This window comes from Myxocyprinus asiaticus, chromosome 27, assembly GCF_019703515.2.
Source record: "Myxocyprinus asiaticus isolate MX2 ecotype Aquarium Trade chromosome 27, UBuf_Myxa_2, whole genome shotgun sequence".
Lineage (NCBI taxonomy): Eukaryota > Metazoa > Chordata > Actinopteri > Cypriniformes > Catostomidae > Myxocyprinus > Myxocyprinus asiaticus.
In genome coordinates, this window is record NC_059370.1 from 17266982 (window position 1) to 17339070 (window position 72089).

The 72089-nt window shown below is 40.2% G+C and overlaps 4 protein-coding genes across 8 annotated transcripts; 3 read left to right on the forward strand and 1 right to left on the reverse strand.

Moving 5' to 3' along the window:
• The first annotated feature begins 14004 nt into the window (after positions 1-14004).
• LOC127417643 (H/ACA ribonucleoprotein complex subunit 1-like) lies at positions 14005-19592 on the forward strand. Its single transcript, XM_051657711.1, has 7 exons — positions 14005-14087; positions 14447-14645; positions 14760-14914; positions 15993-16052; positions 16206-16323; positions 18836-18943; positions 19076-19592. The coding sequence occupies exons 2-7, from the start codon at positions 14462-14464 to the stop codon at positions 19084-19086; spliced, it is 636 nt and encodes a 211-aa protein (XP_051513671.1). The 5' UTR covers positions 14005-14087; positions 14447-14461; the 3' UTR covers positions 19087-19592.
• A 1003-nt stretch (positions 19593-20595) lies between these two features.
• On the forward strand, positions 20596-32299 carry LOC127417641 (alcohol dehydrogenase class-3-like). 2 transcript variants are annotated; one of them, XR_007893299.1, is made up of 9 exons: positions 20596-21597; positions 22148-22249; positions 26885-27026; positions 27831-27918; positions 28033-28252; positions 28393-28653; positions 28898-29033; positions 29893-30029; positions 31832-31970. XR_007893299.1 is itself a non-coding variant. In XM_051657705.1 (9 exons), the coding sequence occupies exons 1-9, from the start codon at positions 21580-21582 to the stop codon at positions 32111-32113; spliced, it is 1131 nt and encodes a 376-aa protein (XP_051513665.1). In that variant the 5' UTR covers positions 21082-21579; the 3' UTR covers positions 32114-32299. The 2 variants fall into 2 exon arrangements, 1 of the variants encoding a protein (XP_051513665.1); XM_051657705.1 differs by lacking the exon at positions 29893-30029 and adding an exon at positions 32089-32299 and having other exon boundaries at positions 21082-21597.
• A 1814-nt stretch (positions 32300-34113) lies between these two features.
• LOC127417642 (eukaryotic translation initiation factor 4E-1A-like) lies at positions 34114-43939 on the forward strand. 4 transcript variants are annotated; one of them, XM_051657707.1, is made up of 8 exons: positions 34114-34210; positions 35052-35155; positions 35257-35352; positions 42071-42134; positions 42310-42423; positions 42521-42660; positions 42855-42987; positions 43076-43939. In XM_051657707.1, exons 1-7 carry the CDS (start codon positions 34193-34195, stop codon positions 42967-42969), a joined length of 651 nt encoding a protein of 216 aa, XP_051513667.1. In that variant the 5' UTR covers positions 34114-34192; the 3' UTR covers positions 42970-42987; positions 43076-43939. The 4 variants fall into 4 exon arrangements, with proteins under 4 accessions (XP_051513667.1, XP_051513669.1, XP_051513668.1 ...); XM_051657709.1 differs by lacking the exon at positions 43076-43939 and having other exon boundaries at positions 42521-42716; XM_051657708.1 differs by lacking the exons at positions 42071-42134; positions 42310-42423; positions 42521-42660; positions 42855-42987; positions 43076-43939 and adding exons at positions 40451-40691; positions 40802-41022.
• A 522-nt stretch (positions 43940-44461) lies between these two features.
• LOC127417639 (alpha-1A adrenergic receptor-like) lies at positions 44462-55187 on the reverse strand. Its single transcript, XM_051657702.1, has 2 exons — positions 53743-55187; positions 44462-45043 (listed from the first exon to the last, which is right to left on the reverse strand). Exons 1-2 carry the CDS (start codon positions 54704-54706, stop codon positions 44517-44519), a joined length of 1491 nt encoding a protein of 496 aa, XP_051513662.1. The 5' UTR covers positions 54707-55187; the 3' UTR covers positions 44462-44516.
• Positions 55188-72089: the final 16902 nt, after the last annotated feature.

Here is a 72089-nt window from a genome sequence, read left to right on the forward strand (position 1 = left end):
TACAAAAACGCCACAACTGGCTGAACTGTTGCGTGAACTGGCGGTGTGTGACGGGCAGACCACTGTGTGCCTCATAGCCAGCGCACCAGGCCGACACATAACCTCCCCCAACACAGTTATGAGTGTCGCACGACCCTTTGGAGACAAGTCAACTACCCAAAAGATAGAGATGGGCTAGCCCAGTCGTGGCCTCTTAAGCTCTGCAAATGTCTGTTAGAGAGGCGCCCCTGGTCAAGGCCCAGGAGGCCACTACACCCCTGGTAGAATGGGCCCGTAGCCCTACCGAGGGCGGCACATCCTGGGCGTGATATGCCATAGTTATGGTGTCAATGAGCCAGTAGGCGATCCTCTGCTTGGAGACAGCGCTTCCTTTCTGCTGTCCACCAAAACAGACAAAGAGCTGCTCAGAGACTCTAAAACTCTGCGTGCAATCCAAATAGATGCATAAAGCGTGCACCGGACACAGCAACGTCAGGGCTGGGTGTGCCTCCTCCTGGGGCAGCGCTTGCAGGTTCACTACCTGGTCCCTAAAAGGGGTCGTGGGAACCTTGGGCACATAGCCCGGTCGGGGTCTCAGGATCACGTGACAGTAGCCCGGACCGAACTCCAGTCATGTTTCGCTGACAGAGAATGCTTGCAGATCTCCTACCCTCTTGATGGAAGTGAGTGCAGTCAGGAGGGCAGTCTTCAAGGAGAGTGCCTTAAGCTCAGCTGACTGCAAAGGCTCAAAGGGGGCTGTCTGTAGACCCTGAAGATCTACAGAGAGGTCCCATGAGGGAACGAGGTGTGGTCTGAAGGGATTCAACCTCCTGGCACCTCTCAGGAACCCAATGATCAGGTTGTGCTTCCCTAAGGACTTACCGTCCACTGTGTCGTGGTGTGCCGCTATAGCGGCTACATAAACCTTCAAGGTGGAAGGGGACAGCTGCCCTTCCAACCTCTCCTGCAGGAAGGAAAGCACTGAACTGACTGCGCATCTCTGGGGGTCTTCGCGTCGGGAAGAACACCACTTAGCGAACAGACACCACTTAAAGGCATACAGGCGCCTCGTAGAGGGGGCCCTAGCTTGAGTGATTGTGTCTACCACCGCGGTTGGTAGACCGCTTAGGTCTTCAATGTCCCGTCCAGGGGCCAGACATGGAGATTCCAGAGGTCTGGTCGCGGGTGCCAGATGGTGCCCCATCCCTGAGAAAGAAGGTCCTTCCTCAGGAGAATTTGCCTGGGGGGGGGGCTGTCAGCCTGTGACTGAGAACCACATCTGGGTGGGCCAGTAGGTGCTACCAAGACGACCTGCTCCTCGCCCTCCCTGACCTTGCACAGGGTTTGTGCAAGTAGGCTCACTGGGAGAAACGCATATTTGCAAAGTCCAGGGGGCCAGCTGTGTGCCAGCACGTCTATGCCGAGAGGTGCCTCGGTCAGGGCGTACCAGAACGGGCAGTGGGAGGATTCTTGGGAGGTGAACAGGTCTACCTGTGCCTGTCCGAATCGACTCCAGATCAGCTGGACCACCTGAGGGTGGAGTCTCCACTCTCCCTTTACGGTAACCTGCCATGACAGCGCGTCCGCTGCAGTGTTGAGGCTGCCTGGGATATGAGTGGCTCGCAGCGACTTGAGGTGCTGCTGACACCAGAGGAGGAGACGGCGGGCGAGTTGTGACATACAACGGGAGCGTAGACTGCCTTGACGGTTGACATATGCTACCGTTGACGTGTTGTCTGCCCGAACTAACACGTGCTTGCCCTGGATCAATGGCCGAAACCTCCACAGGGCGAGCAGAATTGCCAGCAACTCGAGGCAGTTGATGTGCCAACGCAGCTGCGGCTGCGTGCCCGTTGCAAACAGTGCCCCAGCCCGTTTTGGAGGCGTCTGTCGTAACCATGACGCGCATGGAGACCTGCTCTAGGGGAATGCCTGCCCATAGAAACGTGAGGTCGGTCCAAGGGCTGAAGAGGCGGTGACAGATCGGCGTGATGGCCACGCGATGTGTCCTGCGGCATCATGCCCATCTCGGGACTCGAGTTTGAAGCCAGTGCTGAAGCGGTCTCATATGCATCAACCCGAGCGGAGTGGCCACCACTGAGGATGCCATATGTCCCAGGAGCCTCTGAAAGAGTTTCAGTGGTACCGCTGTTTACTGTTTAAACGACTTCAAACAGGTCAGCACCGATTGTGCACACTCGTTCGTGAGGCACACCGTCAATGAGACTGAGTCCAACTCCAAACCGAGAAAAGAGATGCTCTGAACCGGGAGGAGCTTGCTCTTTTCCCAGTTGACCCGAAGCCCTAGTCGGCTGAGGTGCGAGAGCACCAGGTCCCTGTGTGCACAGCATATCCCGAGAGTAGGCTAGGATTAGCCAATCGTCGAGATAGTTGAGAATGCGAATGCCCACTTCCCTTAACGGGGCAAGAGCTGTCTCTGTGACCTTCGTGAAGATGTGAGGGGACAAGGACAGACTGAAAGGGAGGACCTTGTACTGATACGCCCGACCCTCGAATGCAAACCGCAGGAAGGGTCTTTGTCGAGGTAGAATCGAGATGTGGAAGTACACGTCCTTCAGGTCTACCACCACGAACCAATCTTGATGCCGGACGCTCACCAGAATGCGTTTTTGCATCAGCATCATGAACGGGAGTCTGTGTAAAGCCCGGTTCAGTACTCGCAGGTCCAAGATTGGCCGCAACCCACCGCCTTTTTTCGGTACAATGAAGTAGAGGCTGTAAAACCCCTTCTTCATCTCGGCCGGAGGGACAGGCTCTATTGCATCCTTCCGTAGGAGGGTAGTGATCTCCGTGCGCAAGGTAGCAGCGTTCTCGCCCTTCAACGAGGTGAAGTGGATGCCGCTGAACGAACTGAATCGCGTTGCCGAGTCGGACGGTCCGGATCAGCCATCGCGATGGATTGGAAAGCGCAAGCCATGCATGCAAGCTCCGAGCGAGGGGGACCAAGGAGACAATCTCATCAGACGTACCGGCAGGTGGGGCCTCATGGCGGGGCGGAGCTCGAGGTGCCACGCCATGTTGTGGCCGTGCTGAGATCAGGGACATCAAAGCACTTACCTGGCTCCTTGTGACCACCCCCGGAACAGCCTGGGACGGGGGAAGAAGAGGCCTGTCCTCGTGACCTGTGGAGACTGTCACATCGGGGGCGGATTTGTGCCACAGCCGAGCGCGCAGGGGCGGGGAGACCGCCGCTGGAGCACCAAACCTGCAAGGATGGATAGGTGGATGGTGGTCATGATGACGGCCGTGAACACTGGGAACATGACCCAGGTAACGAGGAAACCGCTCTTTTGCTGAACTGTTGAGTACCGCAGCCACTTGGGCATGCGCCGAAATTAAATGAAAAAGCAACAAAAGATTCTCCTCCCGGCCCTCCACTGGGGGATGGAGTGGTCTGCTTACAAGCTCCAAGGTGGGTTTCGTCGTCCCTTGGTCGCCCGTCTCAGGGGTACTTCTAAGCCTTCCGAGGGTTCTTGGCGGCCGGCCGTGAGACGGGTGGCGTCTGCTTCCTGTGGTGGGCGGTCCTTGACGGTGTCGCTGAATAGGCCAACCTGGGAAATGGGGGCAGCAAAGAACCGACCCTTGTCGGTCTCACCCATCTCGACCAGGTTGAGCCAAAGGTGGCGCTCCTGGAATACTAAGGTCGAGAGACCGTGCCGTGACCTCTGTCGCCTGGAGAGCGAGGTTGGTCACCGAGCGCAGCTCCTGCATCAAATCTGGGGCAGAGCTACCCTCGTGCAGTTCCTTTAGCACCTTGGCTTGGTGGACTTGCAAGAGAGCCATGGTGTGCAGGGCAGAGGTGGCTTGTCCAGCGGCACTGTAGGCTTTGGCCGTCAGGGACGACGTGAACCTACAGGCCTTGGTCGGGAGTCTTGGGTGTCCACGCCAGGTGGTGGCGCTCTGCGGGCATAAGTGCACCGCGAGCGCCTTATCCACTGGGGGAATGGCCGAATAGCCCCTGGCTGCCCCGCCATCGAGGGTAGTGAGGGCGGGGGAGCTGAAAGATTGGGACCGGGCAGTAAAAGGTGCCTCCCACAATCTTGTCAGCTCTTCATGCACTTCCGGGAAGAAAGGGACTGGAGTGGGGCGTGGCTTCTTTGAGTGGCGCCGCGAGCCCAGGAACCAATCATCGAGCCGCGAGGGTTCAGGGGAGAGCGGAGGGTTCCACTGGAGCACCAAACCTGCAAGGATGGATAGGTGAATGGTGGTCATGATGACGGCCGTGAACACTGGGAACATGACCCAGGTAACATGACCCACGGGCATAAGTGCACCGCGAGCGCCTTATCCACTGGGGGAATGGCCGAATAGCCCCTGGCTGCCCCGCCATCGAGGGTAGTGAGGGCGGGGGAGCTGAAAGATTGGGACCGGGCAGTAAAAGGTGCCTCCCACAATCTTGTCAGCTCTTCATGCACTTCCGGGAAGAAAGGGACTGGAGTGGGGCGTGGCTTCTTTGAGTGGCGCCGCGAGCCCAGGAACCAATCATCGAGCCGCGAGGGTTCAGGGGAGAGCGGAGGGTTCCACTGGAGTGATAACACTCTAGCCCGATGCTCGTGGCTGCCCAGGAAAGCATGTCCGTCATTTCCGCATCAGCCTGTGACTGGGCAACTGCATCCGATGGGGGGAGCCCAGCTGAGGCTTCTGCGTCCGACTGGACGAGCCCACTCTCCGATGCTGCGCTCGAGAGCTCATCAGCTTCGCGGGCTCCAAACAAGAGGACGAACTCGCCGTGAGACGAGCTGGCGGACTCATCTGGAAGCCCGATCAGGGCAGACGAGCGTGCTGGGGAATGGGAGGTCCGTGGGGGGATATCCGGCGGAGGTGGTCCCATTGGGGTCCCCAAATCGGCCCCAGTGCTAACCGCACTGGCCTCATACCCGTAGGTAGAAGGACTGATCTTATGAAAGCAAGCTGCAACCGCAACGTTGCCATGGTCATGTTCTCGCAGTGAGTACATGACCCATCCACGAACGCTGTCTCCGTGTGGGTCACACCCAGACACGAAAACAGCGATCGTGACCGTCAGAAGTTGAGAGGTAACGACCGCAACCAGGAATAACACACAATCGGAATGGCATCTTTAAAAAGATGCGTCTTTAAAAAGATGTTCCGTGTGTGCCGCTCTTTTAGAGAAATATACTCTTTTAGAAAAATATACTCTCTTTTTTCTGCCGAAGTGCCCAGGGGCATTCTCTGCAGTGCACCAGTGCAGAGGAGGGAGAAGCTGTTGAAATGCACCGCCAGATCCAGCAGAGGTGAATGAAAAGTCAGCTCAGTAAACATCGACCGTTCGGCTCTGAAGAGAAAATCTGAATGAGTGGTTGCATACCAGCTCCTTTTATACCTGTATGTCTGGGGGAGTGGTATGCAAATACCACTCGTCAATTTTCATTGGTCTTTTATCAAAGACCAGAGGTGTCTTGGGCTCCCAAGAGTAACCCCTAGTGTCACTACATCGACACAACATCGAGTGAGAGACAGATAGGGAACTAACTTTACTTTTAAGCCATTTTATACATTTCTGAGCATTCACTTTCAACTAACATGATTTTAAATGGTTGTATTAAGTCAGTTCCCTGTAATTTCACACAGGTGTCCTAATATAGTAACCACAGGTGCACTTGTAGTTTATCACATTAAATATGAACATGTTCAACTAAAGTTTAACAAACAGAAGTGTCAAAATACCTTTGTCCTCATTTTAAAAAGCAAATTTGTACTATTATGTAAAATCTGCCAAACTGTGTTTTTGTGAAAAATGTTGAACAATGAGCTTGTGCTGTCTTTCTTTAAAATAAAATGCCTCTTGGTTTGTTATCTAAGGCAATGGCATTCATAATTTTTTACATATGGCTTAAGTATCCAAACACATTTTTGGGCTAATGTACAATACGAACCAGTGTAGTCTCATCTTTTTTTTAACATACAGTATTGTACCATATTTACATTCATTCTACAGAATTCCACAGATTTAGCCCCAAAAATGTGAACAGAAAATTTGTAAAAAGTCAACTGATTCCATGTGGGTCTCCTGTATAGTATGAAATGCTTTCTTGTTCATCAGTGTATCTGTCTCACATATGTCAAATCTGTCACATTATGACAATGTTAGCAATTCTTTAATGTGTCATTGGTGGCATGACTTTGAATACACAACTTGGAACTATTCTTCTTTGTAGAAAACTAAAAAAATGTCAGTGGGAAAGAAAGAACACTATTAGCAGGTGGAAGGACATATCTGTTCTTGCTTTTTTTGCTGGGCTTGGCTCTTGACACTGTGCATGATTCAGCAGTGCTGTTGTCAGCAGAATATTTTGGATAAAGCATATATTAAATATAAATGGGACCATATTTGGCAAAAACACAGTGACTATTGAAACATTGATGTGGCACATAATGGAATAGTGAGGATTTGTGTGGGGGAAAAAAGTCCATAAAAGCCATAAAGAATTTTCTAACATTAGTGATAATACTGTAACATTTGCAGGAAGTCAAGAGAGCAGGATCTAAGTGTAGCTTTTGTTTAATCAGCAGATGAGTCCGATAAAAACACTGGGAAAACACAGGAACAAAACAAAAACAAAACTTGAGAACCAAAACCAAAATAACATCCATGTAGGGTAACAAGGAACAACAACTGACCAAGACTGAACAAACACAAAAGGACATACATACACTGGGGCAAACCAGTTACAGCTGGGAACAACAATCAAAGACAATATGGAACAGGTGAGGGAGATCAAACAGGTGCATGATGGGAAATTAAGTTTAACAGTCCAAACATAAAGGGAAGGTGAAGGGACAAACACAAGGCAAATCATGACAGTACCCCCCCCCCCCCCTTCAGTGGAAAGGCAGGACCAAGCAGACCAGGAATTCAGACCAGGATTCTGAGGCCAAGGATGAGTTGGCTGATGATCAGGAGGCCTGGGAGGTGGAGCTGCTGGAGGATCAAAAACCGGAATGGGGTCGAGTGGAGCCACAGGAGGATGGAGGATTTGGGTCTTGAGAGGAGGAACCGGAGGTGGAGCAGGCGGAGCCACAGGAAGATCGGAGATTTGAGACTCAGGAAGTGGAGATAGTGGCGGAGCGGGCTGAACCGTAGGAGGTGGAGTTTCAGGGGGTGAGGGTGGAGCCATGGAAGATTCTGAGGGCGGAGCCGAGGGAGGCTTGACAAAGGCAGGCAGAGTCGGGAGAGGCTCGAGGGGCGGAGCCATGGAGGGCGGAGCCAGGGGAGGCTCGAGGGGCAGAGCCATGGAGGTCGGAGCCATGGAAGACTCTGAAGGTGGAGCCATGGAGGGCGGAGCCGTGGAAGACTCTGAGGGCGGAGCCGTGGAAGACTCTGAGGGCGGAGCCATAGAAGACAAATACAGAGAAAATGAGCGATGAATTTAATATATTTCAGCTGATTTCAATATAAAAGCAGATCATACAAAAATAGCATGTATAGTCCTCCAGTATAGTTATACACCTTCCATCTAAATTTATTTCCACCAATAATCAAACTTCTGAGCCAGCTTAATCAAGGTATTTGCAGATATGTATGCTTATACCACATTATTAGCAAATGTTGCTAATTATCATGATACGTCTGTGCTTCTGCCACATTGGAACGGTCAAGATCCACCCAGAAACACTTATGATGTATAATTTGATAACAGATTATACTGTGTCAGCAACACACACACACACACATGAATAATCTGATAACAGAATACACTGTACCAGCAACACACACACACACACACACACACACACACACACATCATAATCAGAAGTATATATACATCTTTATAATGAGCTGTATATTGTATATAAAGTGTATTATATGATCTACATTAACTGCACAAACTACATAAAAAACCATAAACCATAAATCCAAAATGTTGAATGTTCTACTTTGGTGTTAGTTGACATATCCAGATCAGCCAAATGCAGCATCAACATATTAATATTCATGAGTCTGGGTTTACTTGGAAATTACATCCAGGTGTTTTGGAGCAGGAATGGAACAAAACTCAGCGTGTGCCTCCAAGAGTAGGACAGAGTACCTCTGCTGTAGATTTAAATCTAGCAAGCAAATCTGGTAATTAACTTTCCTTTTAAATGTTGATGATCTTCTCAATGCAAACATATCATGCTAGTCACTTGACATTTAGCAGATGACTCTATCCAAAGTGGCTTATGCTACGCTAATTACAGGTAAAGTGTCTTGCTTGAGAGCTTTGCAATGATAGAGCAAGACTATGATCTCACCATATCTCCAATTCATGGGTCACCTGTATCTGTGATTAATCCATCAACCTTTGTGTTATCAGCCCAGATAATCATTAGTCTACCACCACCCACCTCAAGGGTTCCTTGGTCCAGTTCGTCCAATGAGACCACCTGAGAACATCCTGCAGACCAGTCTGATACCTGGAAACAAATTCATAGGGAGCAAGCACTCACCCATTACATATTAAAGCAAACGGAAACCCTAATAATACACATGATCTTCTCTGATTTTGTTGAAAGGATTGTGTGGATGAACAGTAAGGGCAGAGAGAGCATGGAAAAGCCTCTCCGCTTTAATGACAGTGCTATTTGTATGTATAGGTGCTTTCAGGGTATAATCTTGGTCATCGTTGCTGCATGAATGGAATGGAGAAAGCAAAGCGAGGTAGAATGTGTAAAACTGTACTATATCAAAGGGAACCAATTTCAAGACATTAAAGTATTTGATTTACTAACATCAAAGTACAAGAAAAATATATTTTTTCTGCTTATAACTAATAATCTGACCTGGTGGCATGGTGTTTGTAGACTTTTTTGTTTCGCATTTGTAGCTGTACCATTATGGTGACGTTATCTTAATACAATCAAAGAGTCCATCTGCTGAGCCTAACATGAATGGTAATAAATGCATACGGTTATAGGATTTGGGCATTTGAATTTGAAGAGATAAAACATTTAAACAAGGATTCAAGGACAAATTACAAGTTAGGACCAAAAATATATATTCTGTCATATTTTCCTCACTCTCATGACTGTGGAACACAAAAGGAAACATTTTAAAGAATGTTGATGCTGCTGCTTCTTTTGCATACAGTGAATGTGAATAGGGTCCAAATGGGCTCCTATACATTCATGGCAAAGTTCTTATTTGTTCTACCCTCAGAGCATTCAGATTAGTATTCATACGCCGCCGAGAGAACAGACTACATGGTCAATTTGACATTAAAATGTGTTATCAAAGACAACATGCCTCATTCTATGAATGTACACGTGGGATCAGTAAAAGAAGCTGTTTTATCCACTCAATGATGTTTGATAGTAATACATATGAAGCAGATCATGTGTAATTTGTGAGATTTACACTCTGCATTCATGGCACTAATGCTAACACTAACATGCTAGATGTGGTCATAAAATGCCCGTTACCCTCATTTATTGTATTTTATGATGAACTGTGTGAAAAGAATCTATGTAAGTTCATGAAATGTTTTTTTTTTTTTTTTTTTTTTTTAAGAACAGAATGAGCTTGATTTCCATCCATGTATTTTTATGTGCATTTTGGGATATCGCATAAAAAAAAAACTGCTGGATGGAAACATCAATATGCAAATAAAATCTCCAAAATGCTCATAAAAAAAACATACACACTCGCTTGAGGTGGATACATTTTTATTTGATAAGAAGAAATGCACAAACTATGATGGAAACACATTTACCGTATATACTACCGTATATATTAGGAATACAAAATGCGCATCAAAAAAGTAATGTGACTGAAATGTTGCTCTGGTCATCCTGAAATAACGGTGTCCTAAAAATCTAAAGCCTGCAAAGAGTTTGCAGAGCAAATAAGTTGAATACAAACTTGAACTGTGCCGAAGAGCAGGTTTATTGACACTTTTGAAAAATATCTCATAGATCCGCACGGTAAAGTCATTATAAGGAAGGAGGAATGCACACACACACACACACACACACACACACTGTGTGATGCGTAGTTGCTCCCAGACGCGAAACAAGTTCTATACAGTGTTTTGTCTGCATGTTCTAAACCGCAAATGTTTTATTAATAAAAGAGTCAAATTGGTTGGGTGCTGCTGCGGAAAGAACAAAATATCCCTTAACATTTGCATCATTACATTCGTTAATGAGATTAACACAGAATACAACGGTTTGACAGCACTTAACAGGGGGTGCTGCAATGCTCCCAGCACCCCTACTTCCAGCGGCTATGAACTTGGATGGAAACATAGCTACTGACAGTACTGCAAAGATGGGTGAATTAAAGTGTTTCAACTTTGCAGTCCAGTGTGTTCATACTGACTGATCTCAAATGAGTGAAGAAATTAACCGGAAAAAGATGTTGGTGTCAACGCAGGTGGAGCACGGGGTCACACCTACCTATCACATGGACCAATGGCAGTTAAAACCACTTGCACAGAAGGTACGTATATTCGACTTCATACAGCATTGCGCAGACCGATCAGCGCCGGACTTGATGTTGGTTAGATATTTTGTCCGACTTTATACGGCGCCACCACGGCATCACTGTCATGAATGCCATCAAAGTACCTCAGCCAGCGCAGTTTCTCCTGAGCGGCTGCACAAGCTCTGATGATGACACAACTTATACTGTAATAAGCCAGGCTCACCAATGACAATGGTGAATTGTGTTTCATGGGCTGAGTTTGCAATGGCATATTACACAATACTACTCTTACTGCTTCTGCTACATCAATCTATGGCAGAAATAGTAACAGTAGTGTGGTAGTATGCCATTACCAAGGTGTTTATTCTGACACCTTCTGTTCCACTACATTAACAAATCTGTGTTCTTATAACAGTACATCATGTTTACATAATCATATATTATATTTATCATAGCAATATCATGTTTATTCATGAAAAAAATACATACTTCTTGTACACATAGCAAACACTGTTTTAAGCAGCACATAGCCTTTTCAAATGAACAATGTTTCTGGTTATTATATGTAAAATTCAAACCTCTGTCTATCTGAATTCAACTTTGTCTGCAATAAAGAGAGCAAACATTGTTCGATCTGCCGTGACTGATGTAGGTTTGCAACTCGACGGGACGCACAAAAGTGTCCAGCTTGTCAGCTCTCTTTTCAACACCTCCTCTGACAGCAACTGGCAAATCTCGCCGATGTGCAAGGCAAGGCACAGTTCAAGTCAAACACACCTAAATGTTTCCTGAAAGTTTGAGCTGGCAAGCTGTTTCAAACCACAACAACGAACTCAAAAACACATCTTTTTTCAGCCAGATTTTGTTTTAAATTATGTCACACCCATTCTTTCTTCAATTTCACTAGAAGTATATAGGAACCTTCAGCTTGTCAGTCCCAAACATTCTGCATAACATCTCATTTTATGTTCAATGGAGGAAAGAAAGTCATACAGGTTTTGAACAATATGAGGGTTAGTAAATAACGACATAATTTTATTTTGGGTCAGCTATACTTTAAAAAACTTATTTTAGTTTCTTTCGTTTTTAAACTATAAAATACAGTATGCTTGGCTGCTAAAAAAAAATAAAAACATATATATATATATATATATATATATATATATATATATATATATATATATATATATATATATATATTATTTTTTTTAGCAGCCATGCATACTGTATTTTATATATATATAAAATAATAATAATAATAATAACAATAATGAAATAACTGGGATTTTAGCAGATATGACCTTTATCACTGCTGTTCTTCCCAATCTTGGTCTAAACACTTTAAATTGGACCCAGTCTGTCAAAGCATTAAAGGAAACCAAACAAAATACCAACTCTTATCACCATCACTTATCTTGTGAGGTGAAATACCAACTCTGATTGCATCACAGCCCATCTCTAGCATAAGATGACCTGTCTTCAGATGTCCCTGAACGTTCAGTCCACCTTATTTTCCTCACCCACTCAGAATTCACTGACTCAACCTGATCAGAAAGAAAGTGCCATTCAGACGGGCTAAGAGAACAGTGTGCCATTTGAAATGGACACACATACAGTACATACTACTTGCACTTCTTTGAGTGAAACCTCTAATCCATATGGATCTCTGCCTCTTGAAGCAGAATAAAAATGCTGTTATATCACATTGGTACTTTGTTTCTACTTAATTTCAAAGAGTAGCCTGTCTTTGGAGACCCAGTGGAAAATCAATGGGCAGAATAATGATGCAGGCTTGGGTTGGCTTGGATCTTTGCTTTACATTCAGTGTCATACTGAACAGAGGTTGGATGCAAGCCCTCTTGCAAGGCCGTAATTCAGCCAAGTGATTTCATTCAGTTACTTTCATTCTTTTTATCTGTCTCTCTCCTTCTTTCTCTCCATTTATGTCCACAGGTCACGATGGTAGTAGGCTAATTGTATACAACGGCCTTAGCCAAGGAAGGTAAAGATACAATGATATTAAGACAATGGACAATTAGTGTAAGAGACGCCTCTAAATCATAGGGAACATACAGACACAATTCAAACACAGAAATTCCAGAATAAACAACTTTTTGGATCTAATGAGGTGCTTAGTGGTCCATGGGCATCCCTCTGTGTGTAATTACACCAGAAAGGAAATGTACTTACACTAAGGGAGATAAAAGGATTTGTAAGGCTATGTAAGTACAGAAAAAGAGTGGCATAAGCGATCAATAATTAATTTACTTTCAGCAGTCGGGGGCATATGCACGGGCAATTAACAGCCTTTTTCCCTTATTACCCACTAAAAGGCTGTACTGCGGTATTTACACCGTAATCTGACTGACCATTGTGACAATCATGGATTACTGAACCACGAAATCCATACAACAGTATACAAACAACTCCATGTTTGTCCAGTTAAATTGCATAGCTCATGTCCTGAAAGGACCAACTGGAATTTGCAACACTGGCCACACATAGTGTTAATTTACTGTAATTTACAGAGATAAAGAGAGTCATCATCTTTAAAGCCAAGACTAAGAACGGGGACCTTGAAATGCTAAGCATTTTGTAGACCTTTCAGTCTCAAAGTCTGCTGTTATTGATGGAAATAAATATTTTGTTTGTCTTAAAATGAAATATTATTCTCTATTTCATACATAGTAGACACAAGGTTTCATCCAGAGCAATATTGCGGCAACTGAATATTAATAACACTTTGTAGATGTAAACTGAATACAAGATGTATTGTGAACTTGTTGAAGAAATTATATTTTTTTAGTTCTGTTTTGAAAATGTGTCAATCTTCTGAACTAGCAAGCGTGTACAAGCCCAAATATTTATTGACATTCAGATGCAGTAGTATATACAATACAAGGTTATAATAAGCTCCACATAAAGTACAGCACTACTATTGATGTAGGGTACTCTCTCTCTATGGCTGTCTATCTCTTTCTGCTTCTTTTTCGACACTCTAGTCAGGTTCCCATGCTGGATGCTGACAGTTGCCTGCGGCATTAAAGATAATAAAAAAAAATAATTAAAAAAAAAAATACGTAGAGCGATTCAGGGGACACTGACTTCTATTTACAGACATCTCCTGTGTGGACCCTGGAGAGCCAGCAGTCCCTGATCAGAAATCAAATGCTCTGGTCCCTCACAACCATCTCAGCCCCTCCAGAGTTACTGGAATCTAACACTCAGCTTATCATGTGTCAAGAGTGACCTCTGCTGTTACTCAAAATAAAATAATAATTATTATTATTATGATTTATTTCATATAAAAAAATAAATAAATAAATAAATTAAAAAAAAAAAAAAAATATAAAAATATATATATATATATATATATATATATATATATATATATATATATATATATATATATATATATAAAACAGTACAGTGTGTTATCAATTTAAACACTGATTTCAGCTTTCTGTTTGATGCGAGCACATTTATTCAGTGCTTCCTTTTACTTGACACGTGCGCCCCTTGCGCCAAGAAATGGTCAAGACTTCCGTGTTTACGACAGTTTGTAAGCCGGTATTCATTTACGGCAGATAGCATAATAACATGTGTTTCCAGATTCAACAGCGTGCTCATTAATAGAAGTTCAACACAGACCATTTTTAAGGTAAATTGACATTTTTACTTAACGGTGAACATTTTAGAATAATATATGTTATGTCAAAATGTGTATAACACATGAACTATTGGTATTATTTGTCCAGTTTGTGCATTCGGATGTGTTGGAGATACTAAAAGCTAATCTTGCTGGTTAGCCATGCTTGATAGTATTCTAGTAATATGTTACATGACATATTTCTTTCTTTAGAGGTAATAATCACAATAAGACATATTTTAACTAATTCGTTCTTGGCTTCTGTAGATACAATCGATTTCTCCAACGGTGAACAAGCTTCTTATTCATCATAGCTCAATGTCGCACTAGCCAGAGATTCTCTGAACGTTTTTCTTACATGTGTTCTGCAGTTTTACATACTCATCATGTCATTCCGCGGTGGTGGTGGTCGTGGCGGCGGATTCAACAGAGGTGGGGGTTGGGGCGGCGGAGGATTTGGTGGCGGAGGATTTGGTCGTGGTGGCGGACGAGGCGGAGGATTTGGTCGAGGTGGCGGCAGAGGTGGATTTAACAGACAGCAAGACTTTGGCCCACCTGAACATGTTGTCTGTAAGGTTGTTTGTTTCCTGTGCTTTAATGTCAAGTGCTTTGTTTTTGGGTTATTACTTTGTGTGTGTGATAGGCATTGCAAAACTGCTTGTTTTGATCTTTATTTATTTTTAGCCCTAGGAGAGTTTATGCACCCTTGTGAAGATGAGGTTGTCTGTAAATGTGTGACGGAGGAAAATAAAGTTCCCTACTTCAATGCTCCTGTATACCTTGAAAACAAAGAACAGATTGGAAAGGTGGATGAGATCTTTGGGCAGCTTCGTGATTTTGTATCCTTAAAATGTTACTGCAGGTGATCTGGGGCTGTCGACCTTTAAAGGGATACTTCACCCAAAAATGAAAATTCCTATTATTTACTCGCTCTCATGATATCCCAGGTGTGTATGACTCCCTTTTTTCACCAGAACACATTTGAATTAAAACAGAAAAATATCTTCACTCATTAGGTCCTTTAAATGCAAGTGCATGGAGATTTCTCTTGAAGCTCCAAAAATCACAGACAGTCAGCATAAACGTCATCCATATGACACCAGCTGTTAAATTAAGCTATTCAAAAGCGACACGGTTGCATTTGGTGTGAAAAGATCAATATTTAAGTACTTTTTAACTCTAAATCATGCTTCTGGTCAGAAACGGTGCACTCGTGTGACGTAATCCCATTGGCATTGAAATGCGTGAGAACTGTCGCACATGCGTCACAGCCGGAAGAACAGCGCCGTTTACAAGTGAAAAGGAGGAATGCTGTACAGTAGCTTGGTTGGTTTTGGTTTAGATCTGTATTTATCTGTTTCTTTACTCACAGTAGTGTGTTTGTGTGCTTACCATGGATGTCTCAACTGAGTGGCGAACTAGAGATTACATCTGTATCGTGGAAACGCGAATACGCCACATGAGAGACCGCTTGGACTTCACCCTCTCGTGAAGCCTAACAGAAGCAATGGCTTATAGTTAAAAAGTACTTAAATATGGATATTTTTTGCACCAAAAGTGATCATATCACTTTTGACGACATTAACAGGTGGTGTTGTATGGATGATGTTTATGCTGACTGTATGTGAGTTTTGGAGCTTCAAAAGAGAAATCTCCATTCACTTGCATTTTAAAGACCTACTGAGCTAAGATTTATTTATTTTTTAAATGTGTTCTGGTGAAGAAAAAAGTAATACACACCTGGGATATTATGAGGGTGAGTAAATAATGAGAGAATTAAATTTTGGGGTGAACTATCCCTTTAAAATGACTCCAAAACATCATAGTGACGTTAGGTGAGGCATTCCTTTATAATTAATTTTTATAAGCTAAAATTCATTTCCATAAATATGAATAAGTCCTTAAGAAATTCCTCAGTATTTTTCTGTCAAACTTTCTGAAAATATGAAGGCATCCTCCTTCAAGAAGTTACAGAAGGTAAGCTCAAATTGTTGGTTGTTCCTGAATATCCTCAGCCCAGATGCAAATTTATAATGCGTATAATTGTATATCAGAGTGACTTTACATGGACGTGTCTAATGATGCATACCATTTTTATTCATTTTCTCACTTTCTCCTCTCCTGAATCAGTTCTACATTGACCCCATGAAGCTGCTGCCCCTCCAGAGATTCCTCCCCAGGCCTCCAGGTGAGAAGGGGCCTCCTCGAGGAGGTAGAGGAGGAGGAAGAGGTGGAGGTGGGAGAGGAGGTAAGACCATACTCACTTTGGGATTTAATTTTGATACAAGAAAACAATATACAATGCTGATCGATTCAGTTTCATTGTTATCTCTGGTAATATGTAATTAGTCAACAATTGTTTAGCGTTAACGGGTCTGTTCCAAAATTGGTGAGCTGCCCATAGTCAGCTGTCTTTTATGGCAGTGTCCTTACTGAAATTAGGCCTCATAAGAGCGATTTGGAACGCTCTACATAGGCAGCAAATCTGCGCGACATTCAAATGTCTTTTCTCACATGCAGCGCACAACTCTTTCTTTCTTTTGTATTTATAAAGCACTATTTAAACAACAGTCCGTTGACCAAAGTGCTGTACATTTTAAGAGTCACATACATAACCATAAAAAAAACGCATAACAATAAAATCACTAATAGCACAATGTAAAATAAAATAAAGCCCCAAGATGGAAATAGATGCGACCAGTCATAATTACCCTGCCGCATCAAATGCTAACACCAGAAGATTTAAAAAATGCTTAACGTTGGTGCCAATCTGAGGTAAAGAGGTAAGTTATTCCAACGTTTAGGAGGTGCCACTGCAAATGCTCGATCTCTACTCATTTTCCGTCTGGTCCTAGGAATCATTAAGTTTAGAATCATTAAGCTCGATTCAGTATAGTATAAATTTTAAACTGTTGGTTTTTATTTTTAAACCGCTGCACAATTTAGCTCCCCCATATTTGGTGGAATTACTTAAGATATATGAGCCGAAACAGTCTTTAAGGTCAGCTGACCAGTTGATCTTAAAGACCGTTTTGGCTCATATACAGGTGCATCTCAATAAATTAGAATGTTGTGGAAAAGTTCATTTATTTCAGTAATTCAACACAAATTGTGAAACTCGTGTATTAAATAAATTCAGTGCACACAGACTGAAGAAGTTTAAGTCTTTGGTTCTTTTAATTGTGATGATTTTGGCTCACATTTAACAAAAACCCACCAATTCACTATCTCAAAAAATTAGAATATGGTGACATGCCAATCAGCTAATCAACTCAAATCACAAATCAAAGGTTTCCTGAGCCTTCAAAATGGTCTCTCAGTTTGGTTCACGAGGCTACACAATCATGGGGAAGACTGCTGATCTGACAGTTGTCCAGAAGACAATCATTGACACCCTTCACAAGGAGGGTAAGCCACAAACATTCATTGCCAAAGAAGCTGGCTGTTCACAGAGTGCTGTATCCAAGCATGTTAACAGAAAGTTGAGTGGAAGGAAAAAGTGTGGAAGAAACAGATGCACAACCAACCGAGAGAACCGCAGCCTTATGAGGATTGTCAAGCAAAATCGATTAAAGAATTTGGGTGAACTTCACAAGGAATGGACTGAGGCTGGGGTCAAGGCATCAAGAGCCACCACACACAGACATGTCAAGGAATTTGGCTACAGTTGTCGTATTCCTCTTGATAAACCACTCCTGAACCACAGACAACGTCAGAGGCGTCTTACCTGGGCTAAGGAGAAGAAGAACTGGACTGTTGCCCAGTGGTCCAAAGTCCTCTTTTCAGATGAGAGCAAGTTTTGTATTTCATTTGGAAACCAAGGTCCTAGAGTCTGGAGGAAGGGTGGAGAAGCTCATAGCCCAAGTTGCTTGAAGTCCAGTGTTAAGTTTCCACAGTCTGTGATGATTTGGGGTGCAATGTCATCTGCTGGTGTTGGTCCATTGTGCTTTTTTGAAAACCAAAGTCACTGCACCCATTTACCAAGAAATGTTGGAGCACTTCATGCTTCCTTCTGCTGACCAGCTTTTTAAAGATGCTGATTTCATTTTCCAGCAGGATTTGGCACCTGCTACTGGCACCAAAAGTTGGTTAAATGACCATGGTGTTGGTGTGCTTGACTGGCCAGCAAACTCACCAGACCTGAACCCCATAGAGAATCTATGGGGTACTGTCAAGAGGTAAATGAGAAACGAGAGACCAAAAAATGCAGATGAGCTGAAGGCCACTGTCAAAGAAACCTGGGCTTCCATACCACCTCAGCAGTGCCACAAACTGATCACCTCCATGCCACGCCGAATTGAGGCAGTAATTAAAGCAAAAGGAGCCCCTACCAAGTATTGAGTACATATACAGTAAATGAACATACTTTCCAGAAGGCCAACAATTCACTAAAAATGTTTTTTTATTGGTCTTATGATGTATTCTAATTTTTTGAGATAGTGAATTGGTGGGTTTTTGTTAAATGTGAGCCAAAATCATCACAATTAAAAGAACCAAAGACTTATACTACTTCAGTCTGTGTGCATTGAATTTATTTAATACACGAGTTTCACAATTTTAGTTGAATTACTGAAATAAATGAACTTTTCCACGACATTCTAATTTATTGAGATGCACCTGTATTAGGAGGCAGCATAATTAAGACGCCTACATTTTGGAACAGCCTTCGTGTCCGGAGAGCTCCTATTATGCCTTAAAATGCCACCACCAGATGAAGCTCACTAGGTTTTGGAACAGACCCAACATTGTGACATTTGCAGGTGGATTTCGTGGTGGTCGTGGAGGAGGATTTGGTGGACGTGGAGGTGGCAGAGGCAGCAGTGGGTTCAGGGGAGGTAGAGGTGGAGGCAGTGGACGTGGATTCAGAGGTGGGTTGGCAGTTTTTGATCATCAGAAATCAATAATGACATATGAAAATTACTGAAATTAAAAAAAGCGAATGAGGCTGTCATCGCTTTAATTTAGTTCAGCACAAAATATGCACTCTGCTTGCTTTGCAGGTGGAAGATGATGAAGGCCATAAAGGAATAGGACATGTCATTTTATCTGCATAGGAGGCTTACAGGGAGAAGCCAGAAGCAGAATTTGGGGCCTAACACAGTCTCTTGACTCTTAATTGATGCCTCTCCTGTACAGCTGAACTTTTTACTTAGTTTTGTACCATTTGTGTATTTTCTTCAGCAATTCGATTTTTATTTGGTGTACTGATAGGGCTAATGTTTTAAGTTGGCACATGTCTGTGTACAAGATGACAGGTGTCTCCCACAAAACCTTTACTGGTTGGTTTGTGTCCACTTACGTTTTCACATTGCTGGGAGTTGGTTCAGTAACAACATGACCATGTTGTAGTGTGGGGGGAAAAAAGCCAACACTACCATGATGAAATAATGTAAAAATTACAATGCTGTTATTGTAATGGACATTTGAATTTTGTCAACTTTGAAATTATCATGGACTTGCAAAACAAAATCTATTGTATATTTACAACTCTGTTTTAAAGTTAACTAGGTAAACGCATTTGATATGTGATTGGTGTGTTATATCAGACTACTTGTAATGGCATGTAGGGCTGAAACGATTAGACGACGTTATCGACAACATGGACAATACAAAATTGTCGACAAAAATGTCCTTTGTCGAATAGTTGTTTGATCTCATTTAACGTAACATGAGATCACATTAAACTCTAATGATGACACGTGAGAGCAGCACTGCAGTTTGTGCCTGATTGAGGAGAGGAAGAATTACACAGCTCACAGTCCAGATGCACTCTAAACTTTCCAAACAGCTTCAGGTGATGTAGATTGCGAAGTATGAGAGAATTATAATGCAAAAATACAAAATAAGTAAATACAGAAGCACCCTCGTTGTGGAATAAGCAGAGCTGCAGCAAAACTTGTGTCGAGCGTCTTTAAAGGAAACACCCTTTAATGCAGTTATATTTAATGTGTTATAGCTTTAATAAAGTTCAAATGATAAGGAAGCAGGTCATGCAAATAACTACAAACTCCGAAACTGGCATTTCTCTGTGCAGTCAGCGCCTCTTCTGTGAGTTGCGTGAATGTCCCGATCTAAGGGGGAGAGATTGAAACTGCACCCGGCTGATGCACACACTGTTCCGGGGACGCTCATCCCCCTCGTGCGCTTGCTGCAGCTGGATTATAACGTGATGGCTCGCGACTTATCGTATCATAATATACGTGTCACTGTGCATTTCTCATCGTGAAGAAAATTAGCAATACACAGTTTGTTTTTTGTTAAAGAAAATACGTTTTTGATTTTGTTTTTGCTTGTTTTACAGTATAAATATCTAAAACTCAGTTAAAACAATGTATGTGTTCTTTAGCAGCTATACAGCAGAATAAAAATTTTTTTTATGTAAGAATGTTGAATATAATTTTAAAAATACAGATATTTTAAAATATATAAAAGTACTTTAAAAAGAGATGCATTCACCTGAGAAGCAACATATAAGATATTTAGACTTGTTTATAGAGAATAGATCTTGAATAAAAGTATATTTTGTCTTTACTGCACTTGCAGAAGTATAACCAAGTTAACAAATACACTTATATACAAAATACATTTATATTTAAGATACATTCTCCTAAAGCAAGTCTAAATATATGTTGCTTCTCAAGTAAATGTATCTTGTTTAAAATGATTTTTAGACCATTTTAAATGGAAAATGACAAAAACACGACTTGATTTTGCAGTGAATTTATTTACTGAATTAAACTTAAGTATTTTTCCCCCCTTTAATTCAGTGAATGTCATTTAGAGGTATTTTTAAAAGATGATTTTGTCCTCTATTGTTAGTAAGCATGTTTAATACAACCTTTTAAGTCAGGGCACAAGCTGAATAATCGGATAAGAGCTAACAATTTATCTCTGCAATAATAGCTGGATTAATTGATTTTCAAAATAATCATTAGTTGCAGCCCAAATGGCATGTTTGTTCACAAAAAACAAAACAAAAACAAACTAAAGTCTAGATTGTGGGTTGTTCCGTCCTTTCAGATTGGGTAAGATATTATTATTGGTTCTGCAAACCTAAGAGAAACTCTTCATATTAAAAAGAAAAACTGTACATTGCTGTCAGCAGCTGTACAAAGTGTTTAGTCAGAGATTTTTCTATGCCCTCCACTGTAGAGACAACTTTGAGTAAGACAAATAGTATGCAACTGGCTACTGCTAAAAATAACTTGAGAATTGTGATAGAAAAAGATGCTGATAACAGAATCTGTCGTATAGCAGCCTGCAGACATCAGAAAGTGCATTGACAGGCTGTTTCTAGTTTGAGTGAAAACTGCCCTTTGGTTTAGAATTAATCTGCACTGCAAAGCTATTATTTTGCAACCGACCAATGACAGGCCAAAGCGTTGACTTGCGCTGATAAAAACAACGTACTTTGCTCAAGCATGTCCTCTTGTTTCTGATTAGCTGGAGAAAGAGCTCTTCTGTTTTCCACACCCCTCTTTCTCTCTCGCGGTGTAAGAAAAGCATGGACACAACGGGGAAAGTAAGTTTCCAGGCGAAATATGCCTTCATGGTTTGAAGAACACAAACCATTAATTTATGACGTTTAATGGACGCAATTCTACACTGTTCGTGCTAACTCTGTAGTAACAAAATAATAAACAATTATGTTGTAACGCTTGTGCATATTGTACTTGAGTTTAGGACTACAAAGATCCATTGTGCTGCTTTGACCTGTTTTCGTTGCCCTTGTTTACTGTATTATTCTGTTATGTGACATCGCGTGCGTAGAATATCAACCTGTTACCAATTTCCTGATTTTTGAATCCATGGCGATAGAGCATTTCACCAAATTTTAGCACAGATTTTAAGCCAGCATGCACGTAAGTGATTCAGCACGTTGGGCAGATTTAATGGGCATGAACTAAATTGTATGACACTTTCAAAATATGATGTATTATGTGTAACTGCATCTATATCTAGCTTAAATAATGCATCTGCATAAAAACTTATAGAGCAGTAACTTATATAACCTTCATTATAGAGGAAAAGGAGATTCCAAAGCATCTCTTACAATTTTTTTTCATCCACAGGTGATCAAATGCAAGGCAGCAGTGGCCTGGGAGGCTGGTAAGCCTCTCTCTATTGAGGAGGTGGACATAGCTCCACCCCAACGCCATGAAGTCAGAGTTAAGGTGAACAATTAATCCGAACATAGTACCTCTTGACTAAAACAAATGTTATGTGGTGTGCACACTGCACAGACACTTCCAGATCACTTGATGAGTTAAGCTTAGAACCCAGTTTGATGTGTTTCTTTTAGACAAAAAATACACATGTATCTGCAGTTGAAGTCAGAAGTTTACATACACATTAGACAAATATATTTAAACTCAGCTTTTCACAATTCCTGACATTTAGTCGTAGAAAACAGTCAAGTAATTTTTATTTGTATAGCCTTTCACAGCACACATAATTTCAAAGCAGCTTTGCAGAAAATCATGCATTAACAGAAAATGAAACTGTAATATCTATAATGTCTTGGTCATCATTGTGTAGTTTGATAAAATACGATTGTGAATTGTTTAAAAATAAGTAATTTAATAATCATTGTATTTAGAAACCCAGTGAGCAAGCCGAAGGCGACTGTGGCATGAAACACAAAACGACATAAGATGTTGGTTAATGGAGAAAAATAACCTTGGGAGAAACCAGGCTCACTGTGGGGGCCAGTTCCCCTCTGGCTAACATTATGAATATAATGCCAGTATTACATATGTGTAGTGCAAGTTATGGTTTAAAATGATTAAACTAAGTAAGTGTCAAGGGTCAGTGTTTAAACAAATATTTTGTATGAACTGTAAGATTAATGACTAATGTCTTTGAAGTCCATCCTAGATTAACTGTAGTAGTTCACTTATGGGGCTTTTCCACTGCACGGTACAGCTCGACTCTGCTCTGCTCGCTTTGGGCGTTTCCCACTGTGGATAGTACCTGGTACTTTTTTTAGTACCTCCTCGGTCGAGGTTCCAAGCGAGCCGAGCCGATACTAAATGTGATGTCAAAACCCTGCAGATCACTGATTGGTCAGAGAGAATCGTCACTACCAGCATCACTGGATTTGTGACACGGGACATCAACCCGCTAGTTTTAAAGTTAGCAACAGCAATATCATATGTTCATGCAACTTTCGATTTTGTAAAAAAGATATGGCTGTGCGCAAAACCACACCGTGGTCAATAAACGAGGTGCAGACGTTCCTCTCGTTAATGACGAGGGGGGGCAGTGGTAGCTCAGCGGTTAAGGCTCTGGGTTACTGATCAGAAGGTCGGGGGTTCAAGCCCGCCAAGATACCACTGTTAGGCCCTTGAGCAAGGCCCTTGACCCTATCTGCTCCAGGGGTGCCGTATTATGGCTGACCCTGCACTCTGACCCCAGCCTAGCTGGGATATGTGAAAAAGAAGAATTTCACTGTATATGTGCAAATGTATAATGTGTGATAAATAAAGAAAATTATTATAATTATTAAATTATTGAATGAAACAACGCGAAATGAAAAAGTCTTTCAGGAAGTGTCTCAGTTGTTGGCCGCACACGGCTACCACCGGACTTACCAATAGTGTAGGGAAAAGTAAAAAAACAAACAAACTTAAAAGTGACTACAGAACCATCAAGGACCACAACAGACGGAGTGGTTCAAACAGAAGAAAGTGGAAGTGGTTCGACCAAATGGACGCTGTCTATGGCAATAGACTGGCGAGCAATGGGAGGGAGAGTGCCCTGGACTCGGCCACGGTGTTGTTGTAGTCCATGATGGAGGATGGTAGGTTTTGTTACGTTAACTCTATATTCTGCTTGAAAGCTTCACTTTATTTAGTTGACCAGCTGTTGGAAAGCTTGCTTCTAAAACAACAATGCCAATGTTACACTTGTGTAAAATCACCATGCAACAACTGCTTTATGCAGCACAATGAGCTAGTAGCTAACAGCTAGCGGTCATGTTATTGTTTATGGTCAGTAATGTTTGTGTCGCATTTAAGATGATGTCACGGCAGTAGAGGTGGCGCAACAATGACGATCAGCCTATAATCCAACCCACTTTGAGGCGGTACTAAACTGCAGTTGAAAAGCAAGCTCAGAAAAGTAAAGCGAGCAGAGTCGAGTTGAACCGTAACGTGCAGTGGAAAAGTGCCAATAGATGCATTGTCCTTGTTAGTTGGCTGATGAAGGGTTTTGTTGGCAATTAACTGAGTCTATGTATTCCATTATAAGAGTGTAGTCCATCATTAGACCGAGGTGATGCAGGCAGAGATCAGTGAGGTGCATTGCAGTTCAACTGGCGGGTAATTTTGGTGAGGTCTATCCTAAGTCCAAGGTTCAGGCAATGGCATATGATGTATCCCATGTCTTATGGTTGGAGTTGGCATCAGTTCATCATCTGAAGTCTATCGTAGTAGACTGAAGTTTTGTTTGGCTGGCACCGGCTGCTACTAGTCGTTATCACTCAGAGCCCAATAAGACCCACTTAAAATGCAGCTGGTATTGGTAGATTTTACATTTTCAGGAATCTCACAAACTCAGATCGCAAATGACTGTTTTTAATTTCCAAAGTGCAACCACTGAGGCCAGAAATGATCTAACGATGTTCTTACATAGACAATATCACAATTGAAGATCTAACGGGATGAATGGTCCCCTATCTCGCCACCAAAGGGCTTACTGAATGCAGTAACTTGGTTGATTTAAATAAGCTGTTAATAAGTTTGAATATTGAATTTGCCATATTATTTGCTGTACGTGGACTAATAACTTAAGCAGTAATTTAGCAATAATTTAATTTATTCTATACCATAGATATCTATTTAAAATTATTTTGATCTGCCTTACCTTAACAAACATTATTACAATATAAAATACAATACAATATAATGCTTAAAAGATGCTTAAAGAAACTGGAGCGCAGCTTATATCCACCATTGAAATCTGCTACTCTGAAGATCCACACGGTTGCTTGCTTTGTGTTGTCACAGTAATTTAATACGACATTAATAATCGTGATTAAAATATCAAGGGCAATAATCGACAATTATGATTTTTACTATAATTGTGCAGCCCTAATCTGACATTTCTAGATGTGTGATTATTGTTATTTTTGTGTCTATAATAATGTACGACCACTGGGATGTTGTTGGGGGCCAGGGTGGATTGGGGAGGGGTAATAGAGGGGGTTAATTGTTGATTCTGCTTGCAAGTCTCACCATTTTTCCTTCAAACATAACGATGGTCATTATGGCCAAAAAGTTCAATTTTCTTGTCTTTTTGTTTTTCATTAGACCAGAGGACATTTCTCCAAAAAGTAAGATCTTTGTCCACATGTGCACTTGCAAACTGTAGTCTGGCTTTTTTATGCTATTTTGGAGCATTGGCTTCATCCTTGCTTAGCAGCCTTTCAGGTTATGTCGATATAGGACTTTTTTTTACTGTGGATATAGATACTTGTCTACCTGTTTCCTCCAGCATCTTCACAAGGTCCTTTGCTGTTGTTCTGGGATTGATTTGCACTTTTCGCACAAAACTTCATTCATCTCTAGGAGACAGAATTCATCTCCTTCCTGAGTGGTTTGATGGCTACGTGGTCCCATGGTGTTTATACTTGCGTACTATTGTTTGTACAGATGAACGTGGTAACTTCAGGCATTTGGGAATTGCTTCCAAGGATGAACCAGGTCCACAATTTTTTTTCTGAATTCTTGACTAATTTCTTTTGATTTTCCCATGATGTCAAGCAAAGAGGCACTGAGTTTGAAGGTAGGCCTTAAAATACATCCACAGGTACACCTCCAATTCAGTACACCTCCTATCAGAAGCTAATTGACATAATTTTCTGGAATTTCCCAAGCTGCTTAAAGGTACAGTTAACTTAGTGTATGTAAACTTCTGATCCACTGGAATTGTGATATAGTCAATTAATAGTAAAACATTCTGTCTGTAAACAATTGTTGGAAAAATTACTTGTGTCATGCACAAAGTAGATGTTTTAAATGACTTGCCAAAACTATAGTTTGCTAACATTAAATCTGTGGATTGAGTTTTAATGACTTAAGTCTAAGTGTATGTAAACTTCTGACTTTAACTGTATGTACCAAGTTAGACTATTCAGACCTTGAAACATGAGGGTTTTCACTACCAAGCTGAAATTAGTGTGTAATATAATTTGGCTATTTAAAAAAAAAAAAAAATGTTTATTTTGTTCATAATGTTAAATAATGATTATGATTTTTGTGTGTGTGTGACTGTCATTTGTAGAGATGTCTTGGTTATCAGTGGGAACCTCTTGTGCAGCATAATTGATATAGTCAAGATTCTCATTTTAATTGCTTGAGCTCTGTTAAAAGCTCTTACAAACTGGGTTGCAGCTTTACCCTGTCAAAACGCCATGTTATGTGACAGATTTACACAAAGCAGTTGCACGGAAGTTCAGTGTAAGGGGGTTCAGTGGAAAGGAGGCGGCGAGAACTGGCTTGACAACTTAATAATTTAATAAACAACCAAAAACACACAACCATAAACACACAGTACATCTGCCTGTAATTCTCTCTCTTTCTCGAACTGTCGTCCCCGGCCGCCTTTATCCCTCGCACGCCCCATCAGGCTGATTGGGGACCGGGCATGCGTCATTCCGGCCCCGCCCTCCTCGGCTCTACATTCAGTTTTGGCACTGCTGTTGTAGAGTAGTAGAAGTGTGTGTTCTTTATTAAAAAGCTATTTCACAAAGTCATAGAAAAAAATTTAGTTGATATTCAAAATACAACTATGGTTGTATGTTTCAGATTCATGCTACAAGTGTGTGTCACACTGATGCTTATACTCTGAGTGGAAGTGACCCTGAGGGCTTGTTTCCTGTCATCCTTGGTCACGAGGGGGCAGGCACCGTTGAGAGTGTCGGGGAAGGGGTCACCAAATTCAAACCAGGCATGTCAAAATATTTTAGGTCTAAATAGCCTCTCGTGAACTAAAAGAATAGTTCACCCAAAAAATTACAATTCTCTCATCATTCACTCACCCTCATACCATCCTAGATGTGTCTCTCTTTGTTCTGCAAAACACATACGAAGATTTTGAGAAGAGTATCTCAGCTCTGTAGGTCCGTACAATGCAAGTGAATGCTGACCAGAACTTTGAAGCTCTAAAAAGCACAAAGGCAGCATAAAAGTAATCCATATGACTCCAGTGGTTTAATTAATGTCTACAGAAGTGATTCAGTTGGTTTTGGGTGAGAACAGACCAAAATATATCTCATTTGTCACTGTACATCTTACCATTGCAGTCTCTAGGCATGATCATGATTTCAAGCTCGATTACACTTCCTAGTGCTTGACGCATGCACAGAGTGCTAGATGGCACTAGGAAGTGTAATCTCCAAGGAGACTGCTGATGTCAAGATTTATGGTGAAAAAGGAGTTACATTCTGGTCTGTTCTCATCCAAAATTGATTGGATCGCTTCAGAAGACATGTATTAAACCACTGGAGTCTTGCAGATTACATTTATGCTGCCTTTTATTTGCTTTTTGGAGCTTCAAAGTTTTGGTCACTGAGATATTCTTCTAAAATCTTTGTGTTCTGCAGACGAAAGAAAGTCATACATATCTGGGATGACATGAGGGTCAGTAAGCAATGAGAGAAGTTTTGGGTGAACTATTCCTTTAAATTGTAATGTTTTCAAAATGTGAGAAGTATTAGAGCAGCAATCTTTATCAGCCTCATTTTTTATCAAGGTGATACTGTCATTCCACTATATGTGCCCCAGTGTGGAGAATGCAAGTTTTGTAAAAACCCCAAAACCAACTTGTGTCAGAAGATCAGGTAATTATAAAAAGGTTTTCCTTTATGAGAGATCTCTTCAATGTCCACACTAATTTGCACAACTAGAAGCAATTTTGCTTTGTAGAGACTCCTTGCTGATGTCATTTTGTTTAGGGTGACCCAGGGTCAGGGTCTGATGCCCGATAACACCTCTAGGTTCACCTGTAAAGGCAAGCAGCTCTTCCACTTCATGGGTACCAGCACCTTCTCTGAGTACACCGTTGTGGCTGAAATCTCTCTGGCCAAAGTGGATGAACATGCTCCCCTGGACAAAGTCTGTTTGCTGGGCTGTGGCATCTCAACTGGATATGGAGCTGCTCTCAACACTGCCAAGGTCTGCATGCTGCATCTGTGCTCTGATCCAGCTACTCATTTAATTTATTTAGGAGAAATTAGTATGTATTTGTTTATATTTGCGTATTTGCTGCTTTTCCAAAAATCCCATAGTCAACAGACTCTTGCTCACCCTGGTAGGTTGAAGCTGGCTCTACATGTGCTGTGTTCGGTTTGGGAGCTGTCGGCCTCGCCGTCATAATGGGCTGCAAGTCTCAGGGTGCCACCAGGATCATTGGCATTGACATCAATCCAGACAAGTTTAAAATTGCCAAAAAGTTTGGAGCCACTGAGTTTGTGAACCCCAAAGACCACAGCAAATCTATTCAGGAGGTGCTGGTGGAGCTGACAGATGGAGGAGTTGACTATTCTTTTGAATGCATCGGCAATGTTGGCATTATGGTAAGCTGCAGAAACAATATCCGTTCCATTAGGGATGAACCAAAGCTGCGTAATACAGCCACCCAAATGTCTACTGTAATACTGTAGATTTCAGTTCAGTTGCAGTTATCATTTCCCCTCAAAACATTTGCTGCCATGGTGACTCATAATAATGTGTACTTGATGTGAAGTGCATAAAAGGCCTATTATATATGTGGCTTGGGTTTAGCATGATCAACACTATCAAATTTTTTGGGGATTTCAGAGAGCTGCTCTTGAGGCATGTCACAAAGCCTGGGGAACCAGTGTCATCATTGGCGTGGCAGGGGCAGGTCAAGAAATCTCCACCCGCCCTTTCCAGCTAGTAACAGGGCGTACATGGAAAGGCACAGCCTTTGGTGGTGGGTGTATTTTTTTTTTTTTAAAGAAATGGTTTATCCCCCCAAAAAATATATCATCTGCTCATGTCTTTCCAATCCCCAATGACTTTCTTTTTTTCCCTAAAACACAAAAGGTGAATTTACTGAACACTCCTTTCCACATAATGAAGGTAAATGGAAACGTGTGCTGTCAAGCTCCAAAATGACAAAGAAAAAGCACGATAAAAGTATTATAAAGGTGGTTTATGACTTGCGTGCTATATTCTAAGTCTTCTGAAGCCATACAATAGCCTTTTGTGACAAACTGACTGAAAATCTTGTCATCCAAATACGTTTGATGTATTTGACGTGAAATTTGAATTGATGAATCTAAATGTGGTATATTTGAAGGACTAATGAGGAACACTTTATTAAAATAGGGATGCAATGATGTATCAGCCACCAATATTTATCGGGCAGTTATCGACCAAATTAAAACTATTGGCATATCGGTCATAGTTAAAGTTTATAGTTTTTTTTCTTTGTGTTATAGAAATAAATAGCTTTCATAAGAAAGATAACCTGAAAATGTCAAATAATATGCTTAATATTAATTTGTAATGTTCAGTTCTAATATGCACCATAAAAGGTGAGTTCTGTTATATAGAACTGCAAAAACAGAACTGCAGAAATGTTTTAGAAATGTAAAATTACCTATTTACACATCAATTTCACATCATGTTATCATATTTATTTTTTTTAATCATCTAGGGCTGTCTTAATTTGCTAAATTGTTCCAGTGCACCGAAACATTCCCAGAATGCACCATAAAAAAACAAAAAACAAAATGGAGCGTCATTGTGCACTGTGTGCCTATTGTGCCTTTGTTTGTTCCTGGCAGGCAGCAGATGCCCTAACCCCGCCCCCACCTTAATCCTAACCATATGGAGCCTATAAGGCTGACTATCCTGCCAGGAACAACCTTTCTCCCATGGCGGCATTATCGGAAACATCTTCATGTCTTCTGAAGTCTTTCAGGTGATTAGAAGACGAGCACAAGTGTAAAACTATGAAGACAAAGTCTAATGTTTTCTTTAAAAGAGATGTTGTTTGTAATGTTTTTCATCCATAATTACCGTTAAAAGAAAACAATCTTTTAAATATTAGAGTTGTTAAAACAAGGTAAAAAATACATTCCTTCATTCATCTTTCATAACACTTTACGTTTTGAAAATGCACGACAGTGTCATTTTTACAGCGTTGTTGTTTATTAATAATACCTCTCTCTGTACAGAGAGAGAGAGAGAGATTATTTTTTTTAAATTTCTATCTTGTATTTTTCTTTTTTCTTTTGGTGTATGTATCGGCCAAGAATTTTTTATATCGTTGTGTCCCTAGGACAAAACTAAGATTTCAAGTTGCACTCAGTAATTGTTTGAGTGTACCATCTTGGACTTACACTGACACACAGGGGCTTGAATGCAGCATCATTCAAATGCAATAGTTTACGATGTCATTGCAGAAATTATGTGCTTAAAGTTAGCCATAATTCATTTATTCCATGAGTGAAAGTGTTCAGTAACAGGGCGGGTAGTATCCGGCTGGTCATAGATACAGTCTGCAACGCGTCATACCCGGGGGTGTGGTTTAGCATTGGGAAAAGCGGAACCTCGTTACCATAGTTACTAATACATTCCTATGAGGAAGAAGGGGAGAAATATCTTACAAATGTGGCTATTTTAACAACAAAAAAATATGACAAAGCTGTTGTGTAATTTTATGCACTCCAAACAATGCCAAAAAACCCAAAACCCTGTTTATTTATTTATTTATTTATTTTGCTCACCAACTGACAGAAAAAGAACCCTAAAGAAGAGCGCTGTGGCTGCAGTCGACCATATGCTGGATACGTGCTTTTATGTATTTGGGAAACATCCGAGCAGATTCAAGACTAAATCGATCATTATATCATCACAACAGTGGTTCCAGCAGTTAATACCAGAAAACAAGACAAGATACATGAGAAAACTTGACATGATCGGATTGGAGCTTTGTTTATTGTTTTTCATGTTTCGGTCAAACATTTCTAAGGGGATGTATGTCTCGGTAAGTTCGGTTTAGCAAAGTGTTTAGTAAATGGGGTTTCTGGTAAATTTGCTGTGAAATTTGAGCTATTTTATGTGTACAGTCATTTCATTAATCATCAGTCATATTAAAAGGTATAAATAAAAATGTTTTAAGATGCCAATCGAATGACAAAATATTAATGTGACTGTCATAAACGTAAACTTCTGTCTTAGGGTGGCTTATATTTCTGTCAGTTGGCGGGTAATTAAAAACTCAGTTTCGGGGTATTTGGCATTGTTTGAAGTGCAAAAAACTACACAACAGCTTATCGTCATGTTTTTCATTGTTAAAATAGCCAAATCTATTGAATATTTCTCCCGTTTTCCTCATAGGAATGTATGATTAACTATGGTAACAGCGCTTTGCTTTCTCCCACGAGTGGGCGGGGCCTCCTTGCTGACTCTATGTGATTCTAACATGGCAGCCCCCATGAGGGGACCCTCTCCATGTAGAATGAAACAGCATTTATAAGGTTACTGAGATTTAATGGAGTCTTCATCTCATGTGAGTGCTCATGATTTTATACATATTTTACAAAGTCACTACTCATTTCTTTAGGAGTAAAACTTTTTTTTTTTTAATAAGGAAAACATCTCTGAGTGCATCTTAAAATTTTGCCCTTCAGTGCAAGTGCTTTATGTTTTATTAAATATGTTGTATTATACAATCCACTCTACAAGAGAATGCCTTTCCTTTTGCTGTTTGCCCTTCAGGCTGGAAAAGTGTGGAGAGTGTTCCAAAGCTGGTGAATGACTACATGAGCAAGAAGCTGATGGTAGATGAGTTTGTCACTCACACATTGCCCTTCGACCAGATCAATGATGCCTTTGACTTGATGCATGCTGGAAAGAGGTACTTGCCTTAACCTGCCTTTTTTTATCTGGTGCTACTTGTTAATATCATGTTTATGCAGTATGACAAAAGAAAATTACATTCAAATGCAAACATTTCTCCTGTGTGTCTCCCACAGTGTTCGAACCGTCATGCAGTTCTGAGCCTCCAGTTTAAAGAAGTCACAAACATGAGCTAATCTGCCTTATCCTGCCTTGAAACATACTAATCGTTAACACCCATCTCAGTAGTTGTTGACAACAGTGTTGACTGTTGCGTTGTGATGTCCTAATAGCAACTGTGTATAGAGTTCCAGTTACACTGAATAAATTTGATTACAAAAAATAAAACTTGCTGTGCTTTTTAAAAAAAAAATATATATATATTGTTAAAATAGTGTAGTGTTAATGGCTCTGAATAACTCTGTAGTAGGACTGGGGGAACTGCTATTCTATGTATAATTCTGCTATCAGGGTTGCCAACTCTCATGCATTTGGCATGAGACAAACGCTTTCAGGTTCTGTCTCACTCTACCCAAGTAAATCTCACGGCAATTAACAAGAAAATATATTTCAATATAAAATAAATAAATCATAGTAACATAGTAATTTTTCCATCAGCACGAGACTTTAACTTTTGGCCTGCTGAAGCAAATTTACCACCGCAGGGTACATCAGCGTGCCCCAGAGACAGGATAACCAAAGCTCTGGGGTAGCGCAGAGTGCACAACTCAACATGCATTCGATATCTTGGTGCGCGGACGCAACAAAGTGAATGCACTTAATATGAATTCTACAGAAAATCATCTAATTTAAATCACTGGGGAAGAAGTAAAACCTCTCAAACTGCTAGACCAGCACCGACATTATATACAGCACTGATAAGGTAAAGAAGACAACTCCATGCATCAACATAAATTATAAAGCTTTTTAAACTGCACATCATCACCCTTACTAAAATGTTTATTCTGTAGAAAGACAGTGACAGAAAAGTTATAGTTCATATTAAATCTATTAGGAGGAATCCGTTTAACTTAATTTTTATATTAAGTACTTTGTGTTTAGGTGAATAGTTTTTTTCACAACAAATACTAGTTTTTTTTTATTTTTTTCTAACAAACTGGCCCTGTTTACCTTTAGATATTTCAAGATATGACTTACTATAAATTATTAAGAGCCTGATGAAAAGAAAATATTTCAAAATGACACTTTATTTTGTATTTTTCTTATTTTTTATACTGGAAACAGTCCCAGCAAAGTAAAGTGGCCCACTCATACTTTAGGTATACCATCAGAATATTATAACTAACCCTATAAAAATAAGGTCTTATTTAAATTAAGTTAATTTAATCTGATTTCCCATAGCATTGTAAAGTAAAACAATTGTAAGATTCAAAAAGTTCCAGATTTCCAATGTAAACATGAAATGCAGTTTAGTAATTCTGTTAATTAGTAATTAATTGCAATAATGTAACCAACCAACTTTGAGCTTGTGGGTGATCTTGGTACCTCAGCCACCACTGAAGACCATTTTTGAACCCAAGAAAAAACCCTGGTTGTGCCATAGTGTAGGAGTGTTTTGAAATTGTAAATTGGTGTAAGTGAGCCCAAAAAAAAAAAAAAAAAAAGTATTTGCCTTGTAGGGTTGGATGAGGTCTTGTGTTAGTGATAGAAATTAAACATAGAAGGCCTACTAGTATCAAGTACGTGCACTATATGTCCAGGGACACATTAAGGTGCCCCTGGACTTGATCGATGAATTGCCTGTTCATTAATGTGGCCCTGGCCATGACATCAATATCTCACTCCAGTCTAGTACCCAAAGTTGGCAACTCTGCTGCTATTCTGTTATAAATCCTGCTTGTTTGTACATATTATATTTGGTTAAAATCCCTATGAATTATTGGACCAATAAAAATCAATATAAAATCATAACATTTTGACAATTAAATTCAGTTTAAATAATTTCTTGTCAGATCAAAATAGAATTATGATTTAAAAGTGTATTTTCCCGAATTCAGCTACTGACAGTAATAATAATATACAGTATATGTTAATTAATGGCTTTTCTCAAGCACGAATTTGGGAGATTTAACGATAATTTATGGTGGGAGTCCAGTTCTATCTGTATCTCCTAGGGGTCGCTGTCCCGGCGCTGTTTGCTCGTTCACTCAAGTGTTCGGCTGGGTTCGGCCAATCGAATGATGTTTTCACAAACGGGAAAGACCGTTCACATTTTAGAAGATGGCGACTGCTGAACCGGTGGGTCAATAAAAGTGCTCTTACAATCATAGTTGAGATTATTTTCACTGAGATCAGTGGCAGTTAATAATGTTGCATGTGTGCTTTATTTAGCTCAGGGTTGACATACGGGCTATATATGATTAAATATATTGATATGAAGTGACATCACTCAATGCAGACAGTCAGCCGAGGTAATGTGTCTTTACTATTGACTGGCACTTATTTTGAGCGACAGTAAAATATGTTAAATATTAATTTTTTTCATCTGGAAATGAGAAGTGTGAGAATATTTTATGTTTTGTCTGAGAGTTGAACATGATCTGTCTCTATTGACTCATTGTTTTCTGATGTGACACTGCATATGCAGAATGTTGTTTGTTTATAGTCTCTGTATGGACACAACGTTTATGTTGCTCACAATTTGTGTAATGTCTCACAAATAGTACATATACTCTATGGATTAAAGACTAAGCTAATGGAATTAGATTGTTTATAAAGATTTTACGAAATTCTAACAATCTCTCATCCTGAAGAGGTTAGTGACATGACCTACACTGTGTCAGATTTTACAAAAAATTTAGTTAAAAGAACACCTGTCTAAATGTTTATCTTTTTTAAACATTAATAATAGATTTGGAAAAAGTTGAATTTTATTTTATTTATTTTTTTGGGTGCACCTCGACTTATGACAGATTCTTTCTGGATCAAGCTCACAGTTATTCTGACACAATTGGCATTTTATCTGAAATGCATCACATTTAATCTTATTCAGCCTATATGGCACTAATCATCTTGTAGCTAAACGTTGTTTGGTTGAAAATATGCAACTTTAATTCATTGTTCAATTCTCTTCCTGCAGGAAACTTTAACAAATCCACTGAGTTCAGAAGAAGAAACAAACAACGAAAATAGGCAAGAGATTGTAAGTCTTGAAGATTACATCAAACATCCTCTGCAGAACAGGTAGTCACCCAGGGCACACATTGTATGGCTACCTGAATTATAATGGGAATCTCTAAAAGCAACATTTATGGCAGAGTGATCTGAGTTTTGTTGTTTTGTAGATGGGCCCTTTGGTTCTTTAAAAATGACAAAAGCAAAACATGGCAAGCTAATCTCCGACTCATCTCAAAGTTCGACACAGTGGAAGACTTCTGGGCGTAAGTATTTACAAGAGAAAACTTGACTCACAAACACAGGACTGTATCTCACCGCTAGGGGTTGCACAGACTAGTCGACTACAACTAACTTAGTCGACACTGTCAGCCGAAAGTCAACTAGTCACTCAACATGTGATTTATAAAACACGTCTGTAGGAAATGCGCTGGGTGTTAAGCCTGGTGGCTCTGCACTGAAAAGGCACAGTGGTTCAAATATAGGATGTGATGTTCTGTCAGACTCGCATTAAATAATGCACACAAAAAATGCACTTCAGAGCTGGTGTTTGTTTACTGTGTCAGTCTGCTTAACAACGTGACATATTAACGTATCAACGTCAATCTTACGCATGCTCTGTATCTTAATTGCACATACACTTAGCATTGTAGCAACACTGATAATGTTTAGAACATTGCCAATGCTACTCTGATAATGATGACACAAATGCTACGGGATAACTAAAATACTAGTGTTATGCTGACTGGATGCAGTTCGCTCCTTCAAGAACCCAATTCGGTAAAAGTTTGGAAAAGCATTTCAGGTTGGAGACAGTCTGATGAACTGACAGAATACATCCCAAATGTCAACTTTGTGTGTTGGGACATTTGACTTGGATGCTGTTCACTCCTTCAAGAATGTGTTTCGGTTACAGTTTAGTAAAGCACTTCAGGTTGGAGTCCATTGACATGACGGAATGCATCCCCATTGTCGTCTCCACGCTAGATCCCGTGTCCACCCAAAACCAACCGAAAGGTGACTGCAAGAGGACAGGGAACCGACTATGGAGGACGAGGACTGCCGTTATTAAAAATAAATTAATATATTTGCAAATAAATTTAAAAAATGCAAAAAGTGTACATATAAATATATAAATTTTAAAATCTGATATACATAAGCATTTATACTTTTTATTTCCTTATGTATAATAGTATTAACTTATTTCCACATTTATTTATTCCCTCAATTATTTCTACATTTATTTTTTTTTAACATATTTATTACAACATTTATTTCTTCATGTATATATTTCCATATTTATTTTATTTCACTATTTATATATTTCCACATTTCTTTATTTCCACATTTCTTTGTCTGTATGGTAATGGGGGGGCGTGCTTTATGAGGCATAGCACTCAGAGTGCTCCAGAGTGGAGCTTGGAGGCCACAGTGACATCTTGTGGTTGACTAAATTAAATACAATTGAAACATAGTCAAAGATGTGTGCGGGTGTGCATTAAGATTTTGTAAAATGTACCTGGCTGAGAATTGAGAGGGTTTAATGAGAAATGAGTATCTGTATTGAATGAATGATTTAGAGGTCTTGCATCAAAGTCTTATATCACTACTCTTTAACAAAATGCATATCTCTGTACACTTTTTACACTGTCAAAAGTAGTGCCTGACCAATTTATCGATATTAGCCTTTCACAGATATATCGGCGTATATGTTTTCAGATATGTGCAGATATGAAAACTCAGAACATATATAGAAAACAATGCTTGGGGTGATTTAGAATTGGTGTCATAACGTAGTTTGTCCAGCAGAGCGCGATCTTACTTAATTGTTTACAGAGCTGAGCTGACGGTGGTTCTGCAGACAGTGCGGATGTAAGTGGTGTCTTCACAGTAAGTTGCTAACTATTTTATGAAATACATACTGAAAAGTTAATAAACAATGACCCCATCATTTTCCCTTTTCAATTTAACTAATATAACGTTAACCCTGTCCCTGACAACCATGTCACTCATGTTTATCACATCTGTTTGCTGTTAGCCAGCTATAGTTTGTAAGTGCAGTCAGTAAGCATCATAGCATCTTTTTGCAGCTCAGCAGACAACAGTGCGGTGGTGGATTGTGTCTGTTGAGTGTTGATTTAATGCTACGTTGTTACCTAGTTGGTGAGACGCAATGCTGGAAAGTAAATAAACAACGTCCATCTTTTACTCTCCGTGACAACGAGCTTATAGCTAACTAGCTAACCACGAAGCTACTTTCATACCTTGTCAGCTGAGTGGAAGCTAATGTGTAAAAATGTATTCACAAAACTGTTTTGTTCAGGATTCGCAGTTTGGTACCCCCTTCAACTGAACAATTCCAGTCATTGCATTTATAAAATGTAATATTTAAAAGTCTGATTTTCCACCGTTGAAAGTTTTCCCTGAACTTGTATAGCACAATACAGTGTAACACTGCTGGTGCTGTTTATCTCTTGACTTGGCAGGTGTAAATGCTTCTTGTTTTACAACCTGCCCCTAATTGACTGGCAGTATTAAAATAGTCAGCATTTGACTGATATGAAACAGTACTGATGTTTATTTAGCTATTTTATTTTTATGTATTCTTTATTTAAATGGTCAGCAACTGATTAATACTAAACAGTACCGATGTTTATTTAGCTTTTATTTTATTTGAATTTATTCTTTATTTAAATGGTCAGCCATTGACTGATATTATACATACAGTACTGATTTTTATTTAGCTATAATTTTAATGTATTCTTTATTTAAATGGTCAGCAACTGACTAATACTGAACATACAGTACTGATGTTTATTAAGCTATTTATTGTATTTTTATTTATTTTCTCAGTGTTCATTTCTATAATTGGTTGAAAATGTATAATAATAATGTCAAATATTCTTTGATAAAAATATTTGTTTAATAAAGCAGCCTTCTGAGTACCTTTGCTAAGTCATATCGGTGCAAAATCCACATAGAAAAGGTCTGTTTTCATTCCAGTTTAAAATTAACTATATCGGCCACCATATCGGCAATCAGTGAATTTTCCCCCTCTAAAATCAGTATCAGTCTCAAAAATCCCATATGGGTCGAGCTCTAGTCAAAAGCAGGGTGTGCATGTGAAATGATCCAGTATCATATTTAATGCAGACGTGCAGATGTTGGCGATAGTAGCTTGCTGAATAGGTATAGCGGAACTAGGCAGCTCGGCATAGAGTGAGAGAGTGACACACGGCTATTCATTTGGAATTATCACTGCCAGATCAACATGTTATTAACCTATTGTAACCAAACTACTCTCCTTCGGTCTACCTGCCCTCTCCCTCCTCTCTACAGTAGGTTTCCACTGGCGTGGAAGAGAAAATCCGCTCAATGCCCATGCACAGTTCTACACAGCTTCTGCTTTGTGGCACGTCTGTATGTGTGTATTGTCTACCACATTGCTTTCTGTATACTACATGGTCAATAAAATCATCATGTATACGCACAATTATGGGAAAGAATATCAAAATATTTACACGGGAATGACATGAATTAGTGTATAATGCGCTGTAAAGTTGCGCACAGCTGATATTCAACAAGATGCGTAATACGCCTGCCAAGGACACGCACCGTTAAGGGCATTTTATATGGCACGCAGTACCCAAGAGTCCCAATTCATTTTTGATTGGAGAGAAGCGATAGGAGGCAAAACAATTGAAATGCTAAAAATACAATGCGTATTTGTATTTGCCAATATTCTTTTCCAATATACTGGATACTGATTACTAGAGCGTCTTTCATTCAAACAGATCTCACACATGCACCTGTCTTCTCCATAGAGTAGGCCTACAGTATCCAGTAAAACACTAACATAACCCCTCATACTCCAGGGCTCCAAATTTTCCCGTTAGTGCGACTAAATTTTATTACAGGTCACACTGGTGCGACTTAAGTGTTAGACAACTTTCACTCTCTCTCGCTCAACTCTTATTATCTGCTGTTTTCTGCAAAACAATATCATCCGGAAAATGCTTCAAAAGTGGAGCGAAACAGCGTTGTGTGCTACCTGGATTAATGGACAGAGTTGAAGGCAGAGCAGGTGCGTTTACTCGCGGACCGGTCTTCAGCTCTCAACTGTGACGCGTAGCGTAAATCTTTAACAATACTTGTCCGCTGGCATCTTTACAACTGTAAACGCACATATTTAAGATAATATTTTTGCTTGTGTACTGAAAGCAATGATAGACAATAAACATTCACTTTACATATTACAAACACACGCCCCAAAGCGGCTGCTCTCGGGCGTTGTAATTTGGGCATTGAGCGGATTTCTTCAGCGCCTGTGGACACGCAGCGAGAAGCAGTATCCAGTATATTGGAAAATAATATTGGCAAATACAAATATGCATTGCATTTTAAGCATTTAAATTTTTTGCCTCCTATCGCCTCTCTTCAATCGAAAATGAATTTGGACTCTCGGTTACTGCGTGCCATGTAAAATGCCCTTAACGGTGCGTGTCCTTGGCGGGCGCATTTCGCATCTTGTTGAACTTTACAGAGCGTGATATGTTAATTCCTATCATTCTCATGTAAATATGTTGATATTCTTTCCCATTATTGTGCATATACATGATGATTTTATTGACCGTGTAGTATATGGAAAGCAATGCGGTAGACAAAACACACTTGCTGTACATGTTACAGACGATCCCCAAAGCAGCAGCTGTGTAGTGTTGTGCATGGACGTTGAGCGGATTTTCTCTTCCACGCCAGTGGACACCTACTGTAGAGTGGAGGGAGAGGGCGGGTAGACTGAAGGAGAGTAGTTTGTTTACCATAGGTTAATAACATGTTGATCTGACGGTGATAATTCCAAATGAATAGCTGTGTGTTACTCACCCACGCTAGCCGAGCTGCCGCTATACCTATTCGGCAAGATCCTATTGCCAACATCTGTGCGTTTGCATTAAATATGATACTGGATCCTTTCATGTGCACACCCTGCTTTTGACAGTGTAAAAAGTGCTTGTTATCAGATCTGTTAGAGATGCAGTTTTTGTTCAGATTGTCGGCCAAAATTTCCTGGGCATTTTAGAAATCTCTGCAGGAACTGTTAAAAGAGTCTGTTCAGAGATATACATTTTGTTAAACAGTAGTGATATAAGATTTTGATAAGACCTTGTGACGAGGAGGAGGGCGTGGCCGGGCCGTGATGGTGCACGGCCGGCGCTGAATCAGCTGATCAACGGGAGAGCGAGATGGAAAGAGATAGGGACGTGTTTGTTTTATGTTGTTTTAAGTTTGAGTTTTGACATTAAACTTACATTTACTTTTCTGTCGGTACCCGCCGTCTCCTTGCCCATCCTTATACTGTTACAGTGGTGCCGAAACCCGGGAGGGAGGAGGGATGCGCTGTCGCGGAGACCTCGGAGCTGCCATCCGCCAGGGGAGCAGCCATCTGCCTGGGGATGGAGGGGTCGCTGCCGGCCGCCGAGAGCCAGAGGAACCGCTGCCGTCCACCGAAGAAGGGGAGGAGCGGTTCCGTCCACCAGGGGCCGGAGGACTCGCTGCCATCTGCCGGGGGAGGAGCGAGCTGGTGTCCGCCAGAGGAGCGGTTGAGGTCTGGGCAACAGCACATCCGGGAGCTGGCGAGCAAGTTCTCCTCCCTCTTTCTGTGTGTCTCCGCTCATCCTTTCCCTCTCCCCACGCCTCCCCTCGTCTCTCCCCCAGGTTCACAGGAGTCAGGGTGGACCACCAGCTGACAGAACGGCCGGAAGAGCAGCGTCTCCCCTCCAAAGATGGGGGGGGACTGAGTTAATCAGACTGGTAGCGCCCTGGACTGAATCAGGCAGGGGAGGAGTGTGACGAGGAGGAGAGCGTGGCCGGGCCATGGTGCACGGTTGACGCTGAATCCGCTGATCAGTGGGGGAGCGAGAGAAAGGGGAGCCGGAGGTGCCAGTTCATTTATGTATTTTATGTACACTTTTTTTCATTTTTTAAATTTATTTGCAAATATATTTATACATTTATTTATTTTTAATAACAGCAGTCCTCGTCCTCCATAACCGACTGCAGCTACAGGTAGTCCAGGCTAAGCTAAATATGTTCAGACACTTTAACTTAGCTACGTTACAGGTTAACATACACTCACTAAGCACTTTGTTAGGAACACCTGTACACCTACATATTCATGTGATTATCTAATCAGCCAATTGTGTGGCAGCAGTGCAATGCATAAAATCATGCAGATACGGGTCAGCTTCAGTTAATGTTCACATCAACCTTCAGAATGGGGAACAAATGTGATCTCAATGATTTCGACCGTGGCATGATTGTTGGTGCCTGACGGGCTGGTTTGAGTATTTCTGTAACTGCTGATCACCTGGGATTTTCACACACAACATTCTCTAGAGTTTACTCAGACTCATGTATGCCTGCCTGTTGTGGCACACATCTAATAAAAAGGTGTTTCAGAGGAGAATACATTATGGTTTGTTTATTTAATCCGATCCAACCACATAAAAAACAATGTTCAGACAGTTTGTCATTATTTTCCTCTCAGGCGTCAAGCTACTACGCACTTTCCATGGCAACCTGTAGGACCCCAGGCACAGTCTATCTGTCTATCTAATGCCTGATGACATATAGCTACGTTGATACTTTCGTAAATACATATAATTAGCTAAAAACCCATTACATTGTAGCGAACATAGATCTATCTAATGTGTACTGTAGGATTGTACATGTAGTGGAGTAGAATTTCTGCATGGGTGTAGGGTGTGCGGTGGTTTGGGTATGGAATGACGTCTTGACTAGTCAGATTTGACTCAACTAAAGGGCTCAACTATTATAAATCAGTAGTCGTGCAACCCCTACTCGCCTCGCACACAGCATGTCTGTAAATCACAAACCCCTTTATGAAATAAACGTATTGTCAGTTGGTGGCATACAAGTGTGCAACACAAAGGCACTAAACAGGTCTTGATCTTCTGTTCCCAGGCTTTACAATCACATTCAATTATCAAGTAACTTAATGTCAGGATGTGACTACTCCCTCTTCAAGGTAAGGCAGAATACAATTTAAGCACCTTTACACATAGTTAATTATTTTCAATCTGGATTCTGCTGTGTTTTAATTTAAACATAAATACTCTATATAAGCAGTGTGCGCTCCAGGACATATATGGTTGGGGGTTGTTTGTCATGTTACACTGATCTGTTTGCTGTTTTTGGAGCAGGACGGCATTGAGCCCATGTGGGAGGATGAGAGAAATAAGCAGGGTGGCCGCTGGCTAATCACCCTTTCCAAACAGCAACGCAGAGCCGACCTGGACCGCTTCTGGTTGGAGACAGTGAGTCCACACTCTCCGGTCTGTTTGAATTGATACAGTGTATTTGTGGATCCTAAAGGCTTAAATGTTCTCCCTTGTTTCTGGATTTGTTTATCAGCTTTTGTGCCTTGTGGGAGAAGCATTCGATGACCATAGCGATGATGTGTGTGGTGCTGTCATCAATGTGCGAACAAAGGGAGACAAAATAGCGATATGGACGACAGACTATGAGAACAAAGATGCTGTTGTACACATCGGGTATAACCAATCTTTTTGAGAAATGATACCAACATGAACAACATACAGAAGTCTAGGTCTTAATTTCTCATAAATATATTTTATAGAAGTGTTATATAATTAATCAAATAAAATCCACAATTCTGAACTTAGCAGTGCCATACATTATTGAAAAATTATCTTTTTTTATTTTTTTTTTATCCTTTTATTCGCAGGCATGTGTACAAGGAAAGATTAGGTGTGCCACAAAAGGTCATCATTGGATACCAGTCACATGCGGACACAGCCACCAAAAGTGTTTCCACCACCAAGAATAAGTTTGTTGTTTAAGGAGCCCTCTAAAGCACAGTGGGTCACTTTTTCTGTTTAAATGTTAAATGCCATTGTTTTTGTTAACTGTTAGTTTGTTAATGTGATTAATATTATTTTGTTGCAGATACTACAACAATGTCTGAATCTTTTGAAACTGTCCTGTGATCCAACCATTTCACAGGACACCACATGGGGAAAAAACAAGGAAATAAAAAGCCTTCCCGTTTGGTGATGGAGGGGTAAAGCTTAATCAGAGGAATATTGTGTTTACAAATTTGTACAGTGTATAAATACAGAGCCTTGTTCTTTTTTTAAATGTTGATATACTATTAAGGGATCTTTTGCTGGTGGGGATGAGGAAAGAATATAGTTTCAATTCAATGTATGGATGTTTTTGTTTTATATTCTGTTTGCCTTTTTATTTTCAGTTACAGTAGCAAAATAAGTGTTATTTATTTTTTATGCAGTCTGTTCTTTTTTTGCTTTGGATCTAGTGTTTGAGTGATTTGGACATTGCAATAAATTGATCATGAAATTTGTAATTACACAATTTAGCATACTTGTATTGCAGTTTGAGAATGTTAACGGTTGATTGTTTACTGTTGAAAGGCTGTTATATAAATGTGTATTTTTGCAGTCTTGTTCTACATTTCTCAATAATAATAATAATAATAATAAAAAAAGAGAGACACCCCACTTTGGAACATGGATTCTTATTAAAATAAGAAAACTGACTGTAAATAAAGTGCATTGTCTATACCAAATGAAAAGCAATTGAATGTGCATCTGTTGATGAAATAAATAATACTCTCTGAGATTCCAGAGATGTGCCAATTGTTTTCTCATCCTAACAGAGAGTAGTCTACTACCTTTTTATGCTAAACTTCTCAGTATCCCTACGCCAATTAATTTTGTTTTCTCTCAGTGCAACCAAGAAATCTGGATTATTTTGCCATTAGTAAAGCAAGGCCTGATAAATTCTGTAGTAATGTTAAAGTTTACTGTGTGCTTCACCTTTCGGAATGACTGGTACAAACTGAAAATCAGTAATGGGGTATTTAGATGGGGAAATTAATGAAAAAGTTGCTCTTATGTTGCCTTTGTTTCTTGGCTTGAAGAATAACAGAGTACTCCCACTGTGCTGCACATTAGCGACAGGCTTATCAGATTGACCTTAGAGAGTTTGAAATATGTGAATCATTTATGAGTTTTCAAATTAATAAAAGTAAGCTCAGTCAGAAATTAACTTATTAAAATAGTTTCTACCTATATTAGAGCATATTTTTTTTCCAGCTGTATAAAACAGTGTGCTGTCCATTTATGTCAAATATCTCAAATGAATTCATCAACGAAAAAACAGGATTTTTGTCACTGTGGCATTTTTGCCATGAGCCCTGGTTAATTTCAGACTGCTTTGGACCACTTATTGAAAAAAATAAAAGTCTGGTTTCAAGCTGTGGCTTAATTCCTAATTCTGAATAATAAATTCTCATGAGTCAGTAGCTGCAATTTTACAAAGAAGGCATGATAAGGATGAGTGACATTCCACAGTGTAGGGAAAAATATCACATATTTCCCTCAGGTTCCACATCTTTACTTTTTTCTTGCTCTTGAGGGCAATCTCTGAGACCATGTTGGCCTGGATTTTCATTACACTGGGTAGGGACTTCCTCCACAGGTTCAAGATGATGATCCAAAATACTCTCCGAAAAAACGGTAGGTATCCTGCTCCAGCAATGTCTAGGTCCGTCTTCCTGGAAATGTGACAGGCCTTTGGTGTGGTAACTGGGGCTGGGGCTGGCAGAAGACAGGGTTCGCTGGCTACCATTCAGATAACTGCCATAGTTCATGGAGTCCTTTGAATCTTGACGTGAGTAGAAAGAGTTGATTTGCGAGCCCTGGTAGTTGTATGATCTCCAACCAGGCCATCTTCTGCGGTGACATCTGCATCTCAGAATGCGGCTGAAAGCTTGCTTGAACTCCCGGCTGTAGCATGGATAGATGATGGGGTTCAGGCAGCTGTTGAAGTAACCAAGCCAGAAGATGATTTTGAAGACAATGTCAGGGGGCCGCATGCTGACATCAAAGGAGACTGCAAAGAGACAGTACAGCACCAGTGAGATTTAATATCAGACACTACCTTACTGTCATGGAATGGATTATGACCTGAATCTTAATACAGTTATTCAGATTATCAAGAAGACATTTTGTGTAGGATTTGCATTGTATCCCTCCCCCAGAATCTGTTGTGTGTGTGTGTGTGTGTGTGTGTGTGTGTGTGTGTGTGTGTGTGTGTGTGTGTGTGTGTTTTCCCCCAGAATTTGAAAATTACACAGAAAGGCAAGAAAAGTATCAGCCACTACATTTATTGTGATGAGAAAACATTTGTGATTTTTTGTTTTTGCACCTTTTGTCAGAATTGTCTATTAATTCCTTTAACATCCAGCAGGTGGTAGCAATGCCTGCTTAGGAAATGTTCTGCTGTAATTTAATAACTATTCCTGAGCTTTGGAAAAACAAATATTGGTATACAATGATACTATTTAATTACACCGATCAGCCACAACATTAAAACCACCTGCCTAATATTGTGTAGGTCCCCCTCATGCTGCCAAAACAGCGCCAACCTGCATCTCAGAATGGCATTCTGAGATAATATTCTTCTCACTACAAGGGCGGTTATCTGATTTTCCGTAGACTTTGTCAGTTCGAACCAGTCTGGCCATTCTCTGTTGACCTCTCTCATCAACAAGGCATTTTCATCCACAGAACTGCCCCTTACTGGATGTTTTTTTGTTTTTGGCACCATTTGGAGTAAATTCTAGAGACTGTTATGCGTGAAAATCCCAGGAGATCAGCAGATACAGAAATACTCAAACCAGCCCATCTGGCACCAACAAACATGCCACAGTCCAAATCACTGAGATCACATTTTTCCCCATTCTGATGGTTGATGTGAACATTAACTGAAGCTCCTGACCCGTATCTGCATGATTTTATGCACTGCACTGCTGCCACACAATTGGCTGATTAGATAATCACATGGATGATTGTTGGTGCCAGACGGGCTAGTTTGCGTATTTCTGTAACTGCTGATCTCCTGGGATTTTCACGCACAACAGTCTCTAGAGTTTACTCTGAATGGTTCCAAAAACAAAAAACATCCAGTAAGGGGCAGTTCTGTGGACGGAAATGCCTTGTTGATGAGAGGCCAGCAGAGAATGGCCAGACTGGTTCAAACTGACAAAGTCTACGGTAACTCAGATAACCGCTCTGTACAATTGTGGTGAGAAGAAAAAAGCTATTCTGAGATGCGGGTTGGCGGCACAAGGGGGGACCTACACACTATTAGGCAGGTGGTTTTAATATTGTGGCTGATTGGTGTATATAAAAGCATTCATTCACTTTAATTCACAATTACTTAATGGACTTTGGAAATAGTGCAGTCAAAGTTGTGTGTTTACAGTTTGATTGGAATCAATCCATTCCAATGGATGCAAATCAACCATTAGACACTGGTTAATAAAATTTATAATAATATTTAAGGGTTATATAGAACATTATTAAGCTCAAACTTAATACACTGTGTGAGTTTATATAAATATACACTGGCGACCAAAAGTTTGGAATAATGTACAGATTTTGCTCTTATGGAAAGAAACTGGTACTTTTATTCACCAAAGTGGCATTCAACTGATCACAATGTATAGTCAGGACATTAATAACGTGAAAAAGTACTATTACAATTTGAAATTTTTTTTCAGAACTTCTTAAACTACTTCAAAGAGTTCTCATCAAAAATCCTCCATGTGCAGCAATGACAGCTTTGCCGATCCTTGGTATTCCAGCTGTCAGTTTGTCCAGATTGTCTCAGGTGGCATTTCACCCCACGCTTCCTGTAGCACTTGCCATAGATGTGGCTGTCTTATCTTGTCGGGCATTTCTCGCGCACCTAGCTGTCTAGCTGATCCCACAAAAGCTCAATGGGGTTAAGATCCAAAATACTCTTTTCCAATTATCTGTTGTCAAATGTCTGTGTTTCTTTGCCCACTCTAACCTTTTCTTTTTCTTTTGCTGTTTTGAAGAGGGGTTTTCTTTGCAATTCTTCCCATAAGGCCTGCACCCCTGAGTCTTCTCTTTACTGTTGTATATGAAACTGGTATTGGGCAGGTAGAATTCAATGAAACTGTCAGCTGAGGACATGTGAGGCATCTATTTCTCAAACTAGAGACTCTGATGTACTTATCCTCTTGTTTAATTGTACATCTGGCCTTCCACATCTCTTTCTGTCCTTGTTAGAGCCAGTTGTCCTTTGTCTTTGAAGACTGTAGTGTACACGTTTATATGAAATCTTCAGTTTTTTGGCAGTTTCAAGCATTGTATAGCCTTCATTCCTCAAAAAAATGATTGACTGATGAGTTTTTAGAGAAAGCGATTTTCTAGTACCAAATTAGCAATTTATCATGATTACTCAAAGATAAGGTGTTGGAGTGATGGCTGCTGGAAATGGGGCCTGTCTAGATTTGATCAAAAATTACATTTATTCAAATAGTGCAGGTTTTTTTACATCAGTAATGTCCTGACTATACTTTGTGATCAGTTGAATGCCACTTTGGTGAATTAAAGTACCAATTTCCTTCCGAAACAGCAAAATCTGTACATTATTCTGAACTTTTGGCCACCAGTGTATATATACAGTATATATAAATATCACCACAAACTCTATGAGCTCTTTGTAATGAAAAGGATGCTCCCTATTAATACATCCTTTTCATTACAAAGAACTCATAGAGTTTGTGGTGAGTTCATGTAGACTAAGAAAGAGGGAGCCACTCAGTAGCATCTTCACTAATGCCACAAGCCAAATTAAGGCCTTCTGTGCAGTGCACTGAATGAGCCTGCTAAAAAGACCAGCTTAACCAGCAAGCAATTTCCATGTTGGTCTAGGCTGGTTAGTGCTGGTTTGGTAATCATCTACAGTAGCTGGTGGACAGGCATAGCCATGGTTTTCATCAACAAAACCTAGCTGGTGAAGCTGGTTAACCAGCATGGTCTTTCTGATGAAGCTGGATAAGCTATAGTTTAAAGACCTGGGGCTGTATGCATAAAACTTCTCAGAAATGCTCCTAAAAATAGTCTGTAGCTTTGATTTAAGTGTCAACAAATTCTTAGCAAAGAATAGGACTTGTGTAAGATTAAGAGCGTTTTATAAAGATGCTCAAAGCAACTTTCAGCAAAGTCTAAGACTGATTCTTAGTTGCTGAGTGAGGTGACACTTGTGTTGTGAAATAAGGACTACAGTGATGTATGCTCAAAATGGCCGCCCTCAAACACTGAATCAGCCAATAGTGAACCTGCAAGGGTAAAATGTCCCAACACATATTAAAACAATATTTTGATAATAGGTTATTTTCTGTTGATATTATTATTATTATTTTTATTAATCAGATGAGAAACCAAAATGTAATGCAAATTGAAGGCTACAAAAATGTAAATGCAAAATCTTGCAATATAAAAATAATTAAAAGAAATATAAATAAATATAAATGGAAGGACAATTAAAATCATGAAATGAAATGATACTAAACCAAACTGTTATACTCCTATTATAGTTACATATAAGATTTCAGTTTAACACAGTTCAGTTTAGTGATAATTTTACGTTCAACATATCAACAGTATGTCATTGTGGCACTCTGGTTACTTCACTCCATGAAGTAAGCCTATTTTTATTTTATTTAGGTTTTTTTTTTATTATTTATATATATATATATATATATATATATATATTTTTTTTTTTTTTTTTTTTTTTTTGCCTATTTGAAGTTATAATGGCTTGCTTGCTTGTTTTGCAAAATGGGAATTGAAACTTGCATGTCTTTGAGTTTATAATATTTACAAATAAGAATAGCTCAGTAATATGTAAGTTATGAGCTGGGCTGAAACACCTCTCAACAGGGCGGACTGGCCATCGGGAGAACCAGGACTTTTCCCGAAGGGCCGGCTGAAATGGGCAACCGCGTATGTAAAATCCCGGGCGGATTTCTCTTCCCAGTCTGCCCCTGCCTCTCAAGCACATTAAATGACAGAAGGAATCTGTTAAAGCACCTGACACCCCTCACAAAACTATGAGCTTATTAAACATTTTATATAGTGCTTGGGTTGGGCTCTTTTCAGATGCAGCTCTGTACCATTTTTCAAATGTTTTTTTTTTTGTTTGTTTGTTTGTTTTTTTTCCACATTGAAACACTTTTTCACTACTGTAAAGTGGCGTCACTGACAGAGGTTGCAGTGCTAGTGCAAAGATATTCAACTGATCATAACCGAATTCATTGTTGATTATTTTCATCATTGATTTTTATCAATTTAGTGATATTTAGATTTTATCAATTAGTTGTTGCAGCCCTCTGAAAGCTTAGGCATGTAGCCCATCAAATTGTTCAAATGCTTAATTCACAACAGTGAGTTTCAATATATTGATTAAATGAAAAAATGTGCTGCTATTAAAAATACTATATATTGATGGATTTCATTTAGCTTAACTACGAGACACATTTGCCAGAATTCCACGATCACAAGTCCAACACATTAAGTCTTTGTTGTAGAGTGTGTTGTCTCTGCGGAACACAGTCATCGTGTTTCTCCTAATTAGGTTAGGAGACCTCTCTAGCACTCTTAAACAATTTAGGAGCTGAGACAAAGTCTTAACACTTATGAATGTTTATGAATCACACTTATTCTTAAGTCTAAGAATAACATTTTTACTTTAAGGGTGCTTTCACACTGGCAGTTTAGTTCGAAACACAGCACGGTTCGCATGAAAAATTGGTAATGTGAAAGCTGTCATGCGGACCGGGGAGCACACTGTGGTACCGAACCCGAGACTACCTGTAGGAGATGGTCTGAGTTCAGTTGCAATGAAACTGTAGCGCGATTCGCGTGAATGTGAAAGCAACTCAGACTCAGGTGTGCACGTGTTCAGGAAGTAAAGTAACCTGCGCATGCGTTTTAGCCGATGACAACATCTATCTATCTATACACCTTATAAATACTATATATAAATACTATTATAGGTTATAAATATAGGGTATAATAGGAGATGACAGTGGCGATAACTTTACCTTGGACACGAGCGTAAGCGTGCAGTGTAAACAAAGATGAATTCCTTGCAATCAGCTGTCTCCTCAAAAAAACGCAGTTTGCGAGCAGCAGCAAGCCGCCTTCCCCTGGACATCTGATGAGTTACGCCATGAAGCGCACATATACGCAGTTGTCGTTCACTCTGCTGTGCATAATGGCACCAAAATAACAAAAAAAAAAAAAAAAAGTATGATGAGTCGCGTTGTGTTCTCCATGCATGTTTGTGATGAGGTAAGATGAACGCAAATGGACCGGGGTTCGATAGAATTAAGTGAGTGTGAAACCAGACCAAAGCTGCGGGGGGCACCGGGAACAATCGCACTCGGAATCGGACCGCAGCAAATTTGCCCAGTGTGAAAGCCCCCTAAGAGGCTTTATACATATGGCCTCTGGAGGGCATATGCACCAACATCCCATGCTGGGGGACCAGCACCCAAAACACAACATAATCTGGTGACCAGCAAAGCTGGTCTTTTCAGTAGGGATATTTTGAACCAGTTATAATGCTTCAACAGCATTAAAATGCTTATTTTGTTTCTCACAAATCTAATATTGGGCAGGATGTGAAGAAAAGTGCTTTCTTTGTTATTTATCCCTTTCATTCATTAAATCTCAATGGTAGAGCACTGGGTCTGTGCCTGTTGATTGGTTTAGACTGGGATCCCTGGTGTGTAAACCGGGGGCACCTCAATGCAGCAGCCGTAATACATTGAGTCACCACATTTAAAAGTACAATGAGAATCAAGAGACTTGGCCCAGGGACTAAATAAGTGACAAATATCTATTAGAATGCTACAACATTCTAAAAGCAGACATGAACCTTAACCTAAACCTAAATGGGCCTTAACTGATCCAACACCAAGGCAGCTTACTTGTGAAAACAGTAAATAATCAAGTGCCTAATTCTGTTCTTTTTTGCAGAGTCTAGTTCCTTTATTCTGATTGCCTCACTTATCATCTAGTATTGAACTGGTCTAGAACATTAGGATTCCAAGAGGAAGCACACAGTTTAGGTATACTGTCCACATCCTTGCATCCTGTTTTTCCCACTGGTCTAAGGTCAAAGTGGCTCCGTCAAAACTCCATTGTCTAGTCTGAAAAATTTGGAAACCTATCAAAGATTTACGTATCAAGACACATATGTATTGTTAGCATATTTGTTTAATGTGTCCATTTTCCTCCAACAATTCATGACTCGTTGCAGTGCATAAACTATAATTGCACCGGAGTGACTATCCACACTTGGTGTAAATAGTACCTGCCTATTATTTTGATGTACTGGAACTGTGGTCTTGATGATAGCAGATTTTTATAACACTACTTGATACTCAACCTTTTATCCATTTTTAGAATATTTATCACAAACCGAATATATGCTTAATGGGATAGTTAACTCGAAAATTAAAATTCTGTCATCATTGACTCATCCTCATGATGTCCCAAATCCATGTGACTTTCTTTCTTTAACTGAATACAAGATGGCACCGACAACATGAGGGTGAGTAAATTGTGACAGCATTTTCATTTTTCGGTGAACTGGACCTTTACTATACAAAACGTGGTTTTGGTAAAATAGCTTCTAAGAAAAATAGTGAATTTTTATCAAATGCATTTATTCAAAGTAATTATAGTTCTGTACATTTATTATTACCATGACAACAAACCTCTCCTCTTTTCAATTAATTTAACACACTCATTACTGTTCTTTCCACACACTACACTACATCAAACACCTTGTCATCCTGGTCTTACAGTATTTTCGACTCTTGAATTTTTATATAAAAACACACTCACATTGTTTACAAATAAACTTGTTAATTGGAACTTTAACATGGAGTGAGGAAATTCATGTGCATTTACTGCTTTAAGCACTAACTGTAAACATGCCTGTTTCAAAAGAAGTTTCTGTTTTCTTTTATTCACAGAAATTTGCAGTTGCCTAATTAAGAAGCAGGCCAGCTAAACTTCCAAGCACCCTACCCTGCTGAGAAAACCCTGTCTGGGATAGGAATGACTACAATATTTATTCATTAATAATAACCTGCCTTTGTGTCTGAATGGCTTTGGTCCAGGCAGGGCCTAGTTCTCATACTCCCGGCTGTGGCAGCCAAGCAACAGATGCAGTGGACCCCACACTGGGGGGCCCCTTGAGAGGAAGGAGGAAATAAAGTGAAAAAAGATTTATTCGGTCTTAACCACTACTCTGCGGTCTTCCCACTCGCCACAAACTTCCAGTAGCAAAATCCTCTTGGGACAAATCACTTGTATATGGTTTCTCCCATAACCTATTATAAATGCCAGTGACTTTTTTGAACAACTAAAGGGTGTTCATAACACAAAATGGATTATGACACTTCTACTTTTCCCAGTGCTATTTAAAGTAGCACTCATAGGAGTAAATAGTTTTCTACTTACCTTGACAAATGTTTAAGTCACTAAGTCTAAACACAGAATCATGTTTAATTATAATTAAATATAACTGTAATTAATAACTATATTTATTAATAATAACCATAATAATTCATTAAATTAAACAATAATAACAATTGTTCCTCGTGAGGATTTTGTCTTAATTACTGTGTGCTAACCTTTCACTGATCTGAAGTAATTAAATGAATACAAATATTGACATAAGCAATGTATTAGGCATCAGGCCAAATAGGATACAGGGCAGAATATCTTTAAGAATTAACAAATCAATACAGAATGTAGAAAAATGTCATTAATATAACTACTTTTACTACCATTTATTATTATCACTGCTTCTAACAGAATGTGGGTCATTGACAAATAAGGTTTTCAATGTACAGTATATCATATATACAGATATGAACAATATATTTTCCAAGTAGCACAAATTTTTGAGTCATGAATAACAAGAGAATGTCATCTAAGGGTTGCACCATTTGACCTGAACAAAATGTGCCTTTTTATAAAAATGTCAAATATCTGCTTAAAAACTTAATACACGATCATGAAGGTCTAAATGGGCTCCTGTATTTTAATGCAATAATAATCATATTTTAAAACAAAACCGTTTCACTGATTATTTTTTAAGAAACAATAATAAAAGATTAACTGATAACACTTTACAATAAGGATCCATTTGTTAACATTAGTTAACTACATTAGTTAACATGAACTAACTATGAACAATAGGCCTACTTTTACAGCATTTATTAATCTGGCTTAATGTTAAACTCAACATAAAATAATACAGTTTTAAAATCAAAAGTTGTATTTGTTAACAGTAGTTAATGCACGATGAACTAACAATGAACAATTTTCATTAATCAAACATTCAACATTAACAAAGATTAATAAATGCTGTCAAAAATATATTGTTTGTTCATGGTACCAAAATGCATTAAGGAATGGAACTTTATTGTAAAGAGAAAAAAATAATGGTATACCTTTTTCCTTTATACACTGTATATGCTATTAGCTTGTTATGTTTATTTATTATTTTATTTATTTATTTATTTATTTATTTTTACTTTAAAGTCAGAAATTTAAGCATGCTCATAATAGTAAATGTGAATTTAATGTAGTTTTGAATAACTTAATAGATCCGGTCATTCGGACAAAAAAGCGTCACGTCACTGACGTAGTTGTATTTATAGCATGCCATAGAGCTTAAGAAACACCCACCTATTGGTAAAGTGAGGAAGAATGGTAACCAGCACAGCGTAAACATGCCAACCACAACCCCCAAGGTCTTAGCTGCTTTCTTTTCCCGTGAAAACTTCAGAAGTTTGACTGCTAGAGAATTCCTCGCCTGATGAGCGCGGCCTTTGGCTGCGCACCCAGTGTCCTCCTGCACCTGCGAACCCCTGTGAATCCTTAACGTTATTTCACCTGAATTCATCGACTCCGTCTTCACACCGGCTTCCAAATTTCTAGTTGTCCGTTTGGCCACTACATAAACACGAAAGTACATGATTAGAATGACAACTAAAGGAATATAGAAGGAACCGAGTGATGAGAACAGTGCGTAAAAGGGTTCCTCGGTTATTACGCACACCGTATGGTCCGGTGACGGAGGCTGCTTCCATCCCAGCAGGGGTCCAATGGAGATGACCAGAGACAGGACCCAAATCCCGAGCATGGCGAGCAGAGCTCTGCGCCCCGTCACGATGTTGGGGTATTGTAAAGGATGGCTCACTCCGACATAGCGGTCAACGGAGATTACGCACAAACTCATAATGGATGCGGTGCAACACAACACATCAACAGCTGCCCAAACATCACAGAAAATCCTCCCGAAGACCCAGTAACCCAGTATCTCCAAGGTGGCCGATACAGGTAACACGGTGGTGCCAAGGAGAAGGTCGGCGATGGCGAGATTAACGATAAAATAATTCGTTGGAGTTCTCAGGTGCTTGTTGCACACCACTGACAGTATCACTAAGATGTTTCCAGCCACCGCAAAGATTATGAAAGTTCCCAAAGCCAAGCCGAGTGGGACAGCACGATACAGGTGGAGAGGAGCGGATCCTGTGCCATTTAACTCGGACGAGTTGGAATAGTTGGAAAACACCGACGACCCTTCATAGGCATCCAAGGAAACACTTCCCCAAGAGTTTGTGACTTCATCCTTATTTTGTTGTTTCATTTTTGCGAGAATTGTTCTCCATTGCTGACAGGTTGGTACTGAGTAATGTGATATTTTGAGTCAGGTGTACTTAATGCAGCAGCGCATGTTCCTTATATTGTATAGTGTATTTTCATGTTCCTTCTCTGAAGTACTCTGGCACACATGTAATGTAAAAATAAGAGTCTCATTTTTAAGGGGTATAAGTCGTTGTGACCGCCCATCTCTCCTATAGTCCAACGCTGAGTGAAGCTGCTTTGATTTTTTCAAAATGTGAAAAAAGTGCTTTTCCTGATCCAGGAGATCACTGGGTGTGATGTCTAAAGTTTGATTTTGAGGCAATTTGATCTAATATTTAATAAATTTTAAAATGTTGCAAATTTAGAAAATCCCTGAAGTTATCACATTTATTTTCAAGACAAAATACTTATTTGTCACTTTCAGTTTTGTTCAAGGTGATTCAATCAAAATATTTTCAGTAACTGTATTTGAAATCATAGTATTTGGGGTAAAAAGCCCCACTATTGCAGGGGCTAAAGGCCCCCTATAAATCACTTTTACATTTGAATTTTTATGAATTGGGGGAATAGATTTGTTTTGAAAAATGTTCAAAGTGGGCTCACATTGACTGATCAAATCATAATGGAGTTTAATTTGTTTATAAAATACTTGAGATCTTATGAAATGACAAATGTGATTGGAATGGACAGGAAATGGCATACCCTTTTCTGAAGTGGTTATATTAAATAAACATGATATTAATTTGTTACTGACAAAAGAATCTTACTATCTAACAAATATTTGCATTAGTTGACACATTTTGCACTGTAACTATTGCCCCTTTATGGAATCAAGCACTGAGTTTTGTGAAGCACACAATAAACTAGCATGATATAATCACAGATATTTTCAGGCACATATGGAAGTTTTACACATTTGCACCCAGACAAAACCACGTAACCCTACTTTCTCCATGCCAGCTGTGCTGCACAAATTTGTTTCATGCATTCATTAGCATATCTCCAGTGAAGTCTGGAGATGAGCTCATTGGAGACATTGCCAGGAACTGGAGAGTTTTTAAGGTCACCATCTTAACATATCAGCTTTCAACAAGAAGGGCCATGTTATCAGGGCCATTGTGTTGAATTTAAAGGGACGGTTCATCCCAAAATGACAACTTTCTCACCATTTACTTTCATGGCTTTCTTTTAAAAAATATTTTGAAAGATGCATGAGGTGTTTTTGTCCATACAATGTAAGTCAATGGGGTCCAAATATTCCAACACTTAACAGTGAAAGAGGAAAGTTTTGGTCTCTCTCAATTTAACACCCGAGTCGCATTAATTACTTTTATGCTGTCTTTATGCCCTCTTTGGAGCTTGAAAGTTGTGGACCCCATTGACTTACATTGTATGAACAAATTAACTCATACATCCTTCAAAATATTTTTGCTTGTGTTCCGCTGAAATAGACGGCATGAGAGTGAGTAAATGAGGAGAGAGTTGTAATTTTTGGGTGAACTACAGTATCCTGTTAATGCTGATAAATATGAACATATTTAACTACACTGAAAAAAAAATTGTTTTTTTAGTTTAACTATTTTATTTACCTTTTTTTTCTAGACAAGTGGTTGCACATAATTAATTTCTCTCTCTCTCTCTCTCTCTCTCTATATATATATATATATATATATATTTTTTTTTTCAATCCAACCACATCTAATCATGTTCATTCCACTTAAACAAAACTCATCCACAAGGCTTCAAACAAACTTATATGCATTTCACAAGGGGATGCAGATATATGAACATTATTTGTCAAAATATTAGCAGTTCTTGCAAATTAACTTGCAACTCTTAGTTAGAAGGCCCATATAACTATAACCCCAATTAATTACCAACAACAACTCTTTGGATTCCTCATAAGCTTCCATACCTTGCCTGGGCCTACATAATTAAATATTCAGGTGCAAGAGCATATGGCCACTCCCTCCAAACACAATGCAATGCAAAACAACTCAGTTTCTGCGTCAATTTAGTAAATGTAGTGAATTGGCATAAGTGTGTTCAAAACATAGATAATACATCAGAATGATCAATTTAGTAAAATAATAATAATAATAATAATAATAATAATAAAAACAATAATCAAAACAGTAGGACACTCTTTAGTAAAAATGTATTCAGTTTTAGTATTGAGAACAACTGCTTTGACAGGTGAGAATCAGCCTATTTCTACACTAATTTCCAACATTATAGAGCTGTAGAATGAGATATGTGAGACCTGAATAAAACGTAGGATTTTTCTCTAACACAGGCTAATCATAGTTTAAGGTGTTTCAATGTAGAGTCTTCTTTGACAGTGTAATTTAGTCCATGCTGATAGTTAATCTTTTTTCCAGGAAACTTGCCCATACATATTAATTAAGCTTCCGTTGTTACTCATGTCAGTGTGCTTGTATTATGATTAGGGATTTCATTGTGCATGGAGCATCTGTGTCCTGATTAGAGATGTGTTTGAGGAGAAGCTGCAGGGACTGGTACAGCCTCTCTCCAGAAACTATATACTTAAATATACATTACTCACCCTCATGCCATCCCAGATGTCTGACTTTTTTTCTTCTGCAGAACACAAATTAAGATTTTTAGAAGAATATCTCAGCTCTGTAGGTCCATATAATGCAAGTGAATGATAGCTAGAACTCTGAAGCCCCAAATATCACATAAAGGAAGCATAAAAGTAATCCATAAGTCTTTAGTTGTTTAATCAATATCTTCTGAAGTGATCCAATCGGTTTTTGGTGAGAACAGACCAAAATGTACCTCCTTTTTCACAATAAATTTGACAGCAGTTTCCTTGCTGATCATGATTTCAAGCTCGATTACACTTCCTATAACACCATCTAGCACTTTGTACATGTGTCAAGCTCTAGCAAGTGCAATCAAGCTTAAAGTTATGATTGTGCATAGAGACTGCTATGGCAAGATGTACAGTGAAAAAAACAGTGTACAGCTTTTTTCTTACCCAAAACAGATTGTAATCACTTCAGAAGACATTAATTAAACCACCGGAGTCGTATTGATTACTTTTATGGTGCCTTTATGTGATATTTGGACCTTCAGAGTTCTGGCCACAATTGACTTGCATTGTATGGACCTACAGAGCTGAAATATTCTTCTACAAATCTTTGTTTATGTTCTGCAGAAGAAAAACGTCATACACATCTGGGATGGCATGAAGGTGAGTAAATGATGAGATAATATAAATTTTTGGGTGAACTAACCCTTTAAGTTGCTATTCAATCAAACACCAGCAGGAGGTCAATGTAATGCTTGAATTGTCCATGCCATAAATACAGTCGGCAAGGAGGTGGGGGAAAAGCAAAGCGCTGTTACCATAGTTACTCATTCATTCCTATGAGGAAACGAAAAGCTGTTGTGTAGTTTTTTGCACTTAAAACAATGCCAAAAAACCCGAAACTGATTTTTTTATTGCCCACCAACTGACAGAAATATAAGCCTAAAGAAGAGCACTGTGACTGCAAGCTGTTGAGCCTTAAAGTCGGCATGAAATGAAAAGTCACCCTATCTATTTTCTAAATGCATGTTATTGATCTTATTGTGCACGATTCATCCATGCATATGTTTTATTTTGTACATTTTTTTTTTTGACCTTTAATCTTTAATAAAAATGTAATAACTCGATCTTCTGGTGAAACGACAGACTTCTCTCTGTTGACGTATGCAGGACTTCTCCAATCATTTAGTCCGCTTAAACCCTGCCACTTTTTTATAAATAACACAACCTTGCGTAGAGTTGAACTAAGCGTCATTTGCATGTTGGTGAAGATGGCAAGGTGTATTTTTGTCTGTTTTCCTTCAAAACTATCATTCCTTAACCCAAACTTCCTTGGTTACGGGTCAGCTGGCTTGAATTTAAGTTTCGAAAGAGGAGGAATAACGGCGAATTTGCGGTTGTGTTTGAGACATTTCACGCCTGAATTGCCAATTCTGTTTTAGGAACTGTTGCCCTGTCTCCATTACTCTGACATGAGTTTGCTATTTTCCAATGACAACCTATGAAAGTAATGTGTGTTTGAGTTCTTTAAAGCGGGATTTTATCAAAATAATTCAAAAAAATTTAAAGCACGTCATTGCCGGGTCATTTGTAATAGAGAAACAAGTTACCCAGAGTACCTGCAGTGTTTTTCTTTACTTTTTTTTTTTTTTAATAATCTTTAAATAAATCTGTAGAAGAGCATGTTATGGATTAAACTGTGTCAGCCCTCATTCCCAAATGAATTAATAAATAATAGCTGCAACGACAACTACATTTGCTCCAAGGTAAATTAAAGCTAATAACTGAACATTAATTGATTTATGTATTGATTCGTTATAGTAAAAATGATAGTAAATAAACAGTTCACAGCATGAAGTTTCAGTGCATAAACGGTAAGGCAATGCTTCTTTCCCTTCTGCTCTAGTGTACTAAGGGGCTGCCATGCCTTGTTAAAACTGCGTATGTTTACTGTTTCATTACTGTTCCGAATGTTGCCTATATGCTTACATAAAATACAGCCTATTGCAACAGTACTTGCTAGGAGAAGAAATTAGATAGTAAGCAATTTTGAGTTCGGGTCGGGTTCAGGCTTAAAATTTTACGGTATCGTTTCGGGCCGGGTGGGGTCTGTGTACCTGAAAGGCATTTTGTTTGGCAAGGGAACATTGCAACCTCATGACCTCCCTGGTTATAAATCAAACCCATGGCATCTAGTGGTGCCCTGAAATAAGAGCACAAATCCTTCCATTTAAAATCTGTTTATGATGCCCCCCTCAAACATTGTTCGCATTGTTTTGTGACACGTCATCATATTAGATATATGCGCTCTTTAAGGGAGTTGATAATGATACAATTTGATTTTTTTTATTTTTTTGACTGGTTGACCTTAGAGTGGATAACATGTCTGTTCTGGTTTATGTATTAGTACTTCTTGAGACTTGGTTTTGGAATTACTCTCAAACAGAAAAGTTAGTAAGAAATACAAGTTGGCTTGTATAAAAATCGTATGACTTTTAACTTCCTTAGAGAAATAGAAATGAACCAACAAGCAATGCTATTACAATTATTCCCAAATTTATCACCTAAACCAAACCTAATCCAAACCATGTTTTTATTAGGAAAATGGTAGAAAATGTATGCATATTGTAAACCGTATCGCACCAACTTAGAGAAAAAAGACACATTAGTAAAATAGTTTTTAGGGTGTATATATATATATATATATATATATATATATATATATATATATATATATATATATACACACACACACACACACCCAATGTGTCTTTTTTGCTGTAAGTTGGTGCGATATATACTTTCATTTTATATATATACAGTATATACCACTTCCATGAGCAATCCATATACCACTTCCATGAGCTCCCTTCCAAGGCCTGTACATTCTCTTCCTCATTAATGACGAAGGCTTGCAAGGCCGTGGGTCAAGCCGCTTCCGCCCTGCATGCCATGGCCATCCTGCAGGTCAACCAGGCCAAGGCGCTGAAAGATCTGCACAAGGGTAGAACCGACCCAGGGCTGATGCAGGAAATGCGTATTGTGACCGACCTTGCCTTACGGGCGACAAAAGTCACTGCGCACGCCCTGGGCCGGACGATGTCCACTCTTGTTGTCCAAGAGCGGCACCTGTGGCTCAACCTTGCAGAAATGTGTGACGCCGAGAAAGTCGCTTTCTTGATGCGGCCATCTCCCAAGGGGGGCTTTCTGGCGACACCGTCGAGGATTTCGCCCATCAGTTCTCGATGGTGAGGAAGCTGACCGAGTCGATTAAGCACATCTTTCCTCATTGTGACTTGGCCGCCTTCAGGCCTCCGAAGTCCCATTCCCTGTCTGCCTCCTGCCAGAGCCGTTCCCTTGCGGTGCCGGCCTGGCTCCCGCACCATCAGAGCCCGTACGCCGGACTCAGAGAAAAAGATCCTTCTGCGGGAAGTCGGCTCCACCTGCCCGTCAGCCAGCCCCCAAGAACCCTAGATGGGCTTCGAGGCAGCCCTGACACGGGCAACCCAGGGATGAGGCGACTGCCTCTGACCAGGCCCGGGTGATCTCTCCAGCCCCACCATCGCCCCTGGGCCAGCGTGTGGTGAGTATTCCATCGCCGAGTGCCCCCTGGGCCTCGGCACACACATGGTCAATAAAAGAGCAGTTTTCTCATTCCCTGGGCCAGCGCACTCGCGACGGCCAGGCGCTGGAAGTCTTTCCGGTCAATCAGGCGAATGCGAGTACCTCCCGTTCCCTCATTCTCTGTCGAGAGACAGCCAGCGAACTGGTAAGTATGCTGGTCTCTGGGGTCGCTCGCCCTCCTCAGTCACCGGCCACTGTTGCGGGCTTGCGGAGCAGCTCGTCCCCCCGGGATGTCTTCCAGGTGGAGCGCCTGCTCTGCCCTGCCGCAGACCACCCTGCCTGGACACGGTAAGTTGTCCCCTTGGTGCCGCTGTCGTGGAGACTGGAGGCCTGGTTAGCACTCTCCAGCCCCTCGCAGTGGCTCATCAGGACGATTCGCCTCGGCTACGTGATCCAGTTCGCCAGACGCCCACTCAGGTTCAGTGGCATCCTCACCACTATGGTCCGGGGCGAGGGTGCCTCTGTCCTCCCGGCGGAGGTTGCCACCCTTCTGGCGAAGGAAGCAATAGGGCCCGTCCCCGTAGCCAAGCTGCGCAAGGGCTTTTACAGCCCTTATTTTATCGTGCCCATGAGAGGGGGAGGGTCATGCCCAATCTTGGATCTGCGTGCCTTGAACAAAGCCTTACACAGGCTTCCGTTCAGGATGTTAACGCAGAAGTACATCCTCGCGTCAGTATGACATCAGGATTGGTTAGTGGCCATCGACCTGAAGGACGCGTACTTTCACGTATCGATCCTTCCTCGACACAGACCCTTTCTTCGGTTTTCCTTCGAGGGACGAGCATACCAGTACAAGGTCCTCCCCTTCGGTCTGTCCCTGTCCCCTCGCATCTTTATCAAGGTTGCAGAGGCTGCCCTGGCCCCGCTGAGGGAGAAGGGCATACGCATTCTCAATTATCTCGACGACTGGCTAATCCTAGCTCACTCGTGAGATCTATTGTGTGCGCACAGGGACCTTGTGCTTGAGCACCTCGACCAACTCAGGCTTCAGGTCAACTGGGAGAACAGCAAGCTCTCCCCTGTGCAGAGCATCTCTTTTCTCAGTATAGAGTTGTACTCGGTCACTCTCAAGGCACGTCTTATGACCGAACATGCTCAGTCAGTGCTGACCAGCCTAAAGACCTTCAGGCAGAAGGTAGCGGTGCCAGTGAAACAATTTCAGAGGCTCCTGGGGCATATGGCATCCTCGGCGGTGGTTCTCCCCCTCGGGTTGATGCATAAGAGACCGCTTCAGCACTGGCTACAGACTCGAGTCCCGAGGTGGGCATTGTGCCACAGCACCTGGCGTGTGACCATCACGCCACAGTGCCATCAGACTTTCAGCCCTTGGTCGGACCTGGAGTTTCTACAGGCAGGTGTTCCCTTAGAGCAGGTCTCAAGACATGTCGTGGTCATGACAGATGCCTCAAACTCGGGCTGGGGTTCCGTGTGCAACGGGCAGGCAGTGTCTGGGCTCTGGACGGGGCCCCGTCTCCAATGGCACATCAACTGCTTAGAGTTGCTGCCGGTATTGCTGGCCCTGAGGAGGCTTCGACCGTTGATTCAGGGCAAGCATGTGTTGGTCCAGACCAACAACACAGTGACCGTAGCGCACATAAACCACCAAGGTGGCGTACGCTCGTGTCACATATCGCAACTCGCCCGTCGCCTCCTCCTTTGGAGTCGGCAGACGTTGGAGTTTCTGCGAGCCACTCACCTCCCGGGCGTCCTCAACCATGCAGTGGACGTGCTCTCATGGCAGGCAACGCTCTGCAGGGAGTGGAGGCTCCACCCCCACGCAGTCCATCTGATTTGGGAGAGATTCGGGGAGGCACAGGTAGACCTGTTTGCCTCCCAAGAGTCTTCTCACTGCCCTCTTTGGTACTCCCTGTCTGAGGCCTCCCCCAGCACGGACGCATTGGCACACAGCTGGCTTAGGGGGCTACGCAAGTATGCGTTTCCTCCTGTGAGCCTCATTGCACAGACTCAGTGCAAAGTCAGGGAGGACGAGCAGCAAGTCCTGTTCGTTGCGCCATACTGGCCCAACTGGACTTGGTTCTCGGATCTGATGCCCCTGGCAGTAGCACCTCCCTGGTGCATTCCCCTGATGCAGGACCTTCTCACTCAGGGGCAGGGCATGCTCCAGCACCTGTGGCTGGACCTCTGGAATCTCCATGTCTGGCTCCTGGACGGGACGCGGAAGACCTAGCATGATCAGACCTAAACATGATCACTCAGGCCAGAGCCCCCTCTACGAGGCGGCTGTATACCTTGAAGTGGTGTCTCTATGCGAACTGGTGTTCTTCCCATAGGGAAGACCCACAGAGATGCGCTGTCATATCTGTGCTGTCTTTCCTTCAGGAAGGGCTGGAGAGATGGCTGTCTCCCTCTGCCCTGAAAGTGTACGTGGCTGCCATAGCAGCTTACCACGATACACTGGACGGGAGACCCTCACGACAGCGTGACCTGATCGACAAGTTTCTCAAGTGCATGAGGAGGTTGAATCCTCCTAGACCATGCCTGATTCCCTCTTGGGATCTCTCTGTGGTCCTACCTGCCCTACAGAGAGCCCCCTTTGAGCCCCTGGAGAACCCCATCGACTGCTGTTTTTTTAGTTTAACAGCTGTCAGAATAAAACCCCAAAATATATTTTTGTATATTTTTGATTATTTTCAACCCATCGGCTACATTTTTATATAAATTGTTATCTAAAATGCTCCGTGTGATGGTAAGGACAGCAATATTGGGGACAGTGATTCTCTGTTATATATAAAAGCAAATTGTACAGGAAAATACCAAAATAAAAACATGAGTTCTTATGAAAAAGTGCAAAGTAGAACTTATTTCAACTCAATTTGTAAATGTAATTTAAAATCAACTTACTTTAGCCTCTACTTACTTTACTTTTAAATCTACTAGAATTTAATTTACCTTCAACACCCAGAAAAAATAAAGTTATTAAAGAGACACAATAAAAAAATAAATAAAGCCATTATAATATATCCTTTAATACTATATTGATTCTTTTTGAAGCACATTTTCTTTAAAGTCCTCCTAGCGGACAGAAAGTTCCTCTAATTGAAGAATCACCAATACTGTATATGCGTTACTGATATTTTGTGCACCAACAACTGTCTGTTCTCATCTGCTCTTTCATATTCTCTTTAGGACACAGGCTAACTGCTGAGAGCGCAGAGGGACACTCAATGTTTGCTGAATAGTTTGATTTACAACATACTCCAATTCTTTGGGGAGCATTAGTGCAAACAAGGTTGTTTGGGACTTCCTGTGTGTGTGAGCCTTCAAAATAGAGGATATGTTTCCCTCAAGTTGTCATAAGTGATTTTTTAAGTGTCATACACTGCCTGAGAGTTCCCTGCTTGTTTGAAAGAGTAATATATCAAAGACTAATTATGTTCACATTTGTTTGTCAAGCATGCATTAAAATGAGTAAAGCTTGATTTTATTCCAAATGAATTGTAAGTGCAAAAATGTAGGTTAAATGTAGATAAATTAGACCTTGTAAAATGACTACTATGTGAAAGCTGCATGGTTTACATCAGGCACGAGGCCACATAAGGGCCAGAGTGGCACTAGTCCACACAGACTCATGGCTGGTCCACCCAATCAACACTGCAGGAGTAATAGAACAGTTTGCAAATAAAAAGAAACTGCATTTTGTCACACGCAAAATAGCTCACATGCAAGATAATCATCATATACCTGTTATAAATATAGTTAGAAAAATGTGTTTTTATTTCAAATAAAAAGTTTGATATGCTTATGGTGAACTGAAATGGGTTGCGGTGTGCTTTTTACCGAGTCGCTAATTTTCTCTGCACTGCGCAGCTCTCTACAGCTTATTGCGCTTAGCACCAAGATTATGTATCCATGATTTGTCTCACTTAATGTATTATTATTATTATCATTTTACATGAGAGTGTGGTAGGTGTTTCTGTAGATGACATGGCAGGGCAGGGGCATAGATTCCAGTGGGGATGGGGAGGAGGTAACCCCCCCAATAATCAAAACAAGCAAGTACAACACCCCCAATATTTATACCATGATCAATGGAAACATGTAAATGCTTTGTTGCCAGCGCTTGGCTCTCACGTGCGTAGCATGAGCATGTCTTGCGGAACATGCGCATACAACGAGTTCTCACTATTTCTACCCTGTTCCTAATCTGGGAACAATTTGCAGGAATAGTGTCATGTGTCTCAACACTGTCTATGAGAATGCTGAATATGATCTCAGACCATCTCAGGATGCAAGGACATTGGGACGACAGGTGAATTGTCTTATGTGTCATAATTCAGTAGCTACAACCTCAGAAATGGTTCTTGAACAAGAAATTTATCTTTTGTGCTTGTCTACTCTTTAGCCTCCATTTGAACATAACATTCCCCAAATCTATAGGACAGCTGTTAAATAGAACATCTGATTCACTCGCGTTTTTCACCAGATCTCTTATTTTACATAGACTACTAATCAAAAGAAATATTTTGCGACATTGCAGCAGCTCCACGAAGCCCAGAACGTAAGCCAAAGGAGAGTTGTCAGATTTTAGAGATTCAATCTTTGGGGAAATAGCCAACGCTGGGTTTCCCGATAATGTTGCAGCTTGTCTGCCAGTATTTTCTGATAACATGCTGCATTCATTTTGCAATCAATTTTCACAAGATTCCCCGTGCCTTTAGAGCTCACACCCCCACAAAAATTTTAAGATCATCTTTACTGATGTTGTTCGTTATTTTACGATGGAGTAATGCCTGTTTCCCAAACCAGCACATAGATCTCTCGTTATAAAGTTGAACTTAAGTGCTTCATTGCGGGAGCTGTCCGGTCCAAAGGTGCTGATCACTTTGGCAAATATGTCCAGGTGTTTGTCTTCTCAAAATGAAAATAATGTGGAAATACTAACAAACATGGAAGTTGTTTGTAACCTTGTCGAGGCACCGAAATGTATTAACTATTACAGAAGGTCTTTGGTAAGACAGGGTTTCAGATGTTTGCTCAGCTTATAGAGATTAATAAAAGTGATGCAAGTAGTGCATGTAAAGTGAATGTACCTGATGAGCATCACATCATAATAAGGGGATCTCACATAGCCTGTGTTGTTGCTTTGGTTGGAAACTGTACAGATGTACAAAGAACAGGATTAAAATGACAGACGTCAGTATTGAACTACTCATAGACCTTTCTAAACAGAATGAAGAGAATCTCTCATTGCTCACTCACTCTAACCTCCTTTGATAAATGTATTTTATTTATTTAGGCCTATTTATGTAAGTTTTAAACTGCAGGGTCACTTTACTCGCATATGTCTAAAGAAATCTGTTTAATAAGATAATCTTTCTATTGTTTTCATAGTTATGATTATCAAATAAGGCCAATAAAATGCTATACTGTATTATGTTAATTTAGACTTACCTTTAGACCTAATTTAGATCTATCACGTTGCATGCGCAGACTGTGAAGACTGCCAGTTGATTTCAATGCAATTTTTTCACACTTGTTTATCCTCTAAAATAGTGTACAATGGCTTTCCAATGATCAAAATATATTAATATAATTTATTCAATGTCTCTTTGTTTCTGATAAACTTTGAAATTTGCCAGAAAGATACATTTAAGTTGCACTTAATGGACTAATGAGTGGTTCAAACCTCTCCTTAATATACAAACATTTTTACTTAGATGATGCTTTTGGAAAACACACTGTAGAGAATAAGTACTACTTTAGTGTTACTAATGTTCTTCTTAGTGCTTCCCAGCCAACACATGTGAAAAGCAGGAGGACTGAAAAGTGTCTAATAATAACATTTATTGCAATATCTCTTATTTTAATTTATTTGTGGCGAGCAGGGTGGGGCCGAGTGGCGTTTGGGCAAAGCAAGGCCAGCAAGATGCTTTCTCCTCTCTCTCTCTATTCTCCCCCTCCCCCTCCTCTCCCTCGTCCCACTCCCAGGCACGTGCGGGTCGGATCCGGAGACCATCACGACGCATCAACGCTCCCTCCCTAGAGCAGGGCAGGGCTGAGCGGCGTCTGGGCAAAGCGATGCCGGCAGATAAAAGTGGTGAATGAGCTACACCGGAGCCACACCGGTCTCGCGTTCCAGTGAGGGGCGGCGGGTGTATTTGAGGAGAGGAGACAGCTGCAGATGAGAAAGAGAGAGAGACACACGGAGCTGTGTGTGCATGTCGATGTGTTTGTGTCTGTCAGGGACCGCTGAAAAGCAAATCGGACCTGTCTGTGTGTTGAATGTTATGGCTGAAAAGCCCTATTGTGTGACAGTGAAAAGTGTATATGTGTAATTAAAGTCTCAAGCCGGTCCCAGCTTCCTCTTTTGCCATCTTTGAATCATTACATTATTGTATTTATTTCTATGGCCATTTAATTTTTCATTGTTTAACAGGGTCAGAAAAGTGCTTCCACTTACTTTCCTTAATTTTGTGCATGACCCTTTAATTTAAGCTGCACTCTTCACCCATTGGTTAGTGCTGTGTAGCAAACTGGTTCCGGTTGGGTCATTAAGATTTGTGCCAGCCAAGAGAGTGGCTGTGGTGGGTGAGTGCTCCCCGGAAAAATATTTGAATTAATTTTATCTTATTTTTGGGGGGTTAACATAGACATGTATTTTGTTTTGTCATGTATGAAAGTTTATTGTATTCTCTCTTCTCAAGCTACCATGCTTTATATGTAGTAATGTTTGATTTAATGTTCATCCTCTTTATACAACATGTGTGAGCATGATTATTGGGACTGACCACCGCTTTTCAATGTGTTTAAACAGGTACAGACTTTATATTTTAAGTAATATGTGTAATTATTGTATACCTGTCCTATATTGTTCATACATAAAGATTAAGATTTGTGCCAGCCGAGAGAGTGGTTGTGGTGGAACATATGTGAGCATGATTATTGGGACTGACCACCGCTTTTCAATGTGTTTAAACAGAATAAAATCCACCAAAGGCGTGAGATGGTGTCAATTGAGTGCTTTATTCAACAGAATGCAGAGACAACCCCATTACAATTGACCTATTATGGTAAATTTCTAATTATAAACTTAATAATTGTTAAAAAACAAAACAAATAATTATTGCTATTGTATATGTAATTATGCAACTCCAATTATTAGGTAAATGAGCGAATATTGACTTATAAAGGCTGAGGAAAGGGGCGAGCTTCATTATATTCACGATTAAATTTGGCACAGAATAGAGGTCCACCCTGTTTCACCAAGGTCCACTCATTTGGAGTTTTGTGGCCTTGCCCCTGGTTTACATAACACACTTGATCTGTGTACAGCATGCTTATGGGAGCAGAGTGACTTCAGCTGCAATTGATCTTTAGATATTCTGGGAGCAAACAAGTGACAGTGGCTCAATGGACATTTAAGGCAATTTATAAACATCCCCAGAATAAAAGATGTTGAGATGGCTCTCTTGATATCTCTGTGTGCCAAGAATTAAATCCAAAGGGGAATGAAGAGATATTTTCATCATGAGAAATTTTAAGTGTCTTGAGAACCCTCAGTCTGGACATAATGAGGATATAGGAAAATTCCTGTATTCATTTTTTTTTTTCTTACTACATGCTTGTTGAACTTGTTTTTAGTTTAGCTTGTTTTTGTTTTATTTGAGAGATACTTTGTCAGTTTTACATTTGAAGAAAATCAATAAAATGCTTGCCACATACATAGCTGCACAATTGTAGCTGCAATTAATTAATTCAAGCAAGACAAAACTTATTCAGATATCATACTGGTTTGCTGTCCCTGAAACGGCGTATATACAGTTGTGCTCAAAAGTTTGCATACCCTGGCAGAAATTGTGAAATTTTGGCATTGATTTTGAAAATTGACTGATCATGCAAATATTTCATGCTTTTTTTTAAGGTTAGTGATCATATGAAGCCATTTATTATCACATAGTTGTTTGGCTCCTTTTTAAATAATAATGATAACAGAAACCACCCAAATGGCCCTGATCAAAAGTTTACATACCCTTGAATGTTTGGCCTTGTTACAGACACACAAGGTGACACACACAGATTTAAATGGCAATTAAAGGTTCATTTCCTACACCTGTGGCTTTTTAAATTGCAAATAGTGTCTGTGTATAAATAGTCAATGAGTTTGTTAGCTCTCATGTGGATGCACTGAGCAGGCTAGATACTGAGCCATGGGGAGCAGAAAAGAACTGTCAAAAGACCTGCGTAACAAGGTAATGGAACTTTATAAAGATGGAAAAGGATATAAAAAGATATCCAAAGCCTTGAAAATGCCAGTCAGTACTGTTTAATCACTTATTAAGAAGTGGAAAATTCGGGGATTTCTTGATACCAAGCCAAGGTCAGGTAGACCAAGAAAGATTTCAGCCACAACTGCCAGAAGAATTGTTCGGGATACAAAGAAAAACCCACAGGTAACCTCAGGAGAAATACAGGCTGCTCTGGAAAAAGACGGTGTGGTTGTTTCAAGGAGCACAATATGACAATACTTGAACAAAAATTAGCTCTATGGTCAAGTTGCCAGAAAGAAACCTGGTTACAATATGCCACACAACACCTTGACATGCCTCACAGCTTCTGGCACACTGTAATTTGGAGTGACGAGACCAAAATAGAGCTTTATGGTCACAACCATAAGCGCTATGTTTGGAGAGGGGTCAATAAGGCCTATAGTGAAAAGAATACCATCCCCACTGTGAAGCATGGTGGTGGCTCACTGATGTTTTGGGGGGGTGTGAGCTCTAAAGGCAAGGGGAATCTTGTGAAAATTGATGGCAAAATGAATGCAGCATGTTATCAGAAAATACTGGCAGACAATTTGCATTCTCCTGCAAGAAAGCTGTGCATGGGACGCTCTTGGATTTTCCAGCACGACAATGACCTTAAGCACAAGGCCAAGTTGACCCTCCAGTGGTTACAGCAGAAAAAGGTGAAGGTTCTGGAGTGGCCATCACAGTCTCCTGATCTTAATATGATTGAGCCACTCTGGGGAGATCTCAAATGTGCGGTTCATGCAAGACAACCAAAGACTTTGCATGACCTGGAGGCATTTTGCTAAGACGAATGGGCAGCTATACCACCTGCAAGAATTTGGGGCCTCATAGACAACTATTACAAAAGACTGCACGCTGTCATTGATGCTAAAGGGGAAATACACAGTATTAAGAACTAAGGGTATGCAGACTTTTGAACAGGGGTCATTTCATTTTTTTCTTTGTTGCCATGTTTTGTTTTATGATTGTGCCATTCTGTTATAACCTACAGTTGAATATGAATCCCATAAGAAATAAAAGAAATGTGTTTTGCCTGCTCACTAATTTTTTCTTTAAAAATGGTACATATATTACCAATTCTCCAAGGGTATGCATACTTTTGAGCACAACTGTACGTTCAAACATGTCTGTAATGTACAATGCCTCCCTCTGGTGGGCAAATCACAGACAATTATTTATTTATTTACGATTAAAATGACACTAAAGATAAAAAAAAACACAAAAATGCACTTTAAAAAAGTGATACATAAACATTAAAACAACAGTTTTAATAGATGAAAAATACAACATATAAAAAACTATATAGTAATTTTGAAAAACAAAAACAAAGATTCCCTTTTGTAGGAACTTGAGCTGCACTGGGACACGCCCTGAGTGTCACGTGATCTGAAGCCCTTGTACAATCACGGCAATTTATTGGCTGGTGGCGCTTAAGCAACGCCCCTAGGGAGCTACATCAAGGGCAGAGGTGGGTTGTAACGTGCTACAATTACTCCGTTACATTTACTTGAGTAACTTTTTGGAAAAATTTTACTTTTATGAGCATGTTTTATGGTAGGTACTTTTCATTCTTAAGTAAATTTCTGATGATTTTTTTTTTTACTTTTACTTCATTACAATGTGCAGCATTCCTGTAGTTGCATTACTGGTTTTAATTTAATAAGTGTTAATAAATGCGTAATTTATTGAGATTTTTGAATAGGAATCTTACGACAGCAGAACTTCACAGCTGCACACTGTCACTCGAGTCGCGTTCAACACTACAGCAGCAAGCATGCATAGCAAACATTTCTTCACTCCACACAATGCCTTAATTTTACACCAAGACAAGGATATATTTCAAGATTAAAATTGCAGCTCTAACTTAATAAAACACAGTGAGGTAAGTTTTAGAGATTGTAATAATGTGGGCTTGTCTGTGTCATGGTGATACTCATTCATTTTCAGCGTGACTCTGTAACTATGGGCTCTTATGACCTCAGTTTCCAAGTTTACATTTTTATATCAGCGCTGCAATATATCAGTGCCTACTGTATAAATACTTGTAAACATCCGCGTTAAGTGCAAATGTTTTGCCCTGCCTATTGTGATTGTGAGCATTTCTGTACATGCAAGGTTGGTGCATGCACAGCGTTTGACATATGTGGGCGGCTTTATCTTATGGACAACAAGCTTCCAAACACAGAGATAAAGTGCAATTTACCCTTAGTGTACAGAACTAATTATCTAAATTCTTGCGATGCTGAAAATGCTGGAACTACATTGAACTAAATTCACGCAGGTCATAAAAAGCTGTGAAATAACGACAGAAGGCATGAATAAAGCACGATCTTGCTTCAGTGTATAATTTAACACAATATGCTTAACTTGTGACTGTGTGACATTGTTTACGTTTTTCACCGTAATAATTACTAGAAAAAGGTTTTCAAACTTCTTTTCTAATTGACAGATTCATCCAAATCTGAGAAGCATCCTTAAAGTGATAGTTTAGCCTTCAATTAATATTCTGTCATCATGTTCTTCCAACCCCGTGAAACTTTCTGTATTCTGTTGAACCTAAAAGATCTTAGACAGAATGTTAGGGACTGACAGTCTTGGTTACCATTCCCTTCCAAAACATGGAGGTGGGGAAAACATGCAGTGAATGTAAATTATGATTAAGGTTAGCATTCTGTCTAACATCTCCTTAAAGGAATAATTTTTCCAAAATTGAAAATTCTCGCATCATTTTCTCACCCTCATGCAATCCCAGATGTGCTTTTTTTCTTCTGCTGAACACAGATTTTTAGAAGAATATCTCAGCTCTGTTAGTTTATACTAGAATGCAAGTGAATGGTACCAAAACTTTGAAGCTCAGAAAGCACATAAAGGCAGCATTAAAGGAATTCAAATGACACTGTCTTCATCTATGTCTTCAGAAAGGATATGATAAG

Coding starts and splice junctions, on each gene's coding strand:
- LOC127417641 (XM_051657705.1), top strand. Junction 27,919..28,032: donor AACTTGTGTCAGAAGATCAG/GTAATTATAAAA, acceptor CATTTTGTTTAG/GGTGACCCAGGGTCAGGGTC. Junction 29,034..31,831: donor GAAAGGCACAGCCTTTGGTG/GTGGGTGTATTT, acceptor TTTGCCCTTCAG/GCTGGAAAAGTGTGGAGAGT.
- LOC127417643 (XM_051657711.1), top strand. CDS start 14,462: ATGTCATTCCGCGGTGGTGGTGGTCGTGGCGGCGGATTCAACAGAGGT. Junction 14,646..14,759: donor CCCACCTGAACATGTTGTCT/GTAAGGTTGTTT, acceptor ATTTATTTTTAG/CCCTAGGAGAGTTTATGCAC. Junction 14,915..15,992: donor TTGGGCAGCTTCGTGATTTT/GTATCCTTAAAA, acceptor GAAATTCCTCAG/TATTTTTCTGTCAAACTTTC.
- LOC127417642 (XM_051657706.1), top strand. Junction 35,156..35,256: donor AAACATCCTCTGCAGAACAG/GTAGTCACCCAG, acceptor GTTGTTTTGTAG/ATGGGCCCTTTGGTTCTTTA. Junction 35,353..40,450: donor ACAGTGGAAGACTTCTGGGC/GTAAGTATTTAC, acceptor ATACTGTTACAG/TGGTGCCGAAACCCGGGAGG.
- LOC127417639 (XM_051657702.1), bottom strand. CDS start 54,706: ATGAAACAACAAAATAAGGATGAAGTCACAAACTCTTGGGGAAGTGTT. Junction 45,044..53,742: donor CTTCCTCACTTTACCAATAG/GTGGGTGTTTCT, acceptor GTCTCTTTGCAG/TCTCCTTTGATGTCAGCATG.